This window comes from Macrosteles quadrilineatus, unplaced genomic scaffold, assembly GCF_028750875.1.
Source record: "Macrosteles quadrilineatus isolate MER2022 unplaced genomic scaffold, UCM_ALF_1.0 Scaffold_21__1_contigs__length_2333173, whole genome shotgun sequence".
NCBI classification, from domain to species: Eukaryota; Metazoa; Arthropoda; class Insecta; order Hemiptera; family Cicadellidae; genus Macrosteles; species Macrosteles quadrilineatus.
The window spans coordinates 2,032,519-2,089,043 of record NW_026542614.1 but is presented as its reverse complement, the minus strand read 5'-3'; the positions used below and the strand labels follow the sequence as shown (position 1 = coordinate 2,089,043).

Here is a 56,525-nt window from a genome sequence, read left to right as displayed (position 1 = left end):
AAATTATATCAAATAAATCCCAACTAAAATTATAAGGTTTTGTTTGGTGAAAATTGAAAGCAATATACAGACAAATCCTTGTTCACTACTTTTTTAAACAATCTATTAAAATTTCAAATCATTGTTGGATCCCATCTCCTTTTATTGTAAGAATTTGATGTGTTTATTGTTATTAGTTCATCCATTCCACATTGGAAATGTTGTTACTGCCCTTCATGTCCGTCATTTCTAAGTCAAGTTCCGATTCATAGTTGTATTTTATCAGCAAACTACGCTGAAAATAAATCTCATCTATGGTTACTGTTGCTTCCTTCATTTTTACTGCCTTCAAAGAGTCAAACTTACTAAATGTATAAATGGTATCAATTAGGATGGCATGAGAGGATGGTAGTTAAAAATTAAATAAAAACTAGTGTACCTAGTGTTGCTCGAATTCAAGCAATTGCGCATTACAGGCGTTATTTTAAAACGAATAACAGTCATAATTTCCGATGACTTTATAAAAGTCGACTCAAAGATTATGGAAATACTAACGATGTACACAACAGTTCTTAATCAAAATTGTTTGTAATTATCTTATCTTTTTTTCAAAAGCTGATCTTGTTTTTTTAGAGTTTTCTACAAATGTTTCCCACTCATAGCCGCATTAGGTTCTCTATAATAACAATTATAAATGAAGAAAAAAAACATTATTTATATTTCTCTTTAATTCAGTTTTATTTTTAGTAGGCCTACATATACCAAATCGTCCAGGATTTCTCGCTTTTATCCATTGTAATAATTACACCAACCCAAGTATCGTCTACAGTGCAATACGCAAAGAATATCATCTACGTGCAACACGCCTACGTACAATCTCCAAGAAGTGGTAAAAAAAGGCAGAAACCAACCCATACAACAGATATAAGTTAACTCCTTAAGAAATAATTTTAAGAGTTACTGTGATATTAGGATTTTCCACTGATTTGGTAATCTATCTATCTATATATTAATAGGCAAGCATGTTTCTTTAAAACCTTTTTTCTCAGCTCGTGTGCATCGTGGGGTAAATCTACGCATACCGTTAGAAAGCTATTTTCCTGTAGGTGTGCAGAATCCCTTTATAAATTTAAATAGGCTCAAAGATAAGCACAAAAAATGAGTTTAAAAATTTGAAAAAAATTAACATGGATCTTATGCGTTGCTATGCTGGTGACGAAATAACAACGAAATATAAACAGAAAATCAAAACAAATGGAAGAAACTCCAATCACATGTTTTATTTACAGTGTGGGATGAAAATAGAGAAGTGAGTAAGTTTACATTACATATTTTTGGTCGAGTTTCGACCATTGGACGAACTCTCGTACTTATTTAATACGCAAGCACGATTTTTGTGACAATTACTCCTCCGAAACTACTGAACCGATTGACATGTTTTTGGTGTCATTGGAAAGAGCGTAACGTGAAGTTGTGCAGGAAACCTTCTTTTTAAGGAAATAATTAGAGAGTGAGGCCCTGGGGCCCTTTAAAGTTTCGTATTTCTCCATAAGGTTAACAAGGGAGATAATTTTTATTTACAGAAACATATGTTTGTTACTTGAAAATAGTCAAAGTCTACTACATAATAATTGCTGTGTATTATGACTGTTAATGTATACTACATTTCAATCAAGGATTGTGTGCCTTAAACTTTACTCATAATGGATCCCACTACTTTATTTTCCTGTTGGGAATAGTAAAATTTAGTTGAGAATAAGTTACCATATTTAGAAAACTTTACTTTAATAATTGATGTATTTAAAATCACAAATCTTTGACATTATTAATTCATTAGAAACGAAACAGCTGATCGAAAAATCAAACAAATCATGTGACTAATGTTTTTACACAAACATAGTTTTTTTCCAATAACTTGATTCTTTTTTACTTCTGGGTGTATTTTGAGTTTGCAGTTATGAAAGCACCAAGCCAAGTACCTTTTATCTAATTTTCTTTATAAACTAACAGTATTAATGAATTACTACATGAACTTTACAAGTTAGGTAATTAACTGTCAGTATGCCAAGGGGAAGAGTGGGTCCTCGAAAACAGTCGAAGGCAGAGGCGCCCATCTAAAAAAATCCAACTGAGTTTTTAAATATAGAGGTCAGTGGATTGCCAAGACACAGATTATACTAATAAAAGGAGGCAGTGGTTTTATTGATATTAATACATCAAAAAGGGCCTCATTAATGGCACAAAAGGCTTCATGTGATCAGAACGGTTAACAACAATGTAAAGTAGAATGTAAAGTCCTAACATGGAACAAGTGAGTGGGGACATATTTTGATTTTGAGGATAAAAAATTTGCCCGTCTGAAACACAGTTATACCTTTTAAAATGGAAAGATGCTAATTTCTGTTATCTTTGGCATTTGCAGCACAAGCGCTTTAATTAAAGAGCAGCAATGTTCTTAACCAGACCAATTTCAGTCATGAGCAACTATATACTGTATATGTTGTTGTATGTAAGTAAGGCTACATCTTTTAATAGTAGGATAAGCATATTCATTACGGAAAATTCTGACCAGGGTAATATTCCTGAAGGTGACTTTAAGACTAAAATCGTAGTATTTATGGAAGTGCTTTTGTGAAAAAAAATATTGTTAAAAGTGTTTTCTTCAAGCAGCATTTTATGACCCTCAAAATATGCTACATAGGTATATGCTACATTCACTGCCTATTGGTTTGATATGATAAAATGTTTTGTTAAATGTGTTTTTAAATCTCTTAAAAAAATAACTCTGTAACACACTTGAACTTGAACACTTATTAATTTACTAAATATAATAGGCATACAACTAGAAAATGGCTGGATTGCTTCCATTCTAATGCTTTATTATTACTGTATTTAATTTTCGACGAGTCAATATATAACACGATGAATTTGTTTTCTAAATTCATAATATGTTTTTGCGGGGCATTGAGCCGCACAGGTTCACTAGTAGAACATTATATTGCAAAAAATGACACGATGCAAAATAAAATCGATTTTAAAATCAGAAAAACCCACTGCAAATACTGTACTTCATTTTGAAAATTCAATAAATCACAATTTAAATGTTAACAGCTGTTTCTTTAAAAAGTAGTGTAGAATTATGCATATGGTAAACAAATTTGAAGAGGCAACTTTAAAGGCTTCTGGGGCAGAGCCCCAAGGGAATTTACCTCGTTCCTCTTTTGATAGCTCATCTATAGACCAAGACCTTTCTTTAGAGACCCCTACCAAGTTTCTACGCCCAGCCGTTCTCTGAAATTAGCTGGGACAAAAACCCAGTTTTTCCTCCATAAGAATAACATGGGATGGGAATTCAAGGGCCACTGGGGCAGAGCCCCAAGGGAATTTACCACGTTTCTCTTTTGATGGCTCATCTACAGACCAAGACCTTTCTTTAGACACCCCTACCGAGTTTCTACGCCCAGCCGTTCTCTCAATTTAGCTATGACAAAGGAAAACAGTTTCAAATTAATATATAGATTCCCCCACCACTCATTACCTAATCTGTAAAAAGTGTCTTGAACCCCGACACAACATTTTTAACATGAAGTATACACTTAATCGAAATGAGGTTAACAATATAAATTTTAAATTTAATCAGGAAAAAAATCAACTTATTCAGTTTATCGTTTTTATTACAGTATACAATAATATACAGATTCCATTCTATACAAAATGTTACCTCATTGTTAATAAATATAAATTACACTTCATATAAAAACCTAAAACAACTAATAATTAATGTACATTCGTAGTACAAATATGACAACATAAAAGTATTCGTATAAAGAGGTTCAAGCAGGGTCCCTAGTCAAACTTTGAAATAAAATTCATTTTATCCTTTTTAATTCATTTTATTTTCTTTATTTCAACTTATCCTCTTTATTTCAACTACTCCTCTTTATTTAAACTCATCCTCTTTATTTCAATTTATCCCATTTATTCGTAAAAGCAATTTACCAAGTTCTGAAAGAGGTTTAGGACATCTCTGAAGAAGAGAGTATGACTGTCTATCTTTGCCACTAAGTATAGGATGAGCTAGGCATACTTTAGGCCAAGGTTAAATATTAATCAAGAGTTCCTCCACTGTAGAGGAGATACGTGCAGCTGTGTGCGAGGCCTTGGTAGAGTTAACAACATGTAGACTGATATGGTCCTCCCTGCGACATCACTACAGTCAGGAAAAGTTATTGTATAGATGTATACTGTATAGGTAGGTCATTAAGACACAAAATAATATATTTCGTTCTGAGAGGGGGCTTTTTCAAGTGAAGACAGTTCATAAATTAGTTGCTGTGGCTATTGTGAACAGTCATGCAAGCAACTGAAAAAGTAATACAACAGCAACAGCAAAATATACTAGAGTCTAAAACAGTTTACCTAAACAAGGTCGGATGATAAGAAAATAATAAAAAATCATTGCCAAAATGTTAAAATTGTTGTGTAGCCGAGCTTGGAAATACGATTAGGTACCAAAAGTACACTTTCGCTCCGTGGGATAAACAAATATTTTCATCATACTGTGGAAATAGGCCTATCCCTTCTAATCGTTACTCAATTAGATCAAATAATTTGAGGTTAAACAAAGTGGTAATCAATGTTTACACTCTGTTGTTTACAAACATAACTTAAAATATTGTGTAATTAGCAGCGTTTTCAAACAAATTTTGAGGTTAGCAAACTGAAAAATTTACCATATGTTTTTTCTGTTCCCATTTGAAGTTACCAGAAAACGATGATTTTGCTGACGATTTGGAGAACTAAAAACTTGTGTTCCGGACAGTATTATGAAAATGTATTTTCTTTCCAGAAATTTTAGATGAAAATTTGTTTGATTTAGGATTTTAGAGATAACATCGAGTAAGACGGTATGTTTACACAACTAACTTACCCAAGAAAAGACTTCGTCAGCACACAAAAAGATCACCACGCAATTAATTTAATATTCCGCAACAATAACGGAGCTTATTCAAAAGAAATTGTTGTAGAAAGACAGTTCACAACTGTCAAATATTTGGTTACTGCCATTCTACTAAACTTCTTCCTAAAGAAACCTTTGGAGGTCCTAAGTATCAAATTGTGACCATTTTGTGTGCTGTCAATTATTGGAACTCTTTTCTCGGTTAACTTACTTGTGTTCAGTCCCTTCAGTTACTTACTTAATGTATTCCTAATCCAACTGTTCCTTCCTTCAAACACTAGAGCTATATAAAGATCAATGTACACACCTATGTAGCGACAGATTGCATTTCCTGCTTGTTGTCAGCCCCTACTTGCTGCTTGGCCCCCGCTTGTGGCTGTTTGTTGTCAGGCGGGGGGACTATGGGGATTGCTAACTTGACCCTGCGGGGCGGGTTGGGTCGAGGCACCACGGACTGACTCTGTGGGCTGCAAACAACATTATAACGTAAATACTAGCTGGAATTTATATTCTGTATTGCAAGCCAACATGACTTTGTGAAATAACACAATTCTTTAATCAAATGATGATTGAGTGGTAAAAACTGAAGTTATAAATTTGGGATTTAATAGTATATTTCATCACTAGAACCAGTCACTCTTTTGAACAAGGTGTCAGTGACTGAGGTGAAGATTGAATTGAAGGGTCCAAGGGCGTACCCAGGATCAAAACTAGGGGAGAGGGGCAAGAGCATACTTGAAACAGGGGCGGCACAGCGGGGGGCCTGGGGGGTATAGAATACCCCCCAACACGGAGGGGGGTCCGGGAAAATTTTAAAAACAATATGCTGAAATTAGCGTATTTTTTATGCTATTTTGAGACATTATTATAACAAACCTAGCTCGATAATCCAGTGTTTGATTCTTAGTTTATGAAGTGACCATTGACCGACCCCATGTCCGTCAATGGGGTCAGGTCAGATTGCTTAGCTGTACAATAAACATTTAACTGTATTTTTGTGTCCAAGCCAACTTTTCACATCTATTTATAACACCCGAAATGTGTGGTAAACTAGTTTGAATAATGTAAAAAAAATAGGTTTATATTAATTCATTATCCTACCCAAAGTTGATAGTTTATAACATTGCAAGAAATTGTTCTGTTTATTACTAATGTAGGATTTTTAAATTTTATTGAAGAAATAACTCAGAATCTAATAAAAAATTTATAACATGTGTCAACAAATCTGTCTATCTTTACTTATCTTTTCTCACACTAATAACATTTTTCTTCGATCTCAATTTTGTATACCTTGTCCTAGCTTCTAGGGGCAGCTGCCCCCCCCCCCTTTCCCTCTCTGGGTACGCCCATGAAAGGGTCCAAGAAGAATGGGAGCAGGCCCAGGAAGACAGAGGATCCTGGAGGCACACGGTTGGAGAAGCCAAAGGCCCCCTAGGAGTTTCAATGCCACAGGAGTACGTAAGTATTAAGTTGCATACCAGTAAATTTACAGGTAAGTAATACCTGTAGTATGTGATGCCACCTTGATACATTTCAGCGCCACATGGATCTTCAAACTGGCCAGGCAGTTGCTGAAATACAATACATTTATGTTAGTTTATTTTCTACCTAGAATATAATAAACTTTGAAAAATGTCAGATGGGTAAATAATGTACCATTTCATGCATTTTGTTGTTTCTTAATATAACTAGAACAAACTTATGCATGATTTTTCCACAAACAAAACTGCTTAGAAAATGAACTAAGGAACCAGGTTAAAATAAATAGGCAGATATTATGCGGGTGAAATAAAGATATCTTCTACACTCAACACTACTTGATGTACAAGAGTTGCTTGTAAGTAAGGGTCTCCTTAGAGCTCCCAACACGGCCAAGAGATCTAGTTGAAACCCAAGACCGGTACCGTGTTCTTTATTCCATCCACTACAGTTATAGCCAGTTTCTACTGCTAAATTAAGCTCGTCAAAGTAGCAGAAAAGGAGAAAATTATGTGTAGGAAAATGATTCATGCTTGCCAGGAGTGTCAAGCATGAATCATGTTCCAATAGATTAGATTTTTCTGGTCAAGGGCATCATACCTTATTGAAGTACCGGTACATTGCCAGTTGCTGGACTTAAATAAGGTAATGTGTTTCTGTTTAGTAGACACAAAACATGTGCATTAAGGGTGGAGGAAGTTTGGAGGTTGTTGTAAATATCTGGTGCCACATTAGTTGCTGCCTAATTTGTATGCACAATTTGAACTGCAAGAGCATTTTCATGATTATAACAGCAGACACAGAGATATTTTAGTTACCTTTTCATAGACTAATTTTAACCACAATACTAAGGGGAGAAATTGTACGATAAGTTTCCCAATAATTTGAAATAGCAAAAATCAATCAGAAAATTTTGCTATCAAAAAATCCTATTCTAATGTACCTGATATGTTTCTGGTGGAATTTGTTAAACAAATGCTATTAGTATAGGCTACCACTTGTTTCTTTTTTTTTTTTTTTGTAGTAAAGAAGTTTAAATTTTTTTTAATACACAGAACCCTATTAACATTCACCATAGCTTCTCGGAGTTTACAATATTAAACTGAAACCACTATTTGTTGTAACCAGACTGCCTGTAAGTGTGAACAATTATTGAGAATACACCATACCATCACAGTTAGTAAGTAAAAAGCATGCTCTCAGTAGGATAAATTATGTACAGCGGAATTTGCGTGTAGGCGAATGAGGTGTATCTTAAAATTGTTTTTATAGTGCAATTTTGTTTTTGTATATTACTCGTACATAGCATACCATACCTATTCATATAAAAATGAAAGACCACAACTGTAAAAATAGTATATTTTACACTATGAAAACATAATATTTACAAAACTTAGTAAAGAAATTAAAACATCTTATAATGACAACAAAAACAAAGCTCTAATTTAATTGTTTTAAGATAAAAGGCACTGTGTTCAAGGATAACTCTTCATAGTAGTATATTCCTGTAGAAGTTTTGCACACTTGTGATTAAGCTGCACCCCTGCAAATGTAAGATTGTAAAAGTTAAATAATAAAAGCAGAGATAGGTTTATAAAAAACAGAGTAAAAATGGAGTAGTAATTAAGTAATGTTTTAATGGATGTAAGGATGTAACTCATGACAAAGCACCACTTTGTACATCTTGTAAAACTCCGTACGTTATGTACCAATTTCAACTTACCGGAGGTTGCATCGCAATGGGAGGGAAGGCTGGCGGAGGCAGGTAGTTCAGCATTGGCGGGGGTGGATATGGCGGAGCTGCAGGTGTGGCGGGGGGAGGTCCCGGAGGGAGAAACGCCATCATTGGGACTTGTTGTCCCGTCACGTCATTGTACACTGGAGTCGGGACGTAACCTGAAACCAAACAACACATTACAATACGACTTCCACCGTGAATCGGATATTGAACTGGACATCCCTATCTTTAGAGACAAACTATTACACTTTGTTCACAAAATGTAGGCGGTTAGGGGAAACGATCCCATCCCCTCCATCTCACTTTTACTTTGAAACAACAGCTGACAGCTATCAGTTGATATCTATTATGTTGAAAACAGTGGTGGAGGAACCCAGGAAACCTTCCCCTTAAAACGCCTAAAACTTGTGAACAGACAATAGTTGAATAAGCCACAAAGAGTGTCCTGATGTAAAAATTGTATTTTCTTAATTTGTTTTTTTAGCTATGTTGATATGACATAATAGACTCTATAATTATTAGTGGTGTCAAAATCAAATCCCTAATAAACCACCAAAACTTTAAAAGTTTCAGTTTTGGTTTTGAGATTCGATTGCCGAGTTTCAAGATTCAAAACTCGAGGATCAAGAATTGATTCAATTAAGTATTGATCTAATTTTTCCATATTCATCTTATTTTATTAGGCCTATGTCACAGTCACAAGTCCAATTTCTTTCAGTTTTGTTTGCATAGGTAACATTTTCATTTTATTATACAGTGGAACCACGATAGCAAGACCCTCGAAATGTCATTTTCAAATCCCCAATTTATTTTACTTCTAATCCACGTGGTTCTGAAAACCTCTATAAGGAGTCAATCTTCATCAGGTTTGTTTTGATAATCCCCATTAGAGATTTGTTAAAATTGGCTTGGTCAAAAAGTTGGTTGATTCAACAGAAATAAATTATTTACATCAGCCCACTCTCGTCAGTGACTCGATTCAACTACGTTCAGTTTCATTCTAAAACTGCACACTGGCTTTAACATGGAAATGGAATGTCTAGTTGTTTACATATTCAAGGGTTGCAGTCTCATTTTATCTTATTTGGATGAAAGGGTTAACCAACGATTGGTAACACTGTCAAGAGTTTGAACACACAATCTCTCAGTTGTAGTGTACAATCGATGTGGTACTCACTAGCGGGGGGAGGCTGCGTGTAGTATGGGATGTTGTGAGGCGGACTGTAAGTAGGAGGCGGTGTAGTCTCAGGCAGACTACGCTGTCGTTGGGTGGAGTAGCGTTTAGAACGATTACCACCGTCCCTCCTCTCACTGCCTGGAGACACACAATCGTACAATGAATAATTTATATGCTATGCTTTAATCATTCACTGTGTCCAAATGAACAAAAATATACATTTTGTTTAGTAACACACTGTAATATTTAGAATATAGGAGATTAGAAGCTGAGATATTCTCTAGAGCATATACTAGTAACCAACACATTAAAACAATGAGCTCCTAATTAGAAAATTTGGTTAATTTTAATATTTAAAAATTTGTTCATGTTGCATGAACAAAAAATTGGAATAGGTGTAAACTTTAATCTTAAATAGAATTTTATCGTTTCATTAATCTATTCTAAATATAGGATGGCTTGGTTGAGCTTCAAGGCAATAACTCGCTGAAGTTCTGTTTCACCATTATTTTACCCAATCCTCAAGCGGAAAACTGTAAGACAACATTCATAAATAAAGTGTTCTGTGCAGTCAGATTTTTTCCCATAAAAACCCCATAAAATAACAAAAAATCTGATTTTCTCAAAAATGGCATGAACAATTTTGATAAAAATGTAGTAGCCTATGTTATAGTCCTTAAATTCTGAACAAAATTGTACACATCCCATTTCCGGATATGAGGTTGTTGACAAACTTATGGGAGAAAGTATGTGTCAGAATGCTGATACAGTTTATTTTTAAGAGGTTGGCGGCCTCTTTCAACCTTGCTTTTGCCCGTCCACATTAACTTTTTGGGTTAAATAGTTATTCTAACAAGAATACCATGATGAAATCTTACATTCTCCTGTTGGCCTATGCTTTGCCAAACATATATCAACATGTCATACATTTCATGACCAATGTCTGAATATAAAACTTCTAATCAAAACTTTGAATTAAAAAATCACTTCTAATAAAAAAATGAACTCAACCAATATTTTGAAAGCTGAATGGTTACTGGATTGTTTGAGTAAACTGTTTAAGTAAGGGCCGTTTATGCGTATAGCTCTTGTAAGTGCGCTGAAACGAGGCTCCTCGCTGCTTACATTTGTGAACAGAATGACACCATTTGCAGATCTGTAGCAAAGCGTACACGTCAGCCAGAGAGCTGCAAATAATGTATTCTGTTCACAAATGATGCCAGATGCCAGTAAGCAGTGAAAAGCCTCGTTGCAACGTACATGCGAACTTAGGAGGCTATACGCAAAAATGGCCCTTACTTAAAACACAACTTTTGCAAGTCTTTTTCGCCCTTGATTTTGAAGAGGAAATTTAAACACTTAAAAATTAACAAACCAAGCTTTCATGACATAAATGTAAATTGCTTACGTGGTATGATGGTTTCCTCGACTATGTTTGTACTATTGCTGTTATGGTTGTTATTGACGTATATTTGGCTGAAGTCCTGTACCAACATTTCAGCGGCATGCTTCAAACTGTCATCGACTGTCAATCACACAGATATTTCTATGTTAGTGTTTGTTCATCAGAGCATTTCCAATGCAAAGGTCACAACTGGCACAGCAATTCAAACACAATTTAAACAAATTCCTAACATAAACATAAATCAATGTGATGGCAAAACTACATTGTTTCTCCTAATTGTTTATTTGTTGTTTCTAATTGTTCCTAACTAATTCTTCCTCCCTATATTGTTAGGATGAAAAAAGTTACAAAAACAAAGATTATGTGTGATAAAGACATAGGGTTCTGCGGGTTAAAATTTTATTGGTTCGGGTCGGGTCGGGCCAATAATTTTGGTCCTCGGGTTTCGGGCCAAAAATTATTAATTACCCGATTTTTTTTTACTCCTATCTGTGTTTATAATATTACTTGAAAATAAAATATGAAAAAAGATTGTATTTATGTATATTATTTCATGTTCATAACTTATTTACAGCTTAGGAGTTGCCTCAACTGCAAGAAAGAAGAAAATATTTTTTTATCAAGCCATTCTTTCCCATTTTCATAACTGTTGAAATATCTAAATAGCTATATTACAACAAGTTTGTAATGTAACTTAATATACAAGGACCATAAACAAATCAATTAACCTTATCACAAGAATAGGGCCTGTGGACTGGCTTCAAGACTGCAAGCAAGAAGAAAATAAAATATCTATGTTTCCACCATGCAATATGAATCATTCATTCCCTGCCTCCTAACCTCTTAAGTCTAAAAACCTCACACTTACAATAGCATTATTATTAGTTACATCATCATAAATAAATAATTATCTATTATTGGCATTTTAGTAGGCCTACAGCTTTACATAGGAATTATTTTTTATAGGGCCTAAAATAGTAATAGGCTTAGCAACATGACAAGTGGAGAACTCATTGAAGAAAAGATATTGTGTAAACTAATTTACTATAAAACTTTAAAACAGTAAATAACACACATACATTGTTTATGGTATAGTTATAATTAAGACTGTAAAAATTGCATATCATGCCATACACAGTATTATAGACCTACGGTATTGCAAGAGATTAAAAAACTAAAACAACTGATTTTGATAGCTAATAAATGAAAAGAATTAAAAACCCAAAAACTCAAGTCAAACAATATCACAATTAATTAGGTACCCGAAAAGGAACTCTTAATATATAGAAAATTATATTAAATCAAGAGAAAAGAAAGTTAAATGCTAATTTGGCAACTTAAGCAGACAGCAGAGACATAATAGTGCCCTAATTAGCAACACAACTCAATGTTTTTATACTGTAAGTCAATGTTTTTTGAAACTGTAGGGTCTTTTTCTCGGAAGGAAGGGTAGTATAATGTAAACAAAAAACCATGAATCACTCTCACAACCAGGTCCGGGCCGGGGACACTCAAGGTTACAGACCCTCCCCCTCCAATTGCTGACAAAATGCAAGTAACGAAACAAGGAAGTAGAGACAAAAAGAGTTCTTTATTCAAAAATATAAAACTGTTACAGATAATTTCCAAAGAAATTAATTCATTGTAGTTTGTGTCTTGTAAATATTGTATTGGATCTTAGAAATATCTTTTTTGAAACTCAATCTAACTTAAGAAAAAAATAATTTTACTGATGAATCTATATCTATAAAATCCAATGTATGTTTGTTTGTATGTTTGTCCTTTATGGACTCCAAAACCGCTCGACAGATTGTAATGAAGATTTCAGGCATTATTAAGCATTATTCAAGGATGGTTTGTGTGAAGTTTGGTGCAGATCCGTCAAAAGGGCTCCGCCCCAGTGGCTCTGGAGTTTCCCATGTTAACCTTATGAGTACTCATATTTAAATGGAATTAAAGAATCTTAACAGCTGGTTCAACTAAACTTTATTTTTTGTAATAGGGAGTTTGAAAGTGTCCAGAAACGTAAGTCAGTAAAATTGATGCGTAGAAAAAAATAATTTTACTGATGAATACTTTCATAAAATTATAAAATATTTAGGCCTAACCTCTTTGTAGACTTGCTGATACTTGATACTTAAAAAAAAATGAAATGGTGACCATACAATGCCGAACCAGACGATCAGAAGTGTTGTTTTGTTTTGTTACTGAATGACAAAAAGGACAATAAGAAAATAAAAGAACAAGATACAGATCTATACACTATATCAGATATTTCTTTTGTTTATAATTTATTATGTAAAATACTGAAATATATTTTAAACTAGGTATGGAATAAACAATAAATAATTAAACTGGTACCTCTGGACGAATAGTCTTTCTTTTGACTTAATTTTCTTTGCACTGTTGCGTCACGGCTTTTGTCAGTAGACGACTGGCTCTGGCTAGTGACAGTACGGCAATTGCTCTGTTGTGTCTTTGTTCTTAAATGTGAGCAAACTTAATATTTAATTCTAATTTTAACGTTTTAATTCCTCTCTAATAATAGATATAAGAGTGTTTCTTTGAAAATAACTTATTATAGCTTTGAAAATAATAATTATTTTTTTTTGCCCGACCCGATCTTGGCCCGAACAAATCTCTGACCCGACCTGGTCTCTCGGGCCTTCCGCTGGCCCGACCCGACCCGAAAAAATCGGGGACCCGCAGACCCCTATAAAGACACCAGAATAATATAAGTAAGCTCCAAGTAGTCATGATACAGATTGTTTTATTATTGTTTATTACTTGTGCATTAACAATAAAATTGATTTTGTTTCTCATAATTGTCATTTGCAAGGATTTTTCAAATTTATTTTTTACTAGCCTACTCAACATTTTCAAAGCAAGTTAAAAAGTTTTTTGTTGAATTGTAAAAAAAGTTCCATTCCGAATAGGGATGGACGGGATTGAATTTTTAGTTCGGGACGGGACGGGACGGGATTTTTATTTCCTTCCCAATTTTCGGGACGGGACGGGACGGGATTTTTTTCTGTGCATAAAAAGAAAGTACTGTATTGCAGTTACCAAAAAAGACATACGAAATCAATTTTTACCATTTGTGGCACTGATCTATAAAAGCCAAAAAATTTGTAACAATTTACAGGTACCTATAGTAACTTGTGACTCGCGGGTCACGGGGTGATCGTCGTCATGACTCACGGTCACGGCGCGATCGTCGTCATGACTCGCGGTCACGGCGCGATCGTCGGTATGACTCTGCGGTCACGGGGTTATCGTCGGTATGACTCCTCGGTCACGGGGTTATCGTCGGTATGACTCTGCGGTCACGGCATGATAATCGGTAAGACTCGCGATCACGGCTCGATGGTCAGCATGACTCCGCGGTCACGGCGCGATCGTCGGTATGACTCGCGGTCACGGCGCGATCGTCGGTATGACTCCGCGGTCACGGGGTTATCGTCGGTATGACTCGCGGTCACGACGCGATCGTCGGTATGACTCGTGATCACGGCCCGATCGTCAGCATGACTCCGCGGTCACGGGGTTATCGTCGGCATGACTGGCGGTCACGGCGCGATCGTCGGTATGACTCGCGATCACGGCTCGATCGTCAGCATGACTCCGCGGTCACGGGGGTTATCGTCGGTATGACTGGCGGTCACGGCGCGATCGTCGGTATGACTCGCGATCACGGCTCGATCGTTAGCATGACTCCGCGGTCACGGGGTTATCGTCGGTATGACTGGCGGTCACGGCGCGATCGTCGGTATGACTCGCGATCACGGCTCGATCGTTAGCATGACTCCGCGGTCACGGCGCGATCGTCGTCATGACTAGCGGTCACGGCACGATCGTCGGTATCACTCGCGGTCACGGCGCGATCGTCGGTATGACTCGCGATCACGGCTCGATCGTCGGTAGGACTCCGCGGTCACGACGCGATCGTCGGTATGACTTCGTCTCCTGCGTTCGCGGACCTATCGCTCGCAATAATGGCATTATCGGCACTCGCGAAGCGGAAAAATCGCCGACGATCGGACCAAATCCCGTCCCGAAAAATTCCCGAGTCAAATGTAATCCCGTCCCGATAATCGGGAATATTTTTTTCCCGAAAAATTCCCGAAATTTCGGGACCCGTCCATCCCTAATTCCGAATAAAAAATACAATCCCGTCCATCTTTAGTTTGTAAAATCAAAACAAAAAATTGCAAAAAGCAAAAAGAAGCAAACTTAAACAATTACTGCAAACTGTGGATTTTTGCAAACACTTACTTTGATTGTTGAGTGGTTCTTTGTTAAATGCGGGAGGAAGAGGTCCACGACCTCGAGACGCTGTAAACTCCATGGTTGGTCTTTGCTTGCCTGTGCCTCTGAATCCCCTTCCTCTCCCCACCACTCTCTCCCCAGGAGTGCCAACAACACCGGGGACCTTCTCAGCGACTCTGCGTATACAAACATTTACAATCAATCAAAATCAGTGTCAAAAACAGAAAATAAGTGTTAGACCTGGTTTTGAGAAAATGTAATCTTGCTTAAGGACTTAGCTTTTACCAATACATATGAGTCAATGTTCTTTATAGAATAATAAGTACATTGATTTCCACAAACCATGTTTTATACAGGACTAGAAATATAAATACAGTACAGAATCGACTGATCTTCAGTTATATGATCTACAACTTACACTGGCTGAGGTGGGATGTTATTTGAAGGCGGTGAGTCTTTGACTACCCTCCCTCTCTCCATCCCTCTGTCCCTCCTCATTCTCTCCCCCTTGGATCTGTCTCTCGGTCTGTCTCTGTCCCCACCTTGGCCTGGGGACTGCCGAGGAGCAGGGGATTTAGACTTGGACTTCACCCTGGGAGAATCGTTTCTTGGTTGATCCTATGGACAAACATGTTTTTTATATTCATTAAGCTGATAAGAGATATTAAGTGAATAAATGTATAGCTAATGTACATATCAAAAGCAAAATGACCAAACAATTCCACACAGCTTATGAATGATTCATATTTCAGAATGACACAGGCTAGAATGCTTCAGTCCCTCCCCTAACCAACCCCGCATCAACCAACGATTGTATACAACCTTTGCCCGGACTAAATAGAGAATGGTTTATTCCACTTAAGTCTCAAATCATTGGTTTACTGACCTTTTCAAAAAATCTTGAGACAGCTCTTATCCTTGTTGTATCAAAATGGAGTCTTGTCCCTGCAGGTCTAGTATTGCTCAGAGCCATAGGGGAAATTTACACGGGAAAAGATCACTGCTTCCACTTACATTTTAGAGCATGATTGTACTGCCGTGTAAATGATTTTTGTTCAATATATGTATACATTAACATTATTAATTATGTTTTCTAACAAAATACAAAATGCCAATTTAGGAAATTGACAGGAGAGCAGGCTTGCCTTTAAATAAGTCCATAGAGACACATAAAATACAACACAAAAGTAGAAATTTCACTGACCACTTATTCAACCACTCTGTGCTGTGTCTATATGGACTTATTTAAAGGTAAGCCTGCTTCCCTGTCAATTTCCTTAATAATTCCTGGCAAATGTCCTATCTTTTTTTCCAATTTAGTCAAAAATGCACTAATGGTCCAAAACTCTCCTGTTACCATTTCATGTCGACCTTTTGGTAGTAAGCATCTTTAATCAATAGCCCAATAAAATTTGGCATCAGAATCAAGAATCAACCCCTTTTTTGACCGAACCAGCACCTTCGGATTTGAAAGCTACCCATACAATTAACTGTTATGTTGGTGTAGTTGATAGTTTTCCTCCCTAGAAAGCATGACTGGTCAGTGCGTTTTAGCTTACCATTTCAGGAGGATCGGAGGGAGTGTGTTGCGGCTTGTCCCTATTACGCCCACGACTGCCAAGGTCGGGAAACTCTTCCTTGTTATTGTGGAATACCCTGCGTTGAGGAGCTGCCCGTGTGTACGCCTCCTCGTCCTCCCAGTTTCGCGTGTATTTGTTGGGTCCTCGTCTGTGAACAGAACACATCAATATAAAAACATTACTTTGCACAAGTCAATTTTCATGCTTAAACATATGTTATTTCCAACATATTAAACAAATTACAAATTTTCCCAGCTTTATGATACCTACCAAAATTACTTACACACTGGTATCAAAGAATAATTATTCTTTATAAGAGTGTATTAATTAATGTAAAGGTTTACAAAATTAAAAAAAAAGTTTGATCAGCGAGGCCAAGAAAACCCTGTAATTAATAATGAAAAGAGAGAGAAAGACGGATAGGTGTGGTAAAATTCTATGTAAAAAGCCAACACAATGCATGGGTTTTGAGTTAGACAAATAATACACTGATTACATTACAAGTTTAGACATGTAGTTAAAATCGGGTGTAACTTAATTAGACATTATGATATGTGTCTCACAAAGTACACCTATGTATTACGTAAATTTACATTATGCTACAGTGAAATTGGATGCAAGTCTGTAGCATTTATATAATTAATTTTTTTTGTTACACAAAGTATACCATAACATATATGTAATTACAAAACAAAACAAAAAACACCAAAAACTTGTCGGCTCAACTACACTATTAGGAGTAAAAAAAAAATGACATGACAATATTTTATCCTATAGCCCATTTCACAGGATTTACGTTTAGTTTAGCCACATACCCGTATCTCCGACGACGCCGAGCCTTAGGCGGTGCCTCCTCGTTTCTGATGTCGTATCCGTATGTGTCGATGAGCTCCTGTGTGGACTTTGGTTTTTGTTCGTCCTCGTTGTACAAGTCGTGACTCCATTTTTCAGCTTTCTCCGTCCACACCTTTCCGCCCGCCTTTTTGGGCCCTGCAGCTTCAGCCGCATTTTCAGCCGCTGCTGCATCTTTTGTGTTACTCTCAACTTCCTTGCCTTCCACTTCACTGAGAAACGAGAAAAATAAGTAAGAAAAAGTTGTCACTGATAGAGACAAGGTCTTTAAACAAAACACAAGTTAACCCTTTTTGAAATTAAAAATACTATTTTTAGATTGTGTTAATCAGTTGGGTGGATAGCTACACTGGCCTTTTGCGCAGCAGCTCAGATCAATAGCAAATTGGTTTTTCTTACCACTCTGATTCCCAGCAGCACAAGATAAAAACTTGTTTTTCTAAACACGATTTGTTTCAATTATCCAAAATAGTTCTGATCTGATACCATTGTGAGGAGGAAATCGGTGTCCGGGAGAGACAGATTGATATTGAAAAAATCTGTGCTTTTTAAATTATTGCTGTGGACTGGGCTACCAAAAGTACAAATAGTTTAAGTTTTAAACTATGGAATCCTTCACAAGGTTAAGTAACAAAATAAAATTGATTATTCATATTTGTAGGCCTATTTTAGATTTCCCCCCTTTGATTAAAATCTTTGTGTACAATTTATTGGGTATGTTAAAATGGCATTTTTGTTGGTTTTAAACCCTTTGCGGTCGAATGGCGAGTATAGGTCGCCGCCCGCCATTTTGCTGACTGGTTAAAAATGGCTACACATGAGGACCAAAAAAAAACAATTGTAAAATCAAAAAAATTAATTTTTTTGGTCGAATGGCGAGTATAGGTCACCGGGCGCCATTTTCCTGACTGCTCGAATGGCAAACTAAACTCGCCGGAAAATGGTCGAAAATTCAACCTCAAAGAGCTAAAAATGAATTTTACTACGAGTCGCTGAGGTACAGAGAAGTATGAGATGGGCAGGACATATCATAAGAAAAGAAGACAACTCTTTACCAAAGAAAGTACTGGAGAACAACCCAGGAGGAAGAAGACCCCTTGGTAGACCGAAGCTGAGATGGACCAAGTAGAAAAGGACACAAGAAATCTGGGAGGAAGGAGGATGCAAGATGCAGAGATGTATAGAGGCAGTCTGTTGAGGAGGCCAAGTACCAATTAGGGTAACGGTGGCCACAGCAGTAGGCCTAAGTAAGTACTATGAATTAACGCGAAAATTCCATATTTTTCTTGTCTGCTTACATAGACCTTTAACAAACTTATGATCACATCATATATATATATATGCAAAAAATAGGTCCAATAAAATTGTTAATGTTTTTCCAAATTTATTTACAAAATTTTTTCATTTACTTACCTCCCATCAACCATAGTTCTGTCATCGTGTTCGTAAAAAGTCCCTTTTTTCGGAATGTACTGAGGGTTTCGTTTGTCTTCATCATCGTCTAGTTTTTTGTCTTTCCCAACGGAGTTTTCCTGGACAAAACATTAGACATTAATCATTTTATTTAAATAAATTAAAAAGTAGCCTAATAAAAAGACAACTGAATGTTGATATATGAGGATTAATAATCAATTGCCTCGAATTTTACCAACACTTCGTCTTGTAAGCAAACACTTTTTGCCCTGAGGTCTCTGATTCAATTCTCGCCCATCACAAAACATAATTTATTTGCTATGTGCTAGTGGCATGACTTGGTGGTTCGGATTCTACCGAGGTCCAAAATAAGGAATCACTTATTCAAGTATACAGTCCAGCCTTTATAATCCAAGAAATAATTTAATCTCTTGATAGTTCCCAAACACATTTCGTTTCCGACAAGGTTGTGAGAGTAAGAGGTGAATTTTATGTTTTATTTTTGGGTGTCTTGATAGCATAGTGGTGCGCGAGGGACGGGTGTTATTCCCAGAAAACACAGAATTTTTTAATGGGTTTGAACCGCCTTCCCTTTAAAACTTAAAGCGTTTGACCTAACTTTAAAAATCAAGCAATAGTCAAAGATATAACATAAGACATATAACATGGACATGTTGCAAGGGGCTGGGGAAATGTTTACTGTATAGTAGGCTACATAAGAAAAAAACGGTGACTTTCTTCATGTGTGGTGTTCAATACAGTAGCAAAAAAACCCTTCTGCACTTTTTAATGTGTAGGCCTGGGCATAGTACATTTTCTTTCTCGTATAAGTTTTTGTAGGCCTAGTTTAAGTCTACATGCAGTAATGTGTGTAATTTTTTATACTAAAAAAACATTAGTATACCTAGCTCCTTCATGCAATTAATTAACTTGTCAATTAAATTGTAAAAATGGTTAAATTATTATGTCTTCAAAAATAATATTTTTTTGATTACATATTAGCCTCTATTTTGGAATAATGGTTCAGGCCTAAAAACAAGATAAACCCTTAAGGGTACAAAAAAATATTTCTTTGGTGTTAGCTTTGACCAACTCAGTAGGATTGCATAACCTCTTCATAGAATACTAACCACACTACATTGTAAAAAAAACAAGTTGAGGGAACCCCAAGAAACATTTACTGAATTTAAAGTGATAAAACCAGATTTTTAAACATCCAGAGAGGAGTAAAAGAATGCCTTAAACCACAAGCAAACAAATTCCAAATGCCATCTGTGGGACTTTGACCCATGAAACACAACTGTACTGGTTGACTGATAATCATTTATCTTACAACAACAATGTGCAATCAACTGCAGATTCCACAGACATGACTAAACAAATCAAATGGCATTCTATTTGTTTTACACTGCACTATTGCCACCAAAAGATATTTGTATTCTGACCTCATCAACTTTGAATCTTAAGAATGTGTCAATAAAAATATAGGTAAAATATATATGTGTTTTACCTATTTGTACAATTTGCAACATTATAAACTTAAAAGAAGCAAATGACTTTCTCTCCAGACATGATTTAATTAGAAGCAATACCAGTTGGCAACTCGTTAAGCAGATTTACATTGCTCCAAAGAAAGTAGTACGGTATGGGACTTTCACTTGAATTAACTCTCCGTGGTTAACTAGCTTTACTTATGATATGGGAACTTTATAATAGTGTATGCTAATAAAAATGTCGAGTAGATAGGCCTATTTAATAATTAGTTTCATTAAATCAGTGATTCCATAAATGTGTTTAGTCTCTTTTTATATTAATTTCAAAATACCGTACTGCTTATTATTATAAGATTGTTCATTGCAGACCCAAATACTCCCAGAAATGAACTGAAATGTAGCCTATATTAAGTTAATTTAGGTTACAGCACTAACGCCTATGTAACTGTTATACAAATATAAAGTGTTTCTTAAATTATGATTTTATGTACCGGAAGGTATCTAACGCATCAGGTTTGAAATTGTAATTTTGAAAGATTGTTCATAAATTGTGCAGTAGACTATGTGGCTATAGCTTTGAATAACTTAAGTTTTTTAACAGTACCTATCTGGTAGGCACGCAGAATCCATTGGTATATTATGAACCTCTAGGTTAATAACTTATTATACAGTTCGGCCCAAGTTTATGTGCACGCGAGCAGATCTGGTTGGGTTTAGGTGAGGGGGTTAGCAGGGGTACTTTGTCTCTTGCTACTCACTCGTACCCATACCCGGGGCACTGCCAATAACTGGTACCCGTATGTTTTAGTTCGGCTAGTAGCGACCCGTTCGCGGGCACAGAAGTGTTGGCCGAACTGTACAGGGCTGGATTTAGGCATAGGTGCTTGCCAAGACCCATGCCATAATCAAATAACAAAAATTATATCACCGGTAATGTTTTACTATATAGTAGATATCTCAGTGGTGTAATCAAAATGTTCCAGTGGGGATTCTCAAACCACGCTGACGATTTCAATCGATTGCATTATTCATGATTTTGCTGCGATCGCGGAAGACAATGATAGTATATTCACAACCGTGGGACACAAGCGTGAAAGAAGTTCACGATTTCGATGTGATGATACGAGACGTTCACCTTTCCTCCGCCATCCATGACGGAAGATGCATACTTAATTAAATTGACTGATATCATTGATTTTAGATGCTGCTTAAATTTGTTAAAACATACGGAAATTATTGAGTTATAACAAACTTAGGTCACCCATAAATATATATATAACTTTCGGTAAAAGCAGAGACAGAACACATTTCCTTGCATACCAGCCCCATACGTACATATTAATTATTTCACAAAAGGCCGTCTAAATATTGATGTTTAACTGTAAACATAAGGTACTTGACTCACCTCTTGCCCATCTCCGTCCTCCCGTTCGTCTTCTAGGCCGATGCCATCACTAAGATCATCACTGAATGAACTCCTTCTTGAAAGGGAGCTCCTGGAGCTTCCCCCATTGTCTTCTTCTAAAGTTTCATATTCTGAGTCTTCACTAGTTGTATTCACCGGAGCCTAAAGTAAACAAAGAAGCCATGAAACTACATGTGCTAGGCCTAATATGGGCTTAGGTCTAAGCTCTATGTAAGTTATGGTAGGTAACTTAATGAGGACTATCAAGCAAAAATTGAATAGCCAACTGAATTATATTGTCGATTGTTGTCGATGAATAGTTTTCTCAAAGGTATGATTTTTTGTTAGGGTAAGATTGGTTATTGATCAAAATTATGGTTTCATGTTCAATATCAATACGATGGAGTTAAGTTAGGATATCGAAGTTTAGCCATTAATTGGTAAAGTAAGTCGGAAAGTAATTGGAGGCAACCTGGGTACAGTTCCGCAGAGAACCTACAATAGATTAATTCCATTTGTTATGAATAATTTATTGAATTTTAACTTAATAGCGTCTAGACTACCCTACCTATTGATTTCCTGTTATGGCTTTTCAAGTAGAGTTTCACCCACCGTTCTTTTAGACAGTGTGCTGGGGCATTTAAATTAGGTTAAGTTAGTTATGAAACTTAAGATAAAAGTGAAAAACATTACTGTATTGTTTGTACTGACCTATTCATAAGAGTTAGCCTAATTCAGTTAACTTACTTATTAATAACATATTAAAGTAACATAACTTAAAATCGATATGATATCCGATATGATATTTATCTTATCGAATATAGTTATTAGTTTGAAAGTTTACTTAAACTTCTAAACTAGGCTAAGTTAAAAAGTTACTGTAGCCTGCTGCCTGTTTCATTAGATAATAATATAAGTTATTGTAGGTTATCTGCAAAACTGTAGCTTACCATGCAACCTTTGATAATAACACAGAGAAGTAAGCTACAGATACAGAGGATAGCCTACAAGATTATGGGACAACCGTGTGCTTTAAGCTTTGGTATGTTGGATTGGAAAAACTTGTGTACCAAGCAAGGAAGAGCCCCAACGGCGATGGACACACAGACCTAACATTGTTGTACAGCAGTTAGGCTAAAGTACAGTTTCCAAAGTATGAGTGCTGTAGTAAGTCTAAGTGATAGAGATGGGGAAAGGAGAAATGACAAATATAAATTGCTTTAAGTAAACTTAGCGACCAGTGCTAGACCTCATTTGGGTAGAGTTCCACAGAGAACCTGCGATATATTATCGGATGAATAACGATAAATATTATCGATATTTATTTGGTTCTATATTAATATCATATTGAATTTAATACCATAAAAACCCATAAGTTAACAAAACATTTTCAAACCTTTTTCTTTATATTATTCTTTGTTTTCCCTTAAACATTTAAGAATAAAAATGGAAGAAACCATGAATTAATTGTTGATTCCTAACTTATGTAAGTTTACTATATCAACAGTAGGGCCTAGGCTATTGAAAATTGAAAACAGTTTGTAAGTAGGTACCGAATTTAAAGGTGGGTAAATACGTGTCACGATTAAATAAACACCAGAACATGACCCGTTTTCCATCCACAATAGCCTACTCCTAGGCCTATGTGTTGTCCATAGCTTGAGCTATGGGCCAAAGAACGTAGGCCTAGCTTTAATCACAGTGAAGTATATAAACATACTTACATGACATATTTATCAGTAGGCCTAATAGCACGCCAATTAATCAAGTAAAGTTAAACCGACCGAATTTACCAATATTTAACGCCCATGACGACACAACGTAATCCCAAACTGGTGTTTGTTGACAGACGACAGACGGAAACTAGACCGGCTCAATAAGTGATTTTGCGATGAGCTGTTGTCTAGTCATGGTGTCTACTAAACCTGGTTTGAAAAATTCAAGGAGTTTTCCAGGAGAATTCAAGACAAATTCCTGAATTTTAAGAACTACTATCGGAACCCGTTCAACTTATCGCAACCCGCTAATAATAATTTATTATTACTATTAATGATTATTTTAATTTAAATCAAAACTTTTCCAAAGAAAAATATTTTATACAACATAATAAAACAGTAAAATTAATAGGTAAGGCGACACCAGCTATCATCTCCTGCGATCGTGGGAATACCGGTGAGCATATCTTGCAGTCTCCTCAACACAGGCAACCGATCGCGGCAAAACAGGTTCGCATATTTTATTATTTCAGCGACACCGATAATCGTCTTCCACGATCGCAGGAATACCCGTGAGCATTTCCTGCGGTTTCGGCAACACCGATAATCGTTTTCCGCGATCGCGGCAATACCCGTGAGCATATCCTGCGGTTTCGACAACACCAATAATCGTCTTCCGCGATCGCGGCAATACCCGTGAGCATATCCTGCGGTTTCGGCAACACCGATAATCGTCTCCCACGATCGCGGCAATACCCGTGAGCATATCCTGCGGTTTCGGTAACACCGATAATCGTTTTCCGCGATCGCGGCAATAACCGTGAGCATATCCTGCAGTTTCGGCAACACCGATAATCGTTTTCCGCGATCGCGGCGATACCTGTGAGCATATCCTGCGGTTTCAGCGACACCGATAATCGTCTTCCGCGATCGCGACAATACCCGTGAGCATATCCTGCGGTTTCGGCGACACCGATAATCGTCTTCCGCGATCGCGACAATACCCGTGAGCATATCCTGCGGTTTCGGCAACACCGATGATAATCGTCTCCCGCGATCGCGGCAATACCCGTGAGCATATCCTGCAATACCCGTGAGCATATCCTGCGGTTTCGGCGACACCGATAATCGTCTTCCACGATCGCGGCAATACCCGTGAGCATATCCTGCGGTTTCGGCAACACCGATAATCGTTAAAATTCCGCGATCGCGGCAATACCCGTGAGCATATCCTGCGGTTTCGGCAACACCGATAATCGTTTTCCGCGATCGCGGCAATACCCGTGAGGATATCTTGCCGTTTCGGCGACACCGATAATCGTCTCCCGCGATTTCGGCAACAAAAGCAATAGTGTTTGGTTAGCCGACGATTCCGATGACCGGGCTGTGGATTCCCGGAGGTTCGGGTGGATTCCTGGAGTTTTCCAGGACATTTCAAGGTAAGATAAAATTCCCGGAGTTTTCCCGGTTTTCCCGAATTTCCCGGAGAGTAGACACCATGCTAGTTAAGTACCAAAGTTTGTCGCTAGGGCGCGTAGGCCTCGACCGGACTGGAATAAGGGATTTTCTTCCAAGACGCGACATTCGTTCGTCGAATACCAAAGAGTTAACTACTATGTCTTACGCTCTCGAGTGCTTACGATACGTCTACGATCTACACTCCGGTAATTGGAAAGTAAGATATATTAGATGATCTTACTTTCACGTTTTTTTCATCTTTTTCCCTTAATCCGGACGCATTTTTGTTCCGAAAAATTTGATTTTAAATAACTTAAATTTCACCGTCTTGAGTATAGACCCGCCAGTTCCAGCCTGACATTGACTAGCTATGGCTATCGTTTGGTTTTATTTTAATGAATTAGGTTCAAAGTTACAATTTCTCCGTTCGCTCAATTAACAATTATTACTTTGTTAATTCATCGTTTTAATACCCCGAGACTTGTCGTCTGAGTTCTAAGCCCCGTCATTGGCGGGTAGAACCAAGTCTTGGGAGCGTTCATATTTGAAAAACTATTAAATAATTACAAATATTAGGATTGAGAGGATGAAATAGCTCCAACTGAGTGTCTGCAGGATTTCCTGAGCGCTTCTAGAGCTCTGAGCCTTCGATTAAATTTGATAAATTGATCAATCAAAACTATTGATAACTTCGTATCGACCCTAGGATTTTTCTCGGCTCCTTCTGAGCACTGCGGGGAAGAAATTTGAGTGTGGCTGGTTCTAGGGGTAGGCCTAAGTTAGCCTTACTTTGGTGAATAGGCCTAAGTTACTAGTTTATTCCCCCCTTAGAATTTTGCGTCACAAATTTTTTGTTAACCTAACTAACTTAACTTAGCCTATTGTTAGTTTTTGTTAGGGCCTAAAAAAACGTTAACAAATAAATAATAAATCAATTCATTGTTTAACCTGAGTAAGTTACATTCGGAAAATAAATAAACACAATAATTTTAATCGATGTAACTTATTGAATTTTATAAACATCGATAAACTTATTTATTGTTATTCATCCGATAATATTTCACAGGCTCTCTGCGGAACTGTACTCCACAACTCAAGTGTACCATTAAGAATATCTTCTGTTTCTTACTTCTCTGCGTTAGTAAGTAGGCCTAGGCCTAGTAATTTAAGTTAGGCCTTGGTAAGTTGGGACCTGAGTAGGCAAGGCTAACCTGGGACTTTTTTGTATTTGTTTACTTTACAATCTGTTCTATGAAAATTATGAAAAATAATAAATCAATAGGTATTAAGAAACGAGTAATGTTCGGGAAATCAAAAATAGGTAAGTTAGCTGCTAAGCACTGTCAACAACATTTACAGTATTTTGAAACTAAATACTTAACAAAAGTCGAAAGGGCCTGTAAATTGTGTCGGTGATGTCAAGCAAGTTAAATGCCTGGAACTAACTTAACTTAGCCTAGCCTATTACCTATTTGGAAAATATATTACGTGTGTTCAGGGTTACTAAATGTGGTCTGTTGAAAATGAATATCTTAGGCCTAATTGAATGTAAATTACAAGAAGGCTAACCTACACCCAAATCTGGCCTCATGTCAATAACATAACCTAAAAAAGCAACTAGGGCTAACAATGAAGAACAGAGTTGATATGATGAAAACCAGCTTGTTTCATCCAGTGGTTGAATCTACAATCAATCCTATAACAGATTTTATCGCCAACTTAGGTAAGTTACCCCTAAAGTAAGGAGATATACAATCTTAATTGGGTCTATGTGTCCGTGTTAGTAAGCCTAGTCGGAATGCTAGCCTGGACTTAGTGTAGGCCTAGAACAATAACATTTATTTGATAAAAACTTTGCTTACCTTTTCCATTTTACTTTGACTCTTGTCGTTCGTATCTTCTTCAATGAGATCAGGTTTGTCGTCACTCTTTATAATTTTGCTGGAATCTGAGTTAGAATTTCCGTCAGGAACCGACATGATTAAAAATTATTCCGAATCCGAATTCCAAAAGATTCTGGAACAATTGGACTGGATTGGGTTGGGTTGGGTTTGGGGTGGAACTGGAACTGGGGAACTGCGATTGGCTCTCTGGCTGGAATTTGATTGGGTCTCGGTTTTGCTCACTGAGCTAAAATTATAACTGGAGGTAGCACTGCCATGGCAGAAGTCTGTCAAAAGCGAGTCGCTGATTTTGTTAGGTTGGTTACCGTATAGCAGTAAGTTTTCTTACCATAGCAATAACATGGCTTCTTATAACTAGGTTGGTATAGCAGTGAGTATTTTTGTCATACTTGAATACTTTTAATACTTTAATAATTTTCTTTGAAATGGCGACCATACAAAGTAGGTATTTTAAGCCAAGTATAATAATAGTTAAACTAAATAGTTATAGCAATAATATGGCTTCTTATGACACCAGACTCACGCAAACATGGCGGCTGGCGACACGCATCTTTGACATTCAGTGCTACCTCCAGTTAGAATTATAGCTCAGTGGTTTTGCTCACTGTTTTGCTTTTAGTAGGTCTGGTTAGTTTGGTACACTGAGCTATAATTCTAACTGGAGGTAGCACTGAATGTCAAAGATGCGTGTCGCCAGCCGCCATGTTTGCGTGAGGTGGGTGTCCATAAGAAGCCATGTTATTGCTATGACAAAAAAACTCACTGCTATACAACCTAGTTATAAGAAGCCATGTTATTGCTATGGTAAGAAAACTTACTGCTATACCAACCTAACAAAATCAGCGACTCGCTTTTGACAGACTTCTGCCATGGCAGTGCTACCTCCAGTTATAGTTTAGCTCAGTGGTTTGGTATGAGAAAAAAAAAGGCAAACTGCCAACATGACATACGAGTAGTAAAATTGTCATATTGATTTAGAAATAGCCCTCTTAAATATAATTTAATATTTTGGATCGGTATTAGCTCAAACACTAAATTAGTATTTGTTTTACAAAAATCCATTTCTATAACATATCTTTAATCTTATCATACGCATGAGCCCAGATTTTTCAATAGAACGTGGGGGTATATTTAATCTATGGTTGCACTGTACATTAATTTATCTGCATAGGAAAATGTAAGTATTTAGTCGACATAGAAATAAATTAATCATCATTACCGAGTAGGATTTTGAAATAACCAAGAAATTGCAATCCTGACTATTAGTATATCTAGATCTAGTTAGTAGCTTTGACTATGATAGACATCCTCGTTGTTGATTTTCTTTTAGTTTTTTTTTTATCAAAATCGTCGTTCGATGCGTGGTCCACCGACAGATTGTAGTAATCTAAATTACTATTAACAGCCTAATTAATAGTAATTTACTATGTGTAATGCACGAACCACGAACCTTTCATACCAATTCAAACAAATATGGAATGATCCATAACTCAAATGTTGACCCATAAACTTGGTCAGCAACAAAATATAATATAGGAAATGGAATTTTTAGACACTAGCTCACTCTGTGACTGGCTCACACCACTATGTTATTTTTTTTATTGGTGACAGCTGGTCCAAATAGATGGAATCTCTACTTCAGTATCCAATAATAGAGTCAATGATAATACTGTACCTTTGACTATTAATACTAGTCGATGATAATACATACTGAGCACGTATTGGCTGACAATACACTATGTTATTTTTTTTTTATCGGTGACAGCTGAGTCCAAATAGATCTAGATGGAATCTCTACTTCAGTATCCAACAATAATAGAGATCGATGGTATCCAATAATAGAGTCAATGATAATACCTTTGACTATTAATGCTACTCGATGATAATACATACTGAGCACGTATTGGCTGACAATACAGATTCTAATTGTAAATTTAAAAACCTATAATTCGTCCAAAAATTAGATATAATTTTTTAATGTTAATGACGTTTCCTATTAAACATTTAATTTTGATTATCAGCAAGTTTGTTTTTCTTTACCTCAAGTTTACTATGAGTGTGGGGCTGTACATCTGTGTGTGGGGCTGTCACCACAGACCACTAACCCCCTCCTTAAGCTGGCACTCAGATGGTCCTGTCTTTTGCTGGACGCTGGACCTCCTGTGCAGTTGAGCTGCTACCATATCTATAAGTAGTGATTTATACGGTTTGACCTTGACACTTAACTAATAAACATTCATTTTCTGCCTGAATTTAAATAAATTTTACTCATAATTGCGGCTTTTGACAATTAAAATAAGCTTAAGCGCCTCTATTTTTGTTTCAAAACTCCATACCCCCCAGTGTTTCCCCCCCCCCCAAGGATTTGGTGAAATGACGCCACTGCCCATTACATATCAGCTGGGGAGGTTTTTGCTATGTCCTCAAGAAACCCTGTCAATACTGTCACAAAAGTTTTGCTTTATTTGAAATATAAAAAATAGGGTCTGTAATATTGAACTGTTTTAACCTCCTGCATCAGCCCAGTTGCCTCACCAAGGAATATTACGGCGACCATGACTCAACGCCAGGCCAGACCAACGCTCCCAGAAGTGACACGCGCGTTGCTGGAATCCTGGAATCTGCTGAGCTCGGCTCAGCAAATTCCTCGCTGAACCCAGTAACTGCGCAACTACCTGTCACAATAGGACTCTATATATTTGGCTTTTTGAATCAGAAGCCACCCAACAGTTGATCCAAAAGCTGTATACCGGTAATAGTGTATTAATTATCATGTATTAGTTATATCCAACTACTATAGGCCCTACTCAAAGTTACTCTCTTTGGATCATTATAGGGTAATGTATCATTATAAATTAAGATACGTTTTTGTATTTATTGCTATAACCAAGTGAAATTAATAACCTTGTGACTTACTTAACAGATTTAATTATTGGTCTCAAGTAAAATAATGTGCAACTGTTAATAAAATAAACTAGTGGCCTGTAGGGACATAAGTCATAAGTCCCTAAAAAGCCTAAATATAAATAAATTGTTGTAATATTTAAACAAACTCAGACTCAAATTATCCATGTTTCTGGATAGATATACCAGTACAACATATCTTTTGTGTAAAAAAAAACAGTTTGTTGTTTGCTTTTGCTGACATTATTTTCAACCACTAAATTAGCACCCCGACCCAGTTATTATTTCTAAGTTTATGCTCCTTTTGTAAAGGTTTGACAAAATTAGTATAAAGAAGAGACATCCCATCGACCCAACTTAACCCTATATGTTTCTCATCAACATTTGAAAACTACTAAATATGTAATATGCCAAGTGTATGTTTATTTTGTGGTATTCCTCCTATGAGGTTGACTTTACATATTCCATCAAAAAAGAGCCTAATCAATGCCTGATTACTAACTATTTTGTGACCGGTTAGGATTCCATTACCCAGTTATCAAAGCCAATCACGAAATTAATTTTCATCAGCATCTTCGACATGCATATTTTTGGTAAGTTTTAAGAAACGGAAACTACCTCTAGGTTTTACTGTAGATACGGATGCTCCCTTTACTACCGTGCATGGTAGGCTTAGGCTATATTATTTGAACATATTTTGCTTGGAGCAAAAGAAAAGCTTAAAATCTTCTCTAAACAAAATTATTTTTCCGCTCATTGGAACTCGTCATATTGTACTTACTTAATGAACAAATACCTGTACGAACCTATTTCATCTTTATTCACGAATTGTCCTAGTGACCGTTCAGGTTATTCCACTTCAAACAAAATATTGATTAAAACACTACAATAAATCTCAAATAGGTATAAATGTTAGTAAATTTACAAAAAAGGTGTAGAATAAATCTTTAACATGTGTTTTGAAATCAAAATAAAGTAGAAGTTTTCCATCCCAAGTAGCAAGAAAATGTATAAACAATATTGTAAAATACAGGGTTTCTATAAAATAATGGTGCGGTTTTAACACCCTGTAAAACTGTTATAAGACAAATTAAATCACTTCTGTTGGTATCCCTGTATCCAGTAGCTCAAACAGTTTTGTTCACATTAGTTAAAACAGCTGTTTTGATTGTTGTGCTATTCAAAACACTTCTTATTCAATAAGTTGAGTTTTTGTTACCAGCATGTTTTCAGATCAGGAAAGAGCTAAGTTTGTATTGTTATTAAGTGAGTTAAAGTCAGTGACTTTAGTGCAACGGGCATTTCGAATAAAATTCAATTAAGCTCCGCCTCATAAAAACAACATTATTCGTTGGATTAAGCAATTCATAAACACTGGGTCAGTTTCAAAGCAAAGTAGACCTGGGTAGACCACCAGTATCTAACCAGACAGTTGAAGACATCAGACTATCTTGTGTTAGAAGTCCAAAGAAATCCCTCCCTCCCCGTAGTCTTGAATTAGGAATCGGAATACCTTTAAGTACTCTTCACAAAGTTTTACATAAAAGACTCCATCTTCATGCAGTTCCAACTGTGACAAAAGAAATGTTGCAAAAGGTGTGGGCTGAAGTCGATCATCGTTTGGACAGCTGCAGGGCAAGGAATGGTGGCCATGTTGAGCTTTATTAGATATGTATAAAATATTTTTAATGTAAGGAATCCAATAAAATTAATAGTTTTTTTGTACCTATTCTCGTTATCTTTTTATTTCATAATTAAACCGCACCATTATTTTATGGAAACCCTATATTGAATCGATATTTACCCAATATTAAAAACTATTGATTTAATATTGCGATAACATTTTACAAATATCGATTTGAAACAAAAGACATTTATCGGTAAATATTTGAGTCAATATTGAAATATATTGAAACAAGGCAAAATAAAATAAATATTGTTTCTTTAAGTATTTAACATGGTTTCTATATTGTTTCAATATTTCAGCCTAAACATAAAAACACAAAATAATAAAGATTTAGTATGAAAATCATTATTATCAGTTGTGTAAAGTGATTAAATAGGTCATAAAAACAAAATTTGTAAAAAAACTAGAACAAAATTTTTTGCCCCAGATGGGTCTCGAACCCATGACCTTTGACTTTTGAGCACCATGCCTTTCCTCTGAGCTATCTTTTAATGTTGATATTATGAGTTTTCAAGTGTTATAAGAGCAGCCGAAGGTTGCAATGGTCACAATACTGTGAGTTGGAGAGGATACTGGTATTTGAATATAGATTATTTAATTACCATTATAATTGATTGTTATATGATTAATTAATCTTTTCTCTTAATTGATTAATCTTAAACTATTAAACATGTGCTCATATAAGTTAAAGAATATTAATTAAAAAAATATATTATAATGAATTATATTTTAAGCAGGTGTTCCACCACTGTATCTAGTACCACAACTATCACAACATCATCTCTGACAACATTTATTATAGATCCAATTTTCTCTAAAATCGTCTTATATTCTGCTGTCATAGCATTTATGTTCTTATAAATAAATCAATTTGTTAAAATGCATTTTAGAATGTTTTATACTTAAATCCAACAAAGGCCCAACGATTCTTTCCTTTGAAGGGCCAACAAATACAAGTTTCCGTTGGGCCAACGTTGGCAAGGAGTTAACATTTCCTCCAACCATTTCCCTAAGTTTGGCCAAACAATGTGTGCTACTTGGGTATGCATTTAAGTATATACCCCTAGAGGAACCGTTTTGCTTATTTTAACCAAATAAACCATTATGAAGTTTAGTGACGGACTTTACAGACCAGACACCCTGTATTGTAATAATTGACAGTGGCATATGACAACAATTAATTTCTACAGTGATGATAGCTGATAAAAAAATCTCCTAAAGTGCACAGTAAAATGTTATAATAGTAGGTTTGTTTATGTCAATGGTGCAAAATTGGTTTGTTAACTACTAACATGATATTGTGTTGCCAATATTTATTGAATATTTCATCAATATTTAAACTAAGTTGATAACAACATTTTTCTATAGATATTGTTCAATATTGTTTGAATATTACCTTAACAATATTGGGAACATATTTAAACAATATTGTTTTAACATTGAATTATAATATTTATCACCAATATTGTGCAATATTGGCAAAATATCAAAACAATATTGTTTCAATATTGAAGAAATCAATATTGTTGTAAATAGGCTATTGGACAATATTGTTTCAATATAATGAAAATATTTTTTTGCACTAGGGATTTAATCTTGAATCATTTATTATTTAGTCAATGTGGTTATTTCATGTTAAACATTCATTCAACACAACAATAACCTTTAAATTAAAAGAAAACTTCATTATTATTCAGCCATTCTAAGTTCAATTCCTTTGATTTGAGCCATCTCCTATGATTCTACTACTTATCATACGCTCAACTAATTTACTTAAAAATACACAAGTCTGCAAATTGCACAGTAAAACGATGGATTTCAACTTTCTAAGACATAACTAAAAAGTCTTAATTATTATAGGTAACGTTATCCCTGGTTTTAGCGAATTTCCCATATAGGGAATAAGCTTGTAGCTTGTAGTAAGCTTCCGTAGTACTCATGGTATGACCTGGGCGCGGGATTTTTTTTTCGTTTTGAGGTCCCTAGAGGCCAAAAACACCATCCGTTCAAATTCATATATATATATATGTCCGTTAGCACGATAACTCGAGCAAAAATGGTCCGATTTTGATGGAATTTGGTACAAACGTGTAAACCTACGTTTATTCAAATGAGTTCGCAATCCAGCATGACCAGACCATGGGAACAGGGGTTTACAGGGGGTTTATGAGGTAAAAATAGGTTTTTCCCATTTTTGACTCAAAAAACATAAAATTGAGCAATTTCTTTTCAAACCATTTTGTAGAGCTTAAAAAAACAAATAATTTAATATATTGAAGCGTTATCATGCGCCTAATGGTTACGGAGAAAATTCCAAAAAAATGTAAGTTTAAAATTCCCATGTTATTCTTATGGAGAATAAGTAAACTGTTGTAGTTTGCTTGTTTATGAACATATTTTGATCAAATTTGGAAAATGTTTTTATTTCTTACTAACTATTAACATTTTACAAAATAAAAAAACAGTTTTACCCTTCCTGATGCAGCAAACCTAAGTACTTGTTAAACTAATTCTATTTAAATGGGGAATAAATGTAATATTTTAAGTAGACATTTCAGTGTAAATCCAATCTATCAGTCAAATGGAAATTCGCTTAGTCTGCAGGTTTGCTGTATCGGGGGTATTTGTATATGGTTTAATTGATTTACCTTACATCGTATTTTACTGATTATCATGTAGTTACAGTTCGATGTTATGAAGTGAATATGTTTAAAAGTGATTATTCGCAGGGCAGTTATCCGTTACATTACCATGTTATCATGTAATTTACAATGTGTATCAAAATTCCAATTCCTTTATAGCGTTTTCCGTTGTTTTGTTAACTTCCTTATTTCATTTCAATTTAAAATCAAATGCCGGCGAATAACTGTGAGTGGCTGGAGGGAACGCGAACCGCTTGCATCAACCTCTCAATTGAACATTCGATGGGTACATAGTGGTAGTACCACCGTTGTGATAGTCCAATCTCGGACAAATGAACGTTAAATGTTTACATTGTAGTGGCTTACATATTTTTAAGCAAGAAAAGACTGGCCGAGACAGTTAAGTTTGTACTCTTTGTTGCCATAAATGAAACGTTCGTTTACCTCATTTGTGCAATTCACCACAATAAACTTCGGGTTCTTATTGGAAACTCCCAATCTGAAAATAGGACTGTGAGACTTGTATCCAGAAATTATTTGGATAAAGTTCGCCAATTCAGTTCTGCCTTTACCATGGTCAGCTCCAAAGCTCATTAAGATGAGAAAGTTCCACAGGGGATCTGCAATTTTAAGATCCGTGACACGTTTTACCACCGAGTGGGTCCTCTAATTCCTCAAGAAGGTGATGATCCTAAATACGCATAGATATATAAGTAAGTACGACAATGTCACTAGAACCCAAAGGAGAACTAAGTACAGTAAAAAAAAGTGCAATAAAAAATATGCGGGAAATACGGTCACAATGCCAACCCATTTGCAAATCTTTGAAGACTGTGGCAGACATTATGTAGGGACGAGAGCTCCGAGGAGTCAAGTGAGATTCTTAAGTAGGCTACATAATAACAGACAGAAAAAGTGTCTTCTCTCGCTACAATGGTGCTACCTGAGTAGATTTCGCAGCGATTTTTAAAGCTGAAAACAAAAAACCACCCGGCCAAATAAATCGTATAGTTTATTTTCCACACTAATAATGTTAAACGGGTTTCAATTCTAGATCTGTCGTTAGATCCACTTGAGAGGGTTAGTCTTATGTTCACAACTAAACACGCCTAAAACAGAACACATCAAAGAAATAATTTAACAATGCTAGAATAAGAGCACCTTTTACTCCATACATCTTGGAATAAGAGTAGCGATGGTCGGCGTCAAGAGAGGAATTGAGCTACATTAGGTCAAAAGCTCACTTTTCCAGTGTGTGGTTGACATCTAGAGTGCGGGTGCCTACTAAGAGATAACCAAAGCAGCATGAGAGTGAATGTAAATTTAAATATTGTAGATTACTTTTATATTTTTTACATCATAATATTTTTATATTTCTATAATCAGTCATATAAATTATTTTGGAGCGACTCTTTGATTTAGGTCTTGCTCTTATTGTTTTTTGATTATTTTTTTCATACAAGTTTCAGTTTTGCTCGATTTCGAGCAATGTGTTATCTAGTCTATATTATTAAAAGAATGTGTTGGATTTCTGTGTGCAGCAAATCGACCACTTAATATACAGGGTTAGTAAAAAGTCTGGAGACCCCCTGTTAATTTTTTAACGGCCTATAATCCGCTGCCATTTTTTACTGGATTGAGATAGAGACCTCTAGTTTGCGTTGTTGGTTTTATATTACCAGGACCTTCAAAACGAGGGGTCACTCGATGAGTCTTACCGTTTGAAAGTTTTGAGTTTTGATGTACACCAAGTGGCGGTTATGCCCAAAAAGTACTTCATAACATGCCATAAAGGTGTACTGAGTTTAGTTTTTCTAGTATGGGCCGTTAAAAAATTTACAGGGTGTCTCCAGACTTTTTACTAACCCTGTATTTCTATATGCATATTGGGTATCAAAAGCTCTTATTCTCTAGATGTGCCTTTTGTGGGTTTTGATGATATCTTGTGAAAGCCCTTCGTCCCACAGGCTTTTAACATTTCAGAGTTTGTGCTGAATTCTGTTCTCAATCATCTGAACTGCTTCAAGTTTACATTTGTTTATATCAAAATAGATGGCCATAATACAATTTTGTTTACATCCATACGAAAATGGGGTTATCTGTAGTTGATGTTTCAGTGAATTCAAGTAAAATATTGTAACGCTATTTGTATAACATTTAAAGAAGAAAATGACTTACCGGTACGTTTGATTTTGTGTTGTGATAGGATTTTATGTTTTATTGATGTTTTAGAGAATTTAAGTAAAATATTGTAATGTCATTTGTTTAAAATGTAAGCAAGAGATTTTGTGTTTTCATATAGTAGCCTGTGTTTCTTTAGTCTTTGTAATTTTACTGATATTTCTCGAAGAGATCGTGCACACAATGAAATTAATAGCGCACACAATGCAAATAATAGGGATATGATGAGAAATAATTGTTTTCACTCTTATCAACTATATTATATCAAATATATTACGGATTTTGAAGTGATGAAGTGACGCAGGCTGCTAGTAATCTATCTATATATTAATAGGCAAGCATGTTTCTTTAAAACCTTTTTTCTCAGCTCGTGTACATCGTAGGGAAAATCTACGCATACCGTTAGAAAGCTATTTTCCTGTAGGTGTGCAGAATCCCTTTATAAATTAAAATAGGCTCAAAGATAAGCACAAAAAATGAGTTTAAAAATTTGAAAAAATTAACATGGATTTTATGGGTTGCCATGCTGGTTACGAAATAACAACGAAATATAAACAGAAAATCAAAACAAATGGAAGAAACTCAAATCACATGTTTTATTTACAGTGTGGGGAGAAAATAGAGAAGTCTGTACATTACATATTTTTGGTCGAGTTTCGACCACTGGACGACCTCTCGTTGTTATTATTATTATACAGTAGTTATGGTGCCAAAATATGTAACAAACTACCAGCTGAAATATAGAAATCAATTTCTTTGAATTCAAAGAATCTTTTAGTAATGCTCTTTGATGAGGTAATTTCAAGTTACCGTCCTTGATAGAAGAATATCTGCAGGCTGTTAAAATTTAAAAGTTTAGCTATATCATCTCGTTTGTTTGTAGATTTGTCAAGCAAATTGGTGTTGTGTGAGAGTTGCAAATAAACAAAATGAATAAAGAAACCGTTTTTATTTACACAACCACACTTGTATTCAACTGAAAGCCTGCATATTAATACCTTTAAATTAATCTCAATTAATTGCTACATACCAGTGAATATTTTCTCAGCATACTACAAAATATTTGTCAGTTCATTCTACACTCAACCATTGTGTTGAGAAGAACGTGTGCAAATGTGCATTATACACAAATATATAAGTACAAGTTTCCCAAGTATCAGTGTGATTTGAACATTTTACAGCCTTTTATTTCTGACAGAAAATTTAATTTTAAACTTATTTGCTTTTTAAAAATGGTAATACTTAAGCAACTTTGTGTCTATAATAACAAAACAAACCCCATTGGGTTTATGAAAAAAAAATCTTAAATTAAATTTAAGTCTCAGTTTTGATTTGATAGCACAGATAAATTTTCTTTCCAGGAAAAATTTTACTACCATAAATACAATTTAGACCCTTCTAATATTTACCCAAGTCAAGGTACCACCTAGAATAATAACAATGACAGGTAAATCATATGAAATTCCTTACGACTTAAACCTTGAGTGACAAGTGTGACAGCAGAAGAGATATTTTAGTTTTACATCCCAACTTATTATGGTATCCAACCAGGAAACACACTTGGCTCTGTTGAATGGAAGTGGTAAACTGCTTGGTGGAACCACTCCCCACACTCATGATTGTGTTTGAAGGTTAGCCAAAAGTGGTCTCAAGTGATGTCATATTGCCTTGAGTCAGTGCAGTGACAACAACTAACACTTGGGCTGTTGATACATTGACACAAAGGTAAATTAGTAGGCATTTTTAAATATCTCATATATTACACAAATAATAAGCATGATTCTTGATTCATTCTTTGGTTCCCATCAGCTTAAAAAAAATATGTAGCATTTACAAAATATAACCAAAAGTGTAATTCATTTAAACAGAAGCCAATTTTATGAGTTAGACTGTTAACTTATTTAAAAAGCCGATACAATTTCAAAGAAAATTTTAATGTATTAAACAAAATATTGTTCTCAACTCTCAATATGAAATGTCTTTTGTCCATCTTTTAGCTAAGATTGTGCAGAATTGTCTACATTTTTAAAATAAATACTTTCTATTAAACAAATGTTTTGAAGGTCTGGGAAAACTATAAATAATACAATTAAATAAATAATAAGGTGTCATGATAGATTGACTATGAAAATGTAATTATTCCACCGATCGACAGGATTGATGTATTTTAAAAGATATTTAATAAATATTAATGTCAACTTGATCTCAACAAAAATCGTTGTCTCAATGTTATTCACAAAATGATGTGACTGGAATATGACTGTTTACTAAGACTCTGTTACATTGTACCAACATTGACAAGATTTATCTAAAGATGAAAGAAAGTGACGTTTAAGATCAGGGATCTCCAACCTATGACCCGTAGGCCACATCCGGCCCAAACGGATTTTTTCCGAACCGACAAAAAATGAAATAATATAGTCTTCTAAAAAATAATATTCTTTAGAGTGAAGACCGATGATTTTCTCTCGCGGTGGTGGCAACACCTGTGGACATATTTTGCACTCTCAGCGATACCGTTATCGCCTCCCGCAGTTACGATTTCATAAGAAATCAAGAGAACCAATTTTACGGTGTTGATTGGAGGTTCAGCCATATACTACTACTGGCAATTATTCCACAATTAAGGTAGGGTACAGTTAATGGGATTTTTACCATAAAATTTAACGTATTATATACGGATTCCAGTTTGGACAACCTGTTAAAATTTGGTTTGATTACACGTCCCTCGCTTGCCTTTTTTTCTCGATAAACAAAAAATTTGCTGCATATAACTTTCTGCAATGATTGCTGGTATGCCAAGTAAACAAAGATCAATACGGTCAACAAGAGATGCTTAGCCATTTTTAAGTTTCAAAACTAAACTTGATTATTGAGCTTTAATTTAACTAGCTGCAACAGGGTGGGAATATAGAAAAGAATAATGTGTGTTTAAATATACTGTTAAACACAGTTATAAACCACAGATTACAGGCAAAGCTCAATTGAACTTATTGCTTATTTTAATGAAAATCTCTTTTATATTTCCTTTCAACAATGTGGCAGAATCAAAGCGGTATGTAGGCCCAAGGCTACACTAAATAAACGTGTTGTCTTTGGTAGGCCTCATCCCCAACCGCCTTCGTTATTTCAATTAACTATTATAACCTTATTGTAATGCAACCATCTATAATGAGGATCAAAGATTTAACTCAAGAAAAAGTAAACAAAACAATTATAAACGGCAAAAAATGTAACAGCTGATTTTTTTGAGAAATTTCTCATATAGAGCTTTCATTTGGCTTACGATTTCTCAAATTTGTGATCCTTATCAGCTTCATAGTTAGATAGCCATGGCTATAAACTCAGATGGTCTCAAGTACAAACATATCACTCCTCCACATCCGTATTTGATTCAAACTTGGATTGATAAACTCCTGGCTGAAGACACTGCCACTTTTCTATGGCTTTATGCCCTTAAAGCTGGGTTTTTCTAGACGCAGAAGAGGAGCGCGGAGAGCGGAGGGCGGAGAGCAGAAAAGCGATTAACATGGGATTCTGCTCCGCTTTTAGGCAAACAGTAACATTAAATTATCTAAGACAAGGGGAGTCCGCTCTCTGCGTTCCTCTCTTTGCGCTCCACTTCCGCGCCAAGGAAAACCCGGCTTAAGATGAAAATCCCCATTGAGTATTACTACTACACTACTGTCATAAATAAAACAAACTCTCTTAGTAGATTTCTCATCCTTATGAAACAGCTGAAGACAATTTTATCGTTAGTTCTGTACGGTGTACTGTAGAGGTCGTGTTTTGTTTACAATTTGTTTCTTGTTATTTCAGTAATTTAAAACCTTTGTTTAGCCAAATAATACAATCTAATCACAAACAGTAGCCCGTCCCGTAGTTATATAACCAAACAGTAAAGCACAAATCAAGAAATTAACCCTAAAATACTAGAAACAAAATTTGGTTGACACTAGCGCCCAGTGTCACCGTACAACTAGACGCTCAAAGACACGAAAAACAAGCTTAAAAATATACAATGGGATGAAAAGTCTATTGTGTTGGTTAGTCTATGCTACTGTCTACTGGTGGTACTAGGAGTATTTTATTTATAAATATAGCCTACCTAAAGCATTACAGAGTTAAAACCTTGAAATTCCTTTTTAGGTACAGATGGAGTCGTCACTTCCCGAATGGGTGACAAAAGAATTTTTTGAGCAGAGTCTCCGTAAAGAAGAAAACAACAACAACATTGTGGTAACAAACTTGACCACTTCATCAGCTGTTCCTCCTGGCAACAACTACGGGAGCTTCATCATCAGAGTTGAGCTGGAGTGGAGAGTGGGCCAAGATGATTCTGTGGTGAAGACTTCAAGATTCATTGTCAAAAATGAACTTACTGAAGGGCCGATGAAAGAATTGTCAACAGAATTTAATCTGTTGGAACCTTCATTTTACTATAACTTTATACCAAAAGCAAAAGCGTTCTGTGATGTTAATTTTGCCGCCAAAAGCTTCTTTTCTCCAAAATCAACTGTGACAATACTTGAAGACTTGAAAGAAAAAGGATTTGTTATGGCTGATAGAACAAAGCTGTTAGACTTTGACCACTGCCGCCTCTATATGCTTGCAGCGGCTTCATTTCACTCGGTGTCTGTTGCAGTTTTCAAAAAGCATCCTGAATTATTGCAGCCTATTAAAAAGGAAATAATGTTCTCGAATGATTCAAAGGTACGAGACCTGTTTGTATCCATGATTAATGGTGGGATGAAGAGGTTTATCCAAGAAATAGAGAAATTGGTTACGATAAAGGAATTTCTCGACACAGTAAAAGACATTACACCGCATCTATGGGATATTCTGGTTGAAACACACAAACCAAGTGGAGATGTAATTAAGACTATCAAACAAGGAGATCCATGGATAACCAACATGATGTTTAGGTACGACAAGAACGACACGGTGTGCGACATCAAGATCATTGACTTCCAGGGGACATCATATGGGTCGCCCATATCTGATTTGACGATGTTCCTTTGGTCTAGTGCAAATTTTGATGTGAAGAGAAACAGATTGGACGATTTGTACAGAATATATCTTGACAGTTTTAACGAAAATCTAAAGCAATTCGACTGTGATGAAAGACTAACATATGACCAGATGATGGCAGAGGTGAGAAGTTTTAGTCCATTGGCTCTGTATATCTCTAGTTCTTTGCTACCTGGTCTTGTACACCCAGATCCGATGGACTTTTCTTGTTTCTTCTCTGATGATAAGGAATCAGTTGACAAATTCTACGGAAAATATTACAATGATGAATATTGTGCAAAGTTCCTTCCAAAAGTGTTGGAGTCTTTGGAAATCAACGGAATTCTCAACAACCTAGTCATTTACAGAAAGTAGAGGAGGTTATCATTTACATTTTAATATTTTTTAACATCAAATTTAAAATGAAATTTTTTTCAAAAACCAAAATGACTTTTTATCAAATTAAATAAAAGGCAGTAAAAGTTAAAATATTTTTTACTGTAGCTGGTAGATTTATACCTCAGTGTCCGTTAAATGTGTAATATTAGATTTTTTAATACTGTATTATTACTTTAGCCTGACACAGGTAGGATAAAAAATTTATAAACGGTCTGCTTCCATACTTTTTTAATCCTCAAGTTGTTATTTGATAATTTTTAAATTACACTTAAAATACTCCATCAAAATATAAATTGGTTGTCCACAGAGAGGTAGCTGTTTGGATTTAATATACTGTATACCAAATGCACCAAACAAGCAAGCAAACTTTAAAGTCTAAATGTACAAAAAACATGTAAGAAATAATCAACAGTGATTGTGCAGCTATTGAGTTTTGACAATTGCAGTATTTTGAGATGACCTTGAGATAAGATAAACAAAAGACTGACAGATAGTTATAGTGCATAGCCTTCCTCCTTCCATTACTCAGTCCATTATGGTACTCGAAGGTCACTAAAACTTGTCCACAATTGTACACCAACTCTGTTAAAATCCATGACTTGCACTAGCCTATCTCAGTTGCTAACTCATTGAGTGTTTGAAACACTAAAAACAGATAATAGTAAACAAGAGATAACAGAAACTAACCGTTTAAACAAACTTTCCTCTTCAAACAATTCATTTCTTGTGTAATTCACACAATAACTTTACTCCATAATATTTCATCCATATATAAATCCCAAAGTACTCATGAACTTTTGAGAAAACTGAAAGTCACACCCCTAATATTCGTCATGACGAGAACCCTTGCGCAAAACTATCCATTATTTCATAAAGGGCAATTAAGGTTGTAATTCCTTTCTAAAGGGAACTTTCCATATACCTAATGTTAAAAATACCTCAGCTGTACTTGTTTGTTATTCTTTCAATTTATTACCTTATTAAAATCAGGTTTGATTATTTGTTTGTACAGGGTGGCGCAGATGGATCGGGCGGTTTTAAAATACTTGTCAAACTGTCAATTTTATAGGTATTGGATTGAAATAAAGTGCAAAACGTGTAGTTACAATGGAAGTTTATTGACAAAAAAATAGTTAACTTAGTTTTTAAAAATTACATCCATCAAATGCCTTCCTTCTCGAGCGACGCATTCTTGGAGTCGGTCCTTGAGGTTCCGCATTGACGCTCAAGCACATCACCAGGAATTGATATGATTTCGCTGTGAATTGCAGCCTTCAACTCCTGAAGCAAGGGTCTACATGAACAAACCCCGGACCATTCAGGAGTTGCAGGCTGCAATTCACAACGAAATCATATCAATTCCTGGTGATGTGCTTGAGCGTCAATGCGGAACCTCAAGGACCGACTCCAAGAATGCGTCGCTCGAGAAGCAAGGCATTTGATGGATGTATTTTTTTAAAACTAAGTTAACTAATTTTTTGTCAATAAACTTCCATTGTAACTACACGTGTTGCACTTAATTTCAATCCAATACCTTTAAAATTGACGGTTTGACAAGTATTTTAAAACCACCCGATCCATCTGCGCCACCCTGTATTACTGTATTCTGTTTTGTTTATTTCAGCTTAACTTAATTAATCAATAGTTTTTGTAATATATGTGCCTTATAACTTGTTCTCAAGTAGTTGCTCTATGGGCTGTGCTCCCTACCACTAATCGTAAGAATAAAGTTCTTCTATGTTCAAACATCAACATGCAAGCATCTAATTGTTTCAGCCTTTGTCTATACAATGTTAATGTCTATTAAGTATAAAGTAAAGATGGTTTCAAGTGTCAATGTCAACAATAGTTAACACATGGGTAACAGCTAGTTTTATTTAAATCCGCTTAGGTAATTAGTTGAGCGGAGCAAATCGAAGCTCTTTGGGATCGCCTTCAATGCAAACTTTCTAACACTATCACTCAATAGCTCAATCATCTCAATAGCGGATGAACTTATTTTAGCCAAACTTACAAAGGTTGTTTCAACAAATGTTTGGAAGGTTTAAACGCTGTATGTTTTGGGGTGTTAAAACTTAGAAAAAATACCTTATAATTAGGCATGGTGAAAACTATTTGTGTAATTCTCTCAAAGCAAGCAAGTCTTTAAAAGATTACATCTGCTAATCATGAGCTAACGAACCTAAAAGGCTTGATGAGTTTAAAACAACTCTAATGGATACAACCATAGATGAAGTGCTTCATCTATGATACGACACTACAACAGAGCGTTCTCCGTCCCTTGGTAAAGAACCAAATCAAAACTTATATAAACAGTTTCCTGTCAGTAAGAACATTCGACACAAAATAACTATTCATTGAAATCTGAAGAAAAGAAAATATAAGAGTAAAGACGTGATGTTTGTAGATGGAAATCTTAAACATACATAGAATGTTTGGTATGTATATCAAATGAAGGCTTTGTCGTAAATAAACAAATATTAAAGCTAAAGAATCCATACGGTACCGGTACTTACTTTTGAGTGTTCTTCGTTTGACTTCTTTAAAGTGAATAATCTGATTTAATACCTGGGGTTACCATTTATCGTAGAAAGCGCAGACTATAAGTATACTTGGTTGTCATAGATGAAGTAAAAACAAAACACTTGGATTTGAGAAATAAATATCCGTTTGTTTTGATTAATTTAATTCACATGTTTCAGCTGATCGAATAAGGTAAATAAACATTTCCAGTTTAAATAACTTGTAGAGTGATATAATAAATTGTTTTTACGAAAAACTACTGAAAATGAGTGATTTGTATACTTTTCTAGCAAGTGGGTAAAAAAAGCTTTAAAATGACATCTCATTTGTGAAAATTGGTGAAGAATTGAGGTAGTTATGGTCCACTAACAGAGAAAAGCACTTTAGAAATTATAATATATACTAGCTGTTGTACCCGAGCTTTGCAACGGGAAGAGGACACAAAATAGAAACGTTTTAATCTTTACATCTCTGTTGCATATAATAGTTACACATCCGCCAACGCTTTTAGAAAAAAAAATCAACTTTATCGCCTTAATAGAAACGTTTGAGTTATGACTTTTAAATCTGGTAAGTAGTGGATACCACCATTTTGGTTTTAATTTTTAATCTTGTGTAGGCTGATATGAGAAAAACTGACCAAATATTCGAATAAAACTTTCACGTACATGATTTACCTTAATCTCCCTTAATTGCATATCTTTTTATCCATCTTCAGTTTCTTCACTCACAATAAATCATTAGCAAAACTAAGTCAGCTGTTATAAACTTTGGAAATATTCTTATCTTCAAGAAGAACTGGTAATATTTGAATCTATAATATTAAAACGAAACAGCTGATCGCGATTTATCATCAAGATTTATCATCAAGCCAGTAAGCAATATTGGTGTATTGAATTGACATATATTTGGATTACTCATTTGCCAGTCAATTCTGAAGTGTACTGTATACTATATAATACCCCCGCCGCAGCAAACCTGCAGACTAAGCGAATTTCCATTTGCCTGATTGGATTTTCACTAAAATGTCTCCTTAAAAATATCACATTTATTTCCTATTTAAATAACATTAGTTTAATGAGTACTTAGGTTTGCTACAACAGGGAGGGTAAAAAGGTGTTATTTGTAAAATGTTAGTAGTTTAGTATGAAATGAATGCATTTTCCAAATTTGATCAAAATATGATCATAAACAAGCAAACTACAACAGTTTACTTATTCTCCATAAGAATAACATGGGAGTTTTAAATTTAGTTTTTTGGAATTTTCTTCGTAACCATTAGGCACATAATAACGCTTCAATATAGTAAATTATTTTTTTTAAGCTCTACAAAATGGTTTGGAAAGAAAATGCTAAATATTAAGTTTATAGGGCAAAAAATGGGAAAACCAATTTTTGCCCCATAAAACCCTGTTCCCATAGTCCGATCATGCTGGTTCGCGAACTCGTTCTAATAAACGTAGGTTTACACGTTTGTACCAAATTTCATCAAAATCGGATGATTTTTGCTTGAGTTATCATGCTAACGGACACTAATATAAATATATACATATAAATTTAAATGGATGGTGTTTTTTTTCTCTAGGGACCTCAAAACGAAAAAGTAAATCGGTCCCGGGTCCAGGTCTTACCATTTCCCTATATGGGAAATTCGCTAAAAATAACTGAACTTGATTTGTTTTGTTTTAGATGCCTTTCGATGAGCGGAGGCTGCTGTTTCCCCCGGTGCCGGCCGCTGCACTGGCCTACCTTGTGTACCTTCTGTACAGCGCCATCTTCCCACCCTGGGCAGCAACCTGCGTCGGTTCTAGCACCCTCGCAGGTAACCTAACTCTTTGTTTAATTCAAAATTATTTAATTAATGTAGGCGTTGAAAAGAATTAATGCTGATAACTCCCATAGACGTTATATCATTCACTAATTCATTTCATAAGTGAACCTCTGGCTTTTTTATTAGTAAATGTTAGAAAATTTATTATTTCTCTGACCTTCTCAAAATTTCTAAAATTATTCCAGTATATAAGTCGACAATGTGCCACCTAGTAGGCCTACATTTAAATTTACTTATTAAAGATTGCCAACAGTCTACATCTTAATGTTCTTTATAATTTATCTGGTGATTCATAAGCTCAATTAAATTCAAATAGCAGCATCAGCTGCACGGCTCTAGTCAGAACTGCTGGGAAGTCAGCTGGTGAAATGCAGGGCCGTTTTTGGGGCGCAGGAGGTTTTAGGTTTTTTAGGGGCGCAAGTTCCCACATCCGGTCGGGGGGCGGGGGCACAGTCATCTTTTGACCCATAACATGTCATAAGAAACCACGGTTCTGGCAAAATGTTTTTCAATGGACTTTAGATGTCCGTCTTCAATGGATAAAAAATTTAGAACCAGAACCTAGAAATGTAAAGAACAACTGCAGTCCTGCAACTCACCTGTTGAAAACTGCTGTTTTTTAGTACGGTATGAACAAAAATACCTTTCTATAAAGTAAAGTACTGGATTTTACAACACAAGTTTCAAACAAAAGTTTAAAGTTTACAACAATCCAATTATCACTATTAATTTGTTTATACTGTTATTCAGTGAAAAAAAATAAAAAAATGTCAACACAATATGAATTACTTAGAGACTTAATAATCCGCTAAAAAAATCAAGTCCTTCCAGAATTAACCGGGTAAGAACATTTCTAAAATGGCTCAAGAATAAAACACGTCTACATTACAATATACAATATATTTGCTCTTTGAGGGGAAACAAAGAGGAAAACAACATAATAACAAAGGCAGTGAATAGCGTAGATGTATATTACAATAAATAATCGACAGCACTGGAACAAAGCAAGCATACGACGAGTATCTGACACACAAGCCGTCACCATTTCATGTTGTACTTGAGCTTGCGTAGAGACAATCCCGTGTTGAAAACCTTGTCCCACCAGTGATTACTGATGCCAAAACCTGCGGAACATGTGACTTTAATATTTATGCAAAACATATTAAATCCTTTAAAACATAACCATTCAAATAAGTCGTGGCTCAACACAAAAGAAATAACTATCAGTGGAGGAAAAGGTGTGTTACAGTAAAACTCTATTTAATCCCTATTCCATTGACACAAACTTCGGTCAATTATGATTGTCATTAAACAATAGATTATAAAATTTTTATACAAATTAGCTAAGAAAGTGCTTTAGGAAACGTCACAGTTTTGTTGCACGGTTTATAGCACACTCTAGTTGTAAAAAATCAAAATAAACTATTCAAGCTTTTTTTGTACATGTTTCATTTGGTGCAAGAGCACCTAAACAGTTTCTGAATACCTCTGCATTTATTCATCACGTTTGAATTTATTTTTTAATCAGAACTTAAATCAGAGTTTAGACAATTTCTAAGCAGTTCTAATTACCATGATTATGGTGAACGAAGTGATGTTGATTGTGATATCTTTTCATGAAGTACAGGTATGTGCCTTCTTTGGGAGACCCGTAGTGAAGGTAGTAGTGGATAAGGTCGTACATTACATAACCTGCAAAAGTCAAATCATAACTGTATAAGTGCCTGGTCAAATTCAGCTCTTAAAATATTAACAACAATAGTGAATTAAATTGTGAAATAAATTGTTGTTTTCAAAATATTCATTAATTTGTTTATGCATGAGACATTCAAAAATTTTGGAAAAGATTTGCGCTATTGAAATAGGACTATAATTACTAGGAAGATTTTTGTTACCTTTTTTATATACTGGAATAATAATTTTAGAAATTTTGAGAAGGTCAGAGAAATAATCAATTTTCTAACATTTACTAATACAAAAAGCCAGAGGTTCACTTATGAAATGAATTAGTGAATGATGTAACGTCTATGGGAGTTATCAGCATTAATTCTTTTCAACGCCTACATTAATTAAATAATTTTGAGTTAAACAAAGAGTTAGGTTACCTGCGAGGGTGCCAGCACCGACGCAGGTTGCTGCCCAGGGTGGGAAGATGGCGCTGTACAGAAGGTACACAAGGTAGGCCAGTGCAGCAGCCGGCACCGGGGGAAACAGCAGCCTCCGCTCATCGAAAGGCACCTAAAACAAGACCAAAATTCAGTATAGGATATGTTGACATTGTATTGAAGTATTGATTCAGTACCTAATTAAGATTATCAGACAGCAAGAGTTGTGTGATGGATATCTGAGGGAAGCCTCAATGACTAATGGAGGTGTAGTGATTGATGACTATCCTTGTCAATACTGCTTGTGTCACATGTAGTCTGAGTATATCAGACAGAGCAAGAGTTGTGTGATGGATATCTGAGGGAAGCCTCAATGACTAATGGAGGTAGTGATTGATGACTATCCTTGTCAATACTGCTTGTGTCACATGTAGTCTGAGTATATCACACAGCAAGAGTTGTGTGATGATGGATATCTGAGGGAAGCCTCAATGACTAATGGAGGTGTAGTGATTGATGACTATCCTTGTCAATACTGCTTGTGTCACATGTAGTCTGAGTATATCACACAGCAAGAGTTGTGTGATGATGGATATCTGAGGGAAGCCTCAATGACTAATGGAGGTGTAGTGATTGATGACTATCCTTGTCAATACTGCTTGTGTCACATGTAGTCTGAGTATATCAGACAGCAAGAGTTGTGTGATGGATATCTGAGGGAAGCCTCAATGACTAATGGAGGTGTAGTGATTGATGACTATCCTTGTCAATACTGCTTGTGTCGCATGTAGTCTGAGTATATCAGACAGCAAGAGTTGTGTGATGGATATCTGAGGGAAGCCTCAATGACTAATGGAGGTAGTGATTGATGACTATCCTTGTCAATACTGCTTGTGTCACATGTAGTCTGAGTATATCAGACAGCAAGAGTTGTGTGATGGATATCTGAGGGAAGCCTCAATGACTAATGGAGGTGTAGTGATTGATGACTATCCTTGTCAATACTGCTTGTGTCACATGTAGTCTGACTATATCAGACAGCAAGAGTTGTGTGATGGATATCTGAGGGAAGCCTCAATGACTAATGGAGGTATAGTGATTGATGACTATCCTTGTCAATACTGCTTGTGTCACATCTCACATGTAGTCTGAGTATATCAGACAGTAAGAGTTGTGTGATGGATATCTGAGGGAAGCCTCAATGACTAATGGAGGTGTAGTGATTGATGACTATCCTTGTCAATACTGCTTGTGTCACATGTAGTCTGAGTATATCAGACAGCAAGAGTTGTGTGATGGATATCTGAGGGAAGCCTCAATGACTAATGGAGGTGTAGTGATTGATGACTATCCTTGTCAATACTGCTTGTGTCACATTTCACATGTAGTCTGAGTATTTCAGACAGGAAGAGTTGTGTGATGGATATCTGAGGGAAGCCTCAATGACTAATGGAGGTGTAGTGATTGATGACTATCCTTGTCAATACTGCTTGTGTCACAACTCACATGTAGTCTGAGTATATCAGACAGGAAGAGTTGTGTGATGGATATCTGAGGGAAGCCTCAATGACTAATGGAGGTGTAGTGATTGATGACTATCCTTGTCAATACTGCTTGTGTCACATCTCACATGTAGTCTGAGTATATCAGACAGTAAGAGTTGTGTGATGGATATCGGAGGGAAGCCTCAATGACTAATGGAGGTGTAGTGATTGATGACTATCCTTGTCAATACTGCTTGTGTCACAACTCACATGTAGTCTGAGTATATCAGACAGGAAGAGTTGTGTGATGGATATCTGAGGGAAGCCTCAATGACTAATGGAGGTGTAGTGATTGATGACTATCCTTGTCAATACTGCTTGTGTCACATCTCACATGTAGTCTGAGTATATCAGACAGTAAGAGTTGTGTGATGGATATCGGAGGGAAGCCTCAATGACTAATGGAGGTGTAGTGATTGATGACTGTCCTTGTCAATACTGCTTGTGTCACATCTCACATGTAGTCTGAGTATATCAGACAGTAAGAGTTGTGTGATGGATATCGGAGGGAAGCCTCAATGACTAATGGAGGTGTAGTGATTGATGACTATCCTTGTCAATACTGCTTGTGTCACATGTAGTCTGAGTATATCAGACAGCAAGAGTTGTGTGATGGATATCTGAGGGAAGCCTCAATGACTAATGGAGGTGTAGTGATTGATGACTATCCTTGTCAATACTGCTTGTGTCACAACTCACATGTAGTCTGAGTATATCAGACAGGAAGAGTTGTGTGATGGATATCTGAGGGAAGCCTCAATGACTAATGGAGGTGTAGTGATTGATGACTATCCTTGTCAATACTGCTTGTGTCACATGTAGTCTGAGTATATCAGACAGCAAGAGTTGTGTGATGGATATCTGAGGGAAGCCTCAATGACTAATGGAGGTGTAGTAGTGATTGATGACCATCCTGATCAATACTCCTTCTATTCCTTTTACATTGGGAATATATATTCAATTAGAATCTCTTTTATTGAAGGAATAGGAAATTTCAAATATAACCATAGGCCTACATTTTATTTATCTCATTTAACAGTTGCATGAATTTCATCTGAAAATCTGTATCCAATTGGATAATCCTTTCAGAGTTTACTTTAGGATGGCATTGGGATATTTATAGCACTACAGGATGAAATGAGTCAGGGAATGTTTTATCCTAGTGAATTCACAACATTTGCACTAGTGTTGATATTTATTCTAACCACATGATGCTATTTTGTGACAAGTTTTCTTCAAATTCAGATTATAAACTTGATCACATTAAGGTGTTAATAAGATTAGATGGAAAGAAATTTACAATAAAATAAATGTGTTAGTAAACTAGCAATATCATTTTAAGAGAATTCAAGTAAAACGTGACTTTTGATCCCATTACAAATCGACCACTAAGTTAATGTGACTGGTAGGATATTGTGTGTTTTTTACAGGCTTACAATACACAAATACAGTATAATTTCAACATTTAGTTTACCTTATGGTGGAGACCGTGGAGACAGAAATGTATCGCTATAAGTATAGGAATGTTGTCCGGAGGTTTGAGATGAAAGAGCCAACGATGTGTCGCGTACTCTATCACTGGCCATATCAGGAAACCTGCCACCACGGCAGCGCTCAGGTACACACACTCTCTCACTGAAACACACATCACAGGTCCAAATCACAATCCACATATGAAGACACTCTTTTATAGAAAATTCTGTAAATAATGGTTGTAACTTAAACTTAAAACCAATTTTGAGGTTGATAAGGGTGTGATTCTAGCCTCGTGATTAGCTTGTTGGACTTTGGTGTGAGAGGGACGCTTTTGATCCCAGACAAAAAATTGGAAAGGTTTGGAACGCTTCCCCTCAAGAGAATTTTCAATTCATTCATACAAAATGCCACTGGCATCAACACTAATAAAAAACTCTAAGGAAAACAATTTTTACAATAATTAAAATAATAATTATTGAAATACTGTAAAACTAAGCTAGATTAATCAATCATTATTATTCTTATCTGTATTTTTAATCGTGTAATGTTTGTGTTTAGCTCCAAACAGCTGACAGATCAGGCATTAGAAACACAGGGGCGGGAGAAGGTTGATAAATGTTTCTCACTGGGGGGTGTCTTCAAACTAGGTTACCCCTCTTCATGTCGCAAAATAAATGTTTGAAACTATGAGATAAGATTTTGGTTTATGATTTTAAAGAATAAAATGTAACTCGATGAAGTTTAGGTGAATTGGTAGCTCATAATCCACATGGGTTTTGGAATAAGGTCAGCAATGATTTTGGGTTTACACCCTGTTGCAACAATTTATACACACAGTTCATATTTGTACTCGTTTCACCCCTTTATTTGCTAGATAGGTTCTATTCACTAGTCTTTGAGGCCAATGGCAATTGACCACTAGAATTATGACAAGGGGGGATGAAAAGAGGAGTCTAAAAGCACCCAGAAATCATGAAGTTGTATATTGAACTATGAATTTTCTGAACATTAGATTAATTTGTTGACACATAACCCTAATATTTTGGGGGCAGATGCCCCACTTATACTTCCCTAATTGCTGCCACTGTTTGAGGGACATGTGGATATGCAAGTTCAAGGATAAAAGATTTTTTTTTTCAAGTTGTTAGGCTGTGGTACACATTTTTTCACTCAATAAATCTTGATGCAACTGGTTAAAAAAGTGCAAGCACAGCATTTTGAACAAAATTTCAACATAGGTACTCAAGAAATTCCAAGTAACCTACAAAAATTAAAATATGAATGATTGACAAAACAGAGCAACCCGTTAAGGCCCATTAGTGTTAAGAGGAGGGGCGGAGGAGTTTCTACCCCACCGAGACACTAGACGCCATGTTTGCAGATGTCAGCTGATTGTTTCAGCTATCTTTTGTCGACTAACAACGCCCACTAAATGTCAACTTTAATATTCCCCTTTACAGTTCAAGGGCTCTTTCTTATTCACTCAACAATTTGTTAAAAGCCCTTTTACTTGCCAACTCTCGTGTTTTCAAACAAAAATATTTTGTTAGCTTCTCACTGAAATTCTGAGTCATTTCCAAAAAGTATAGTTTGAACTTATGGTGGGGACAGATTAGTGGTCTTATTGATACCATTAGTTATATTGTCAGTTTGTAAACTAAGAAATCAAACAATAGTCTAATTGCTGGAAATTTTAAGTAGGTAACACAAACCAAAACCCAGTCACATAATGAATAAGTATCTCATAAAAATAATTAATTTCATTATTGTTTAAAAGAAGGGCACATAACCTGGTCCTGGGGTAATGATATTTACCATATAAGACTTGTCACAAAAGTTAAATCGTTTATCAGATATCCATCCTATTACGTAAAACAAGGCAATTTTGGGTGATCATTTGCCTCTAGTTTTGATAAAACGTATATTACACATCTAGTGACACAGAAAGATTATGTACTGGTACAATGACATTTCAATTGGTCATCATCGAAATAGTTTCCAGATAGAACTACGTATTAATCATCAGATTTGGTTGGTTAATCAAAGAGAAAAAAAGAAAAAATACTTATGTGATTTATTCTAAAAGAGGTCCTACAACAATTATTTCTACTTCTGTTAGTCTCTTCATGTTTTTATTTGTAAACCCGAAAATAAAGCCAGGTGGGTGATAACTCAGTCAAAAGCGCGAAGGACAGTGAAACGAAGTGAACAATGTTTTGGGTTAACGCCCCAGTGCCTAGTAAAATAATTGTTTAGTACACCTCAGACCTCATTCTTCTTTTTTTGTACTGGCTCAGCCCTTGTGCTGCTTGATATTATCAACACAGGCTTTTGAGGGAAGTAAATACAAGTACTCAGGGCCACTTTCACAAAGAGGCTTTGGTCGGTTCGGGGACGCAAGGAGGGTAAAAATTCCTCTACAAAGTAGGTTGAGAGACGCAATCATCTCTCAGGCCCAGAACGCATCACATGCAAACCGGCCTGAGTACGTGTGAACTGGTGAATGCATGGATAAAAGAGAGTCAACCTCTTTTTAGCTAAAATAATACCACTGAAAGAATCTAATACAAATTCTACGGAAGCGTACCTGGAGAGTCCACATAGATGACTAGTCGTAAGTGCGACACGTAAAGCAGCAGGAAGAAGACAGGGATCCACACCAGCGGTATGACGTACCACTGCACGACGGTCAGCTGCTCCAACCAATCAGCATCGAACAGTCTGGCGCGTCGGTCCACAGGTCGCACCACCCAGGAGTGATACCTCTCACCCAGACCTCCCACCTGCTTGACTAGGGACTGTGACCAGTCTATCTGCTCCTGTACACATAAGTAACATTGACATTAGTTGTTCTTTGGCTTAGTAAAAAAGTGTTATCAATATAAATCAGTAAATAAACAACGACATCAGACTGTTGACTCAGTTATTCAACAAAAATAAATGAAAGAAAATAAATATGTTCTTTCTTAAAGCTTGTAGTTGAACCTGAACCCTAAACTCTCTTGTTAGTAGGGCATGGAGCCCTGTTCTTTTTTAATACAATTTGGCGACAGCTGGGCTGTAGAACTTCTACTTGTCAATTATAGTAGGTACTCATGGAATTACTACAAATTTAAACTTGGCCATCCTACAAATAAACGATATCTTCTCATGAATTTCAGGTTCGGTATACGATTACATGTGAAGTCAGTAGTTGTAATACCTATTAATAAATAAGCCCCCTCAAATTAATGCAATTTTAAGATGTAAACATGATAATTACTATCATTTACTGTGTTTTAAAGTAAAATGTTAAATCATTTGTCAGCGTCTGTTACAATTTTTACAAACTCTCGTCAGATATGTCAATCAACAATGCGAGTGCTGGACCAAGGTGTTGGGCGAGTTATAAACGACGTGGCCGGCGAGGCACATTTACCTTCTGTTGCACAGAATTGTGGGTCCCAAGGCACCAATAAACTGGGCGAAAAGGAGAAAATACATTTACACTTTTCCTATCCAAACTTTCCAACGACTTTGTGAACTGTTTACAACTGCATAGTAGGAAGGCGATTCAATACCCCCGCCGCAGAAAACCTGCAGACTACGGGGATTTCTATTTGCTTATTGGATTTTCCCTTAAATATCTCCTTTAAAATGTTATATTTAATCCCTGTTTAAATAACATTAACTTTACTAGTACTTAGGTTTGCTGCTACAGGGAAGGTAAAGACGTTTTCTTTTATTGTAAATGTTAATAGTTTAATACACACACACATGTTAAGATATGAATTTGAAGGGATAGTGTTCTTGGGATCTAGGGACTTCAAAATGAAGAAGAAAATCGGTCCTGGGTCCAAGTTTCACCATGAGACCTACAATAGCTTATTCCCTATATGGGAAATTTGATTAATGGTGTTGATTATTAATTTTCAACTAGAGAAATTTGCATTTATGACTATCTAAAAAAAAAAAATAAAAGACCAAGTAATAAAAATGTGTGCATGGCCGCACAGTGGATTCTAGAATTCAGAGAAATTTGTTCTCGTTTGTTTTCTCAACAGGTTTATATGCTGCTTAAGATAGGTTTAAATATAGATAAAATTAATGTCTAATCCTTTAATCTATGGTTTAACCACCAGGTCTTGGGTTAATCACACACTAAAACCCATTGGTGATTGGAAAGATTCTAACCCAGACTTTTAAGTGTGAGTGTCATGCTCAATCCGCTAGACCAGCTAAACCCCACAACTGGGTGGTGTAAATATTTTTGAAATTAGAAATTTACCAGCAGGACTTGTATAGAAACATGTTCTTTCATACAAGATACCAAGCCAGTTTAGATATATTTTGGATCGAATGTTACACTTTTGTTTTAATACTGCAGCACACAATAACATACACGTTTTTCATCTTAACAACATCATTTGGGTGATTTTGTAATAAGACGTTTACATAAATCTAACCCTAGTTAGTTTTAATAAATTTGACAGATCAAACAAAAAGTCTAGTTACACTGAGCATAACATTTTAACTCCCAACAGTATTTTTGAATACAGTAATGTTTAAGGTCTTCTAAATCTACATAAGATTACTGATAGTAATAAGACGGAAGAATAATTATAGGAGTGTGTACATTTAGTTAAAGCCAAGTGCTCTCACTTGAAATTTAATTAACACTACGGCGAAACACAAGTTTAATGTTGTTCACTAAAGTAGATAGAGTTGACAAACTACTGTATTTCTGCTGGTCGTTAAAACTTAGACTTTAATTCAAGTGGGGGTCTAACTTTTAACTTGAAATCAAGATAATCTAGGTAAACTCAAGTAACAGTGTATGAAATATTTATAAACCTTGTTCATATCATGCTAAACAATGTTATAAGGTTATCTCTTTAACAACTTAAAATGAACATTTCCGATAAAATAAAATGATTACTTTATCCAACCACAGTTGTTGGTACGACTAGTTGACGACAAAGTTCTAAGGAACGAAACTAGTTGTCATACAAACAACTATGGTTGGATAAATTAATTAGTTTATTTTATCAATATAGTCCAACCAAGGGTCACAATGAATAGGCCTAATATGAAAATTTCCATCTAAAATTGCAGAAAATATGATACAACAAATTAAAAGTGCACTTTCATTATGTTGGTGCACAATAAGTTTTTACATCAATTGATGTTGGCTAAGAGTAACTTAAACCTAAAAAAAGTGAGTAAAGTATATGAAGACATAGTGCCAGAAGCATAAAACGAAACTATGAAGCATGGCTTTAAATACCCCCCCGCCCCTGCAGCAAACCTGCTGACTAAGCAAATTTCCATTTGACTGAATTGATTTCAAATGAAATTGAAATACCGTAACATTAGGTTGAACGAGTACCTAGGTTTGCTGCTACAAGGAAACTAAA

The 56,525-nt window shown here is 35.7% G+C and overlaps 3 protein-coding genes across 6 annotated transcripts in view; 1 reads left to right on the top strand and 2 right to left on the bottom strand.

Moving 5' to 3' along the window:
• Nucleotides 1-3,641: 3,641 nt before the first annotated feature.
• LOC129005409 (protein CASC3-like) lies at nt 3,642-26,905 on the bottom strand. 3 transcript variants are annotated; one of them, XM_054434296.1, is made up of 13 exons: nt 26,786-26,905; nt 21,751-21,912; nt 18,853-18,971; nt 17,403-17,651; nt 16,567-16,735; nt 15,426-15,625; nt 15,014-15,183; nt 10,742-10,858; nt 9,334-9,471; nt 8,142-8,314; nt 6,443-6,510; nt 5,247-5,406; nt 3,642-4,189 (listed from the first exon to the last, which is right to left on the bottom strand). In XM_054434296.1, the coding sequence occupies exons 1-12, from the start codon at nt 26,900-26,902 to the stop codon at nt 5,247-5,249; spliced, it is 1,842 nt and encodes a 613-aa protein (XP_054290271.1). In that variant the 5' UTR covers nt 26,903-26,905; the 3' UTR covers nt 3,642-4,189. The 3 variants fall into 3 exon arrangements, with proteins under 3 accessions (XP_054290271.1, XP_054290270.1, XP_054290272.1); XM_054434295.1 differs by having other exon boundaries at nt 3,642-4,178; XM_054434297.1 differs by lacking the exons at nt 3,642-4,189; nt 5,247-5,406; nt 6,443-6,510 and adding an exon at nt 7,829-7,961.
• Nucleotides 26,906-37,843: 10,938 nt separating this feature from the next.
• On the top strand, nt 37,844-42,719 carry LOC129005476 (uncharacterized). 2 transcript variants are annotated; one of them, XM_054434372.1, is made up of 2 exons: nt 37,844-37,966; nt 40,391-42,718. In XM_054434372.1, the coding sequence occupies exon 2, from the start codon at nt 40,397-40,399 to the stop codon at nt 41,624-41,626; it is 1,230 nt and encodes a 409-aa protein (XP_054290347.1). In that variant the 5' UTR covers nt 37,844-37,966; nt 40,391-40,396; the 3' UTR covers nt 41,627-42,718. The 2 variants fall into 2 exon arrangements, with proteins under 2 accessions (XP_054290347.1, XP_054290348.1); XM_054434373.1 differs by having other exon boundaries at nt 37,905-37,966; nt 40,397-42,719.
• A 4,166-nt stretch (nt 42,720-46,885) lies between these two features.
• Nucleotides 46,886-56,525, bottom strand: part of LOC129005441 (fatty acid 2-hydroxylase-like) — an 11,312-nt gene continuing 1,672 nt past the window's right edge. The window contains exons 2-6 of the mRNA XM_054434328.1: nt 53,717-53,948; nt 51,128-51,288; nt 48,110-48,242; nt 47,577-47,696; nt 46,886-47,128 (exon numbers count right to left, since the gene is read on the bottom strand). Coding sequence (XP_054290303.1) covers nt 47,043-47,128; nt 47,577-47,696; nt 48,110-48,242; nt 51,128-51,288; nt 53,717-53,948 — 732 coding nt within the window. The 3' untranslated portion in view covers nt 46,886-47,042. The remainder of the gene's footprint in view (nt 47,129-47,576; nt 47,697-48,109; nt 48,243-51,127; nt 51,289-53,716; nt 53,949-56,525) is intronic.

Excerpts from the sequence above, each read along its gene's own strand:
- LOC129005409 (XM_054434296.1), bottom strand. The coding sequence starts at position 26,902 with ATGTCGGTTCCTGACGGAAATTCTAACTCAGATTCCAGCAAAATTATA. Across the intron at positions 10,859-15,013 it reads AGAACCACTCAACAATCAAA|TCGATGACAGTTTGAAGCAT; the intron begins GTAAGTGTTTGC and ends TGTGATTGACAG. Across the intron at positions 8,315-9,333 it reads CACGCAGCCTCCCCCCGCTA|GTTACGTCCCGACTCCAGTG; the intron begins GTGAGTACCACA and ends GTTTGGTTTCAG.
- LOC129005476 (XM_054434373.1), top strand. The coding sequence starts at position 40,397 with ATGGAGTCGTCACTTCCCGAATGGGTGACAAAAGAATTTTTTGAGCAG.